Source organism: Mesocricetus auratus, unplaced genomic scaffold, assembly GCF_017639785.1.
Source record: "Mesocricetus auratus isolate SY011 unplaced genomic scaffold, BCM_Maur_2.0 contig_7710_pilon_obj, whole genome shotgun sequence".
Taxonomy (NCBI): Eukaryota; Metazoa; Chordata; class Mammalia; order Rodentia; family Cricetidae; genus Mesocricetus; species Mesocricetus auratus.
The window spans coordinates 1-52991 of NW_024434320.1; the positions used below are offsets into that span (position 1 = coordinate 1).

A 52991-nucleotide genomic window follows, 5' to 3' on the forward strand; every position below is an offset into this window, starting at 1 on the left:
TTCAGTGCTAGGACCACAGATATTGGACCTCACTCCTGGCACAGACACCTGGATCTGGCATCTCTTTGCCTCTAACTTCTGTCCTCTCCCTTCCTTCTCCATCAGTAAATACATATTTACCCTGTGGGTGTACCTGTCACTCAATGACCTATCACTCCTGTGGGTAAGACTCAGTGTTACAAGCAACACCTGTGAATGAGTGATGGCACGATGCTTCACAATCGGTGTAGCACAGGCTGACCTCAGACTCTCAGAAGCTTTCCTGCATGGCTTCTCCAGTGCTGAGACTACTGGCATGCCCACCAGGCGTTGCCCATGCATACTGTGTGTGAGCATTCTAGCTTTTGAATCTTCTCCCCAAATTTCAGAGCTGTGAGTTATAAACTAACAGGAAATAGCACTTGGAAGCCTGGGAAGCTGGCTACGGTGTTGATTGTGAACTTTTAGCTTAGGCTAGTTTATCTTTGCTGGTTTTGGTGTTTTGTTTTGGTTTGGTTTTTCTAGGGGGTTTATGATTGGTTGTTTGAAGACACTCTGACCACATACACTACTTATGTAGCCATGGATGTCCTTACACCTCCTGATTCTTCTGCCATTGTGCACAAGTGTGTGCCACCACACCAAGATATCATTTCTATGTATGTTTTTTCCATCCTGTTTGAAGAAGTGAAGAGGAGGAAATGGTTAATACACTCTCTAACACTTACACCTCTGTGTTTGACAGAGCCTCCAGAAGGCTACACGTGAATACTGCAGAAAGATGTTTACCTACACATATTGCATGGATAATCACCTCATAGCCTTTCCCTAGATGGCCAAGGGGGATAAGAATTCCCATGTTCCCTTTTCCAAAGATGCTTTAAGAGGATTTACCTGATGGGAAATGTCCTTCTGTAAGCTGTGAATACATGTTTCTCTTATTGGTTGATGAATAAAGCTGTTTCAGACAACAGACAGGCAGGTTGTAGCCAGATAAGAAGTGTAGGCAGGTTTACCAGACTAGGAGAATTCTGAGAAGAAGAAAGCAGAGAGTGAGTCACTAGTGAGACACCATGTAGCAGTCAAGGGAGCAAGAGGTCTGGGCATCACCGGTAAGCCAAGACCATGTGAAGATACACAGATTAATAGGAATGGGTTAAGAATTAAGAGAGAGCTAGCCAATAAGACGACTTTGCCATCAGCCAAACAGTTTATAATTAATGTAAGCCTCATTGTGTTTATTTGGGACTAAACAGCTGTGGGACAGGGCAGAACAGAAACTTTCATCCACAAAAAAGGACATGTCAAATGGTTGGACTGGTTATTTTAGTTATCATGGAAATTATTGCACTGAAGCCTGCTGCAGCAACAGCTGGAGTGGAGCTTCATAAAGAAATTCAAACTGATGGGTTTGTTAGAGACTGGCATAAACATTCAAAAGAACTTTGGTGATGGGAGAAGTCTTCTGTACATATGTTTCTCTTATTGGTTGGTGAATAAAACACTGTTGGCCAATAGGGAAGCAAGATAGGCAGGAATAGGAGACAGAGGATTCTGGGAAATGTAGTAAGACGTAGCCATGCAATTCCAGGAGGAGAGGACACATGAGTCTGGTGTTCTTGGTAAGATAAGACCTTGTAGAAATACATACATTAGTAGTTATGGGTTAATACTTAAGACAGAGCTAGCCAATAAGAAATCCTAGTCACCAGTCAACAGACTATAATTAATATAGTGTCTCGTGTGTTATTTGGGGGCTGAAGCAATGATGGGACCCAGGCCGGAATCCTGTAACACTTTGGACTGAACAGAATAAAATTGATAATGAGATAATGAATGAGTTAGTTGAGTTAAGACAAGCTGCTATATTATTAGGTAATCAGAAATTTTGAAGGAGCAGATAAAATTAAAATGTATTTGGAATGTCTCTTCTTATTGTATCACATCCCTAAAATTTCATTAAAACAAGTATGATTGGGATACTTGTAGGGTCACCCTAATCCTTCTCAAATGGTTTGTGGCTTAAATCAAAGAAACTTGTAAAAAGAGTTGCCTGATATGACAGGAATGGTTATTATGGAAAGTCTTGCTGATACCATAGCATTGTTTAACCATATAATTATTTTAATAGATTTCTTATTCTCAGTCTTCCCATTGTGAGATTCCCAGGGAAATTAGAATTTCATGGACTCCACTGTTGTAGCTAGTTGTTGGCCAACTAAAGAGCTATAAGTGTCTCTTTAGAACATGCTTATTCCTGCCTTGCAGGCATGTTACAGGGATGTCAATGTGGGGACTATAGTGATTTAGGTTCCCAATTTGGGAACACAAATTGGGTGGGGGCTTCAGGGTATTGTCACTGACAGGTACATGTAGTTGCCAAAAACAGAAAGAGTGGAAGACTTGAGGTGGCTTACCCACAACTGCTGAGTGGATACAGACTGCTCAGTAGGAGCCAACTTGTCCTCAGGTGCACCCTAAGCATTGCTCTCTGAGCATTTGATCTTTTGACTCTTACACCCAAAGCTCCCTCCCTAACAATTCCTCCATACTCCACAGGTCTTTGTAAACACCTGAGTGCCCCACCCTCAGAGTGACTGCTGGTAAAGTCTCAGGATCTCCTGACAGCCTGGATGTCATCTGAAGACACCACAATTCAGGACTTCTAAGTTACGGTTTTGCAGGCATCAGGAAAGCAGACTATGGCTCCCTTCAGACAAGTCAGTCTTCATGCCTGCAAGCTCCTTTTCTCTCCTCATAGGAGACCTGACCTCCAGTGGCAGTACACCTGACATGCGTCCTCATGGGTTCCCATTGCTGCCTAGTCACCACATTGAAGATAATCTCAGTCTTGTGGCTTTGGTCAAGCAGTCAGCCACTATTTTTGAGACAGGGTTTCTCTGTGTATGTTTGGAGCCTGTCCTGGCACTTGTTCTATAGACCAGGTTGGTCTTGACTGCCTCTGCCTCCCGAGTGCTGGGATTAAAAGCGTGTGCCACCAATGACCCGTCAGTCACTTTTTAAAGATTTGCATTGTCAGTTTCACTCCTGATCATTTTTGCACTCTTCCCTCATTTTATGGGGACTTAGGCTCAGAAACTTATTTAAGCAAGACATCGAAGTTGGTTAATGATGCTACCAACCTTGTACTTTTTGGGGATTATCAGGACTGAAGTAAAGATGAACTCAGGATCATCCATTCATACCTTACTGCTGTAATGTAAGGTTCATGTGGCTGAAGAGACGAATCAACACCTATAAGCATCCACATGGGCTGACTTTGATTCCCAGAGCCCAACAGACAGCTCAAAACTGTAACTACAGGCATAGGGGATCAAATGATCTCTTGTAACCTTCACTGGTGCCTGGCATGCAACTGATATTTAAACTGGCAAAACTTAAAACACCTAAGTTACATTTCATTCTTTTTGAAAATAGGATATACATGAAGAAAGCATTTTTTAAAATATGGAATAATATATATACATGTACATATATATATCGTATATATATGTATATATATATATCTTTTCACCATTTGTATATCTGGTGTCCTAGGATGTCAGAAAAATGCATCAGTTCTCCTGGACCTGGAAATACAAGTAGTTCTGAGTCATCTGATGTAGGTGCTAGGAACCAAACTTGGGTACCTAAGAGGAATCAGTACTATTGAGCAAACTATCCAGCTTCCAAATATGTCATTATAATGCCAAAGATGAAAATGCCCCATTATTTCTTCTGTCTCTTATCACTTGAAGGTGATGAAAGTCCCCACTAGAAGGTTGGCAAAGGATTCAAGGCCTACTGTACCTTTGTGAATAGACTATCCACATTGCTTCATATTTTGTTTGTTAACACAGTTCTCTTAATGTGAGTAAAGATAACAAAAGGCTTGGTTGAAACCAGTCAGATTCCAGTCAGATCAGGATAAATTTCATACTATGAGATTATTTTTTCTTTTGGGGATTTTTTTGGAGATAGGATATCTCTACATATCCATAACTGTCCACTCTATCCCAAATGCTGGGATTATAGGCATGTGACTCTAAGACGAGATGAGACTTGTTTTTAAAATGACCCTATCCTTGAATGAGAGAATTAATGACAAAATACGATTTAAAGCGGAACCATCAATGTTTTGATGAACAGTAATACTTCTTGAAATTCTATACTAATAATTTAAACTGGAAAATCATTTTATATTTCTCAGTAATTAAGTTATCTTCTTTGCTTTCTTAATTTCATCAATTTAAAAATTGTGTCTATACACCTTTGCCATGATGTGTAGGTGACATTGAGAGGGCAACTTACAGGTTTCTTTTATTTTATTATCCTATGTGAGATCTAGATATGAAAGCCAGGAAATCATTTAGTTGCTAGTGACCTCAATGGCATTTATTTGGTTTTTTTATGTATGTGTTGGTGTGTGAGGGTGCATATGACACAAGTATAGAAATAAGAGAAAGTATGTAGGAGTAATATAGGTCTTCTAGAGATAAAACTCAGGATCTCAGGCTTAGCAGCAACCACCTCTACTCACAGAAACTTATTCTCTGGCTTTCACTTGTGGTTATGAACAGTGTTTGGTCGTCATAATAAATTAACACATTCCACACACAACAAAGGAATAACAAAAGAGATACCAGTAGATACTTTTCATTTGCTAATAGGATTTATTATTTAATTTCTCCTGTTTTTCCATCACCTTTCAATTAAAACATGTTTACAATCTGAAAAGGAAATACTTTACTGATTTAATGTTTCAACTAATCTTATTTGAGCATCAGTGAGAAACTCTGTTGGAAATGTCTGTGTTGTGCAAGGCTGTTATCTCATCTTAATCACCATATGAAAATGGACAAAAATAGACCCTATAAAGTTTTCTTCTGGTCTCCACATATTTGTCATGGCCTAAAAACCCATAGCCACATTACAAACACAAACCAGAAAAAAAAATCTCATTGCAATTACATTATCTGGCATTTCTGTATATCCACTTAGAAGGCAATACTTCAAAATGATGTGCCAAATGGATAACTGATGAAGACATGTAGATACATGGAACCTCAAATTATATATATATCCATAGCACCTCAAGGTCTATTGTAAAATATGTAGTTGATTGCTGATTATCCTACTTTAATATGTCTCTTTCAGATAGATGAAAATGTTTCTTAGAATATGTATGAGGCATTTAATGTTTTTTATATTCTCTAATAAGTACTTTAAAATTAGCATTGTTAAAATATTTTGACAAAACAGGAAACATTGGATGTATACCATTTACCCTTAGACTTATACTTAGGAGAATAACACATGAAGATCATGAATTCATATGTATCCCTGACTAATTACTGACATCCAAGCCAGCCTAGATAACAAACAACATTTCAAAGGAACTTGTGAAAAATAAAACCAGGAAGAAAACCCCACCACTCTTTCACAGACACCCTAACTTGAAAAGTATGATCACACACTGCCTGGTATTTAAATAAAAATGGACCACTTAGAAGATAGCTATCCTATTCTATACCTGGCAGCAGAAAAATATCTCTCACTAAGTGAAAGCACAATAGAAGATGATTAAAGCCATAGAAGGAATAGGACCACAAAATAAACTTCACTAAATGGATTTGCCACATATAGCACAGTTTAATATCTACCTCAAATGTTGCAAAATAGAAGACACAATGTGATCATAACATCAGTCTTTAATGAACTTGGTTAATGATTTACTTCTAGGCTGTAACAAAAAAGAGATGAAACACATTTTTCTTGAAACTGAAGACAATTGTGATGTCTAATTTTTTTACCAGACTGTTTACATGAATAGGGTTTTACTCTTGTATGAGTTCCTCCCTATTTAATGATATCACGATCATAGATCATATAAAAAGCTTAAAAATATTTATAGGGCTAGAGACATGGCTGAACCCTTAATACAAGTTCATTCCCAGAACCAGGGTCAGGTTTTTGACAACTTCCAGTAATCCTGCTAAAAGCCCCAAGGGTCTAAACTTCTTGGGAACAAGAAAGTATATACCCATACAAAGACACACTGACATGGCATAATTAAACTTAAAACAAATCTTTAAACCAATTTTCAATTGTGAATGTTTTTCTCTTGTAATTCCTGTAACACAGGTGTTGAGGCATCTAAAGGCTTGTAGAGTTTTTCTCCATCATGAATTGGTTCATGTAAAATAAAGCAAGCATGTACACTTGAAGTCATAGAAATCAATCATTCTCAAACTGTGGTGTCACTTGGAAAGATTCAGGAAATGCAGCCATGCTGCAAGAAATATGTCTCTGGAAGTTGGCCTGAGAGTTTACATCTGCTCACTATTTTCAGCTTCATGTTACAGGTTAAGGATGTAAATTCTTACTTTCCTACTTTAGCTGCATGTCTGACACTTGTTTCCATGACACTTTCACAGTGATCCTGTAACCCTTTGGAACTAAGGGCCAAATTAAAGCCCTTTGTAGGTTCACTTAGACGTGATGTTTAACTACAGCAACAGAAAAGGCACTAATATGCATCCATGAAGTTTTACACCTGGATTCATTACCTCATGTAATTGCAGAAAACTATGAGATCCAAAAGGGTTACCATGTTATTTAAATTTAGGCCTTTTGTCCATGTGAGTTGCAGGTGTAAACAAAATAGAGAGGGACATCATAATGCTTGAACACTGTTGGCATTATTTATTCCAGAATAAATAATCTTGTCTAACTGAATGTAAGCATGTTGGCTAAAGATCTCACCAAATCATTTATTTCAGATTCCCTTTGGTATGAGTTTTTTCAGATACTCAAAGTCTAATGTCATATTCAGAAGCTTTAATAAACCTATTACACACAAAATGTTTTGCTCTTGTACAAAGACTACCAGGACTTGCAAAACATCGCTACAGTGACTACATTTAGATTGCTTCACCACAGTATGATTTTTTTTATATTTTTGAAGGTTTCTGACACAAAGGGTATATCACAATGATTACATATGTAGGGTTTCTCTCCAGTATGTGTTCTTTTATGTTTTTTAAGACTACTGAGTTGTGAAAAGGCTTTACCACAGTGATTACATTCATAGGGTTTCTCTCTAGTATGGGTTCTTTTATGTATTTGGAGACTACTTTGACATGCAAATGCCTTGCCACATTGATTACATTCGTAGGGTTTCTCTCCAGTATGTGTTCTTTTATGTATTTGGAGACTACATTGGCGTGCAAAGGCTTTACCACATTGATTACATTCATAGGGTTTCTCTCCAGTATGTGTTCTTTCATGCCTTCGATAATGACACTGATGTGCAAAGGCTTTACCACATTGATTACATTCATAGGGTTTCTCTCCAGTATGTATTCTTTCATGACTTCGATAATGACTCTGATGTGCAAAAGCCTTGCCACATTGATTACATTCATAGGGTTTCTCTCCAGTATGTGTTCTTTTATGTATTTGGAGATTACATTGGCGTGCAAAGGCTTTACCACATTGATTACATTCATAGGGTTTCTCTCCAGTATGTGTTCTTTTATGTATTTGGAGACTACATTGGCGTGCAAAGGCTTTACCACATTGATTACACTCATAGGGTTTCTCTCCAGTATGTGTTCTTTCATGCACTTGAAGATAACTACTGACATGCAAAGGCTTTACCACATTGATTACATTCATAGGATTTCTCTCCAGTATGTATTCTTTCATGACTTCGATAATGACTCTGATGTGCAAAAGCCTTGCCACATTGATTACATTCATAGGGTTTCTCTCCAGTATGTGTTCTTTTATGTATTCGGAGACTGCTTTGACATACAAAAGCTTTACCACATTGATTACATTCATAGGGTTTCTCTCCAGTATGTATTCTTTCATGACTTCGATAATGACTCTGATGTGCAAAAGCCTTGCCACATTGATTACATTCATAGGGTTTCTCTCCAGTATGTGTTCTTTTATGTATTTGGAGATTACTTTGAGATGCAAAGGCTTTACCACATTGATTACATTCATAGGGTTTCTCTCCAGTATGTGTTCTTTCATGCCTTTGGAGACTGCTTTGACATACAAAAGCTTTACCACATTGATTACATTCATAGGGTTTCTCTCCAGTATGTGTTCTTTTATGTATTTGGAGACTACCTTGAGATGCCAAGGCTTTACCACATTGATTACATTCATAGGATTTCTCCCCAGTATGTGTCCTTTTATGCATTTGAATATGACTATTACATGTAAAAGCTTTATCACATTGAATACATTCATAAGTTTTCTCTCCAGTATGTGTTCTTTTATGCATTTGAAGATGACTATGAAATGCAAAAGCTTTAATGCACTGATTACATTCATAGGGCTTCTCTCCAGTACATGCTCCTTTATGTATTCGCAGACTACTATGACATGCAAACGCTTCACCATATTGAATACCTTCATAGGATTTCTCTCCAGCATGAAATCTTTCATGACTTTGAAGACGGCTCTGATATGCAAAGGCTTTCACACCTTGAGTATATTCACAAGGGTTCTCTCCAGTATGACTTCTTTCGTGCCTGCAAGGATAATTGACACATGAAAAAGCTTTACCACATTCCTATCACTGTTGAATATATCTGTATGAATTAATTTTATAATTTGGTCCAATTATAAAGAGAAATCAGATCTTGGTTTTATCACTTTGTTTACACTCATTCTCTCTCATTAAGGATTGTTTTACATATTTGAAGAAGCCTGTGATGGTAGGAGCCTATCTTATCTGTCTCACATTTATGGCATCCAATTTCTCTATGAGAAATGCCACCAACTTCTTCCATTGATAAATTTCCCTATAATGTGAGTTATACTATATTTGCAAAGTGAACCAAGTCAAACAGAAGTATTTACACATTCCCAGTACTTATAGGTCTTTTCCAGCAGTGTAAGTTTGTTGATGTATTCCCAATGAAGCTGGAACACCTGTAATCTTGAATCACATTCAACAAGTCTACTCAGCATGGGGATTACTACATATCTTCTAATTGTTCTGAGATGAAGAGAGATACATTGCTTCTTTCCATATCCCTAAGCTTATATGGCTTGTATCCAGAGTGACATACGATATACCTATTAAAGGAAGAATAACAAAAAAAGGTTTCCACATTGCATTCACGCAGTTTGACTTTCTGTTCTTCACAGACTTACGGTATAGGAATTAAAAGTTTCTCCACAACAACTGCCCCCCCCCAATTCTTGACTCAAACTAACTACCTCACTAAACTTACCAAGGACAGAACAATTATATGAGTAACACTAGCTTTACTGTGAATTATTTGCTTACTAGAAGGTTTTAGACATATACTTATCTATTCAACATATATACCTTTTGTAAAATGAGAGGTATGAAACTAAATGGATTGTCAGTTCTACAACATAGCTTTGAGGGAGCAATGATTCAAATGGTGATATCTGTTAAGGCATTGATTCCTTCCTTCTTAAAAGAATGACTTCCAAATGCAATTAACTTACCTGCTATTGAGGTATATGGTTTTGAGAGAATTTATGATCATCAATGACTTTTGAGATGTGCTTATTTACACTGCTACTTAAAAAAATCAACTTCCAGATACATTAAAATATCTTCAGAGGCACATTTGTATCAGCATCCACAGGAAAATTACCTTCCATGTCTTCGAGAACTTTGACAACGTTCTTCAATATTATGGTTTTCCCATCTGTAGCCTAAAAATATAGTACCAGGAAATGTATGATATATTATTGGAAATTATAAAAAAATTAAGTTACTATCTTCAGTGAACCTTAGAACCATCCCTGATTTACTCACCTCTTCTGAATCAAAATTACAAAAGAGCATCAATAACCAATCCCCCTATTTTAAAACATGAAGAAAAATTCACAGCATTACCTATAGCAGTGAGGTTCATATAGGTCTCCAGCATCATATCTTTGTAGAGATTCTTCTGGGAAGGATCCAGCAAAGCCCACTCTTCCCGAGTGAAGTCAACATGCACATCATTATAGGTCACTGCATCCTAAAATATGCCATACATGTATACAATAAAAAGCATGATACTGACAACACTGTAAATGTATACTTCTTTGACAATATAGTCATATGATTCTGGTGCTTCCCACACTTATTCTATGACACAGACATTTTCATATAATCATCAAGTCACTTTAGAAGGAAAATGAATAGGAGGTTCTATGATACATACATTACCATATAATCATCAAGTCACTTTAGAAGGAAACTGAACAGGAGGTTTATCTCTATCATATCTGAACACTTGGAATGGGATATCACCTTGCAAGATAAATGTCTATTAACAGACATAGAGAAATATGAGGAAGCTGGTGTACTGGCTCATATCTTTAATTCCAGCACTCAGCAGGCAGAGGCAGGTATATCTGCCTCTGTGAATGCAAGCCTAGTATATGTAATCAGTTCCAGGACAGCAAGAAGGAAATATTAAGAAACCCTGAAACAATCAATCAACCAAACAAAAAAGATAGGAAGAACTCAAAGGTTTTCTACTTAAGTTCCTACAAAGAGTTATGCACTCATTTACGCAAAGACACAACTAAGAAAGAGAACTACAGAACAATATCCTTCATGAACACTGATGCAAAAATACTCAATAAAATACTGGTAAATTGAATCCAAGAGCACATCAGAAAAATCATCCACCATGATCAAGTAGGCTTCATCCCAGGGATGCAGGGATGGTTCAACATACAAAAATTCACCATATGAACAAACTGAAAAAGAAAAATCACATGATCATCTCACTAGGTGCTGAAAAAGCCTTTGTCAAAATCCAACATAAAGGTCTTGGAGAGAGCAGGGATAACAGGAACATACCTAAAAATAATAAAAGCAACATACAGCAAATCAACAGCCAATATCAAACTAAATGGAGAGACACTCAATGTGATTCCACTAAAATCAGGAACAAGACAAGGCTGTCCGCTCTCTCCATATATCCTCAATATTGTACCTGAAGTTCTAGTTAGAGCAGTAAGACAACAAAAGGAGATCAAGGGGAAAAGAAGAAGTCAAACTTTCACTATTTGCAGATGATATGATAGTTTACATAAGTGACCTGAAAAATTCTACCAGGGAACTCCTATAGCTGATAAACACCTTTAGCAAAGTGGCAGGATACAAGATTAACTCCAAAAAAATTCAGTAGCCCTACTATATACAGATGATAAATGGGTTGAAAATGAAATCAGAGAAACATCACCCTTTACAGTTGCCACAAACAACATAAAATAACTTGGGGTAGTGCTAACCAAACAAGTGAAAGACCTGTATAGCAAGAACTTTGAGTCTTTAAAGAAAGAAATTAAAGAAGATACCAGAAAATTGAAAGATCTCCCATGCTCTAGGATAGGTAGGATCAACATAGTAAAAATGGCAATCTTGCCAAAAGCAATCTACAGATTCAATGCAATCCCCATCAAAATCCCAGCACAATTCTTCACAGACCTTGAAAAAACAATACTCAACTTTGTATGGAAAAACAAAAGACCCAGTATAGCCAAAGCAATCCTATACAATAAAGGAACTTCTGGAGGCATCACCATCCCTGACTTCAATCTCTATTATAGAGATATAGTCCTGAAAACAGCTTGGTATTGGCACAAAAAGAGACAGGTAGACCAATGGAATCGAATGGAAAACCCTGTTATGGACCCACACACCTACGGACACCTGATTTCTGACAAAGAAGCTAAAATTATATAATGGAAAAAAGAAAGCATCTTCAACAAATGGTGCTGGAGTAACTGGATGCTGGCATGTAGAAGACTACAGATAGATCCATGTCTATTGCCATGCACAAAACTTAAGTCCAGCTGGGTGGTGGTGGCGCATGCCTTTAATCCCGGCACTTGGGAGGCAGTGGCAGGTGAATCTCTGTGAGTTCGAGACCAGTCTGATCTACAAGAGCTAGTTCCAGGACAGCCTCCAAAGCCACAGAGAAACCCTGTCTCAAAAAACAAAAACAACAACAAAAAAACCACTTAAGTCCAAATGGATCAAAGACCTCAATAAAAATCCAGCCACACTGAACCTCTTAGAAGAGAAAGTAGGAGGTACCCTTGAACAAATTGGTACATGATTCTCTTAGAAGAGAAAGTAGGAAGTACCACCTTTGAATGAATTGGTACAGGAGACTGCTTCCTGAACATAACTCCAGTAACACAGACACTGAGATCAACAATTAATAAATGGGACTCCCGAAACTGAGAAGCTTCTGTACAGCAAAGGATACAGTCAACAAGACAAAAAGGCAGCCCGCAGAATGGGAAAAGATATTCACCAATGCCACATCTGATAGAGGGCTGATTTCCAAACTATACAAAGAACTCAAGAAACTAGTCACCAAAATACCAAATAATTCAATTAAAAAGTGGGGTACAGAACTAAGTAGAGAATTCTCAATAGAGGAATCTAAAATGGCTGAAAGACACTTAAGAAAGCACTCAACATTCTTAGCCATCAGGGAAATGCAAATCAAAATAACTCTGAGACACCATCTTGCTCCTATCAGAATGTTTAAAATAAAAAGCCCCAATGACAGTTTATGCTGGAGAGGATGAGGAGAAAGGGAACACTCCTCCACTGCTGGTGGGAGTGCCTATTCATATATCACTTTGGAAATCAGTATGGAGATTCCTCGAGAAAATGGGAATCAGTCTACAACATGACCCAGCAACTGCATTCTTAGGCATATACCCAAAAGATGCACATTCATACAACAAGGACATCTGTTCCACTATGTTCACAGCAGCATTATTTGTAATAGCCAGAACCTGGAAGTAACCTAGATGCCCCTCAACTGAAGAATGGATAAAGAAAATGTGGTACATTTACACAATGGAGTACTACTCAGGGGAAAAAAGCAATGGAATCTTGAAATTTGCAGGCAATGATAGCACTAGAAGAAACCATCCTGAGTAAGGTAACCCAATCACAAAAAGACAAACATGGTATGTACTTACTCATATATAGATTTTAGACATAGAGCAAAGGATTACCAGCCTACAATCCACACCACCAGAGAAGCTAGGAAACAAGGAGGACCCTAAGGGAGATGTATATGGTACCCTAAGAAGGGGAAAGGAATAAAATCTCCTGAGATCATTGGGAGCAAAGGGAGAGGGGAGAGAGGGTTAGGAGAAAGAGAAGGGGAGAGGAGAAGGGGAGAGGAGGACATGAGGGAGCAGGAAGATTGAGTCGGGGAAAGAATAGAGGAGAGCAAAAGAGATACCATAATAGAGTGAGCCATTATAGGTTTAAAGAGAAATCTGGCACTAGGAAAATGTCCAGAGAACTACAAGGATGACCCTACTAACAATCTAAGCAATAGTGGAGAGACTACTTTAAATGCCCTTCCCCTATAATGAGATTGATGACTACCTTATATGCCATCCTAGAGCCTTCATTCAGTAGCTGATGGAAGGAGAAGCAGACATCCACAGCCAAATACTGAACCAAACTCCTGGAATCCAGTTGCAGAGAGAGAGGAATGATGAGCAAAGGGGTCAAGACCAGGCTGGAGAAACCCACAGAAACAGCTGACTTGAAAAAGAGGGAGCTCATGGGCCCCAGACTGAGAGCTGGGAAACCAGCATAGGACTGACTAATCCAGTTAGAAGGCCTGGGCAATCTATGGGGCCTCTGGTAGTGGATCAATATCTATCCCTAGTATATGAATGGACTTTGGGAGCCCATTCCACATAGCGTGATACTCTCTCAGTCTAGACACTCGAGGGAGGGCCTAGGCCCTGCTCTAAATGATATGACAGACTTTGCAGATCCCCAGGGAAGGCCTCACCTGCCCTGGAGAGCAGAAAAGGGATGGGGTTGGGAAGCCGGTGGGATGCAGGGGAGGAGGAGAGGGAGAGGGAACTGGGATTTATATGTAAAACAACCTTGTTTCTAATTTAAATAAAACAAATCACCATAAAAATTTCAACAGCTGATAAACACTTTCAGCAAAGTGGCTGGATACAAAAGTAACAACAAAAACAGTAGCCCTCCTATATAAAAATGATAAATAGACTGAGAAAGAAATAAGAGAAACAATGTTCTTCACAGTATCCTCAAATAATAAAAAATGTGTTCAAATAACTCTAACAAAGCAAGTGAAATACTTATGTGATAAAAAACTTCAAGTATTTGAAGAAAGAAATTGAAGAAAATATCAGGAGATGGAAAGATCTCCAATGTTCATGGATCAGTAGGATTAATACAGTGAAAAGGCCATCCTACCAACAGCAATCTGAAGATTCAGCACAACCCCATCAGAATTCCAATACAGTTCTTTAAAGACCTTGAAAGGAAAGGACCTGAACAATAAAAGAACTTCCTGTAATTGGAAGAAAAATAATGGAATGAAATTAAATACTCAGACATAAATCCAAACACATGTGGACACCTGATTTCTGATAAGGAAATTCAGAAATACAAAATGGAAAAAAAAGAACTTCAACAAATGGTGCCTGTTGAACTGAATTTCTGCATGTCAAAGAAGTCAAACAGATCCACACTCATCACCTCGTACAAAACTCAAGTCCAAGTGGGTCAAAGACCCCAACATACAACCACACATACTGAAATTGATACAAATAGCTAGACAAAGTTTGGAAAAGCCTTGAATACATTGGCACAGGCGAACAACTTCCTGAACAGAACACCAAGAATGTAGGCGCTAAGATCAATAATTAATAAATGGGACCTCATAAAAATGTAAAGCTTCTGTAAAGCAAAGGACAGTCAATCAGACAAAGAGGCAGCCTAAGGAATGCAGAAAGATGTTTCACAATTCCACATCCAATAGAGGCCACATATCTAAAATATGTAAGGAACTCAAAAAACTAGATGTTGAATGCTGTGGAATAATCCTTCTGTATACTCTCATTGGTTAGTAAAGCGCTGACTGCCTATAGCTGGCCAGGAAGAGATTGGGTAGGGGAACTAGACTAGGAGAATTCTGAGAAAAAGAAGGGTGCAGTCACAGGAGCCATCATTCAGACAGAGGGGAAGCAATACATGCCAGAGTGGTAAATGCCATGAACCTCAGGGTAGCACACAGATTAACTGAAATGGGTTAGTTTAAGTTGTAATAGCTAATCAGTAATAAGCCTGAGCTATTGGTTGAGCATTTATAATTAATATAAGCCTTAGTGTGTTTACTTGGGAGCTGCTGGTGGAAAAGAAACATCTGCCTACAGTTGAAAGTCTAAATAATCCAAATAAAAATGGTGTACAGATTTAAGCAGAGAATTCTCAACAGAGGAATCTCAAATAGCTGAGAAACACTTAAACAAATGTCCAACATCCTTAGCGACAAGGGAAATTCAAATCAAAATTACTTTTAGATTCCATCTTAGGCCTATCAGAATGGCTAATATCAAAACCCAAGTGACAACTCATGCTGTTGAGGAAGGAGAGCAAGAATACACTGCCACTGATTGTAAGAGTGCAAACTAATATAGTCACTATGGAAATCAATATCATGATTCCTTAGAAAACTGTGAATCTATCTACCTCAAGACCCTCTTGGGCTATGCCACTCTTGGGCATATACCCAAATGATGTTCCATCCTACCATAGGGACTCTTGCTCAATACTGTTCATTAAGGATTTATTCATAATAGCCAGAAACTGGAAATAGCCAAGATGTCCCTGAACTGATACATTTACACAATGTACTTTACACAACTGTAAAAGCAATGACATCATGAAAAAAATTGATTACCTCACTACTCACTGCTAACGTCAAATACTGTCAAAACAGGAAAGTGAAACTCCTTTTTGCCCTCCCCACTGTCTGTGCTGTTGATCAGTGAACTCAATTCTTACATAGGTTCTTCTTGATTTGTAAGTTCCCAATAAAAGTCAGAGAGATTGGAGGACTCTCTTTCAGTGTTTTCTTCCTTCTCCCAGACTAGTTAAGGTCCAGCTTGGAAGCAGTTGCACGACTGTCTTCCCAGGACTAGGCAGCAGAGGCAGAATTAAAATTTCCAAAGCACTTGTCAATTACACAGTGTGAGGCAAACCTGAGCTATAGGAGACATTAATCTAAACCAGTGGTTCTCAAGCTTCCTAATGCTGTAACTCTTTAATATAGTTCCTCGCCATGTGGTGACTTTCCAACTATAAAATTATTTTCACTACTACTTCATGACTATAATTTTGCTACTGTTAGCAATCATAAAACATTTGTGTTTTCTGGTGGTCTTATGAAATACCTAAGATAGGGTTGTTTCACTCCCCTACCCCAAGTGGAGGGCTACTACTCTAAACTGATATTAATCGATTAATTAATTAACTTGCACTTAATGAAAAATAGAATGAAATTCTTAATGGCTAGGAAACATTGGAAAGTAGAAACAAATAGAGATTACAGCAGTAATTCATTTAGAGGAAATGAAATTAAAAATGATATCAATGATTGACTTATTAAAATGACAAAAATAATTGAAAGAATAATAGGCTATACTGATGTTGAAAAAGAGTAGTTGTTTTCCTGATAGAGAGAATACCTTTAATAAGAAATTGTATGACTTTGTCCCATGTAAAATGTTAGCAGCTGAGTGTTGTAAGCTGACACATGGAGTTACAGCCAATAGCCTGTGTCTCAAACCTCTAAGCTTACTTAACTGTGTCAACCCAGAATGTACATATCTGCATAGGAGAGTTACCTAACTGGAAACTGAATACTTAGTAGTTCAAGTTAAACTCCCTAAACTGTACAGCTACCAATTCTGTCTTCATGCCCCATCAGGTCCTTCTTTCCGATGGAGACCTCTGTAGCTCACTTCCTTAAACTTCAGTCTGTGATCTAGTTATTGCCTAGTCTGTTAACACCCCCCACACACACACACACAAGCGTACACAATACACTTTTCTCTTCTGGTCTGAAGGGAAAAGGCATGCTATATATACAAATCCTTTTTTTGTTACTGCACTGGACAGTTCACTGTGTGACTCAAACTGGTAATAGAAGAACTCTGTGGTACTACAGACTCTGTAATTCAAGAATTTAGGCTGTTCAGTCAGGAGGATAACAAGGGCAATGCCTTGTGGGACTACAGACAGGGTTCAAGTCACCTCAATCAACATAGGAAACATTGCCTCAAAACTACTTTTCAAAAATGCTGGAGATGCAACTGTTGTAGAAATTATGTAACTTTATGGCACATCAGGACTTGATATTGGTTGTGACCCTGTCATGGCCCCTTGAACAGCACCTTAGAGGCCTGTTCTTTGATGGGGTTGGACATTTAGTTGGCAGTAAATCAGGGTTGTCTCCTTTGTTATGGAAATGTAGCTTAATGGTTAATTAATTCTGGTGAACTAACATGTACATCTTATACTAATCTTTAACAGGCATGGTTAACATACTACTCAAATATTTTGAGGATATTTCAGAGGCAGCCCTCCCATAGCTAAATCTACTTTGTGTGACTTAATGTCTCCTAAGATATGGTAAATCCTTATACTATCAATTGTACTCTTCCACATCACAGTTTAGCAGTAGAATACTGTTTACAAGCGCCACAAAATTAACTGCAGATGGATCCTAAACCTAAATGTTAAATATTAAAAGTGCAGAAATTCAAGCCGGGTGTTGGTGGTTCATGCCTTTAATCCCAGCACTCGGGAGGCAGAGGCAGGCAGATCTCTGTGAGTTCGAGGCCAGCCTGGTCTACAGAGCGAGTTCCAGGATAGCCTCCAAAGCTATGGAGAAACCCTGTCTGGAAAAAAAAAAAAAACAAAACAAACAAACAAAAAAACAAAGTGCAGAAATTCTGAAAGATACTGGAAAGACCAGAGTTCTATAACTTTGGCAAATCTGTCTGCCATAATGACAATACAAGTACTACAGGCACCTGCATATCACAGGGACAACAAAATCAGGGATTATTTCTAAACACAGTCCTGCTTCCAGTGCTCTATGCAGATGTAGCCTGTGGAGTGAAATTATTCAGAGCTGCCAACCTGGCCCAGGGAGTTGCAAGAACCACGAAGTATCATGGGACACACAGAAGATGCAGTACTGACAGGACCAGGCAGGAACATGCTGAACTCTGTGTCTTGCTGCTGGCTCCCACCCAACAAAGAGAGGATACACAACATTGACTCCAAGACTCAGCTGGCCGCTCCTCCCAGTCTGGGAACAAAGGAATCTCACACACCATGGCCAGCCACTTCTTCCCTGCTGGGGACAGCAGCCCCTCACTTACCATGGGCATCCATGCTTTACTCACAGCTGAGCCCAGAGCCAAGCACACACAAGTCAACATTGACTTCCTCAGCAGAGGAGCTGAGGCAAAAGCCTGGCTCCTGGAAGAACACTCCCATCGGGCTGATGTATCTGCTTGAGGCCCTAATTGGCTAATGAGACCTGAGTGACAGGACAGTGGTTCCCATCCTTGACTACCAACTGACTGGAGATTTGTGTCAAATTCAACAGCAAGTCTATTGCTAATGTAAACCAATGGATTTGGCTTTAAAAGGACATATACAAATTCAGAAGCAGGCTCATCAGACAATGATGCACAAGAGGAATACAGGGTAACTCAAAAATATTATAAACAAAGTCCACAGTGGCCTTGGGACTGATAACCACAGCCCTTGTGTAGAAAGAGGTGGGTTCTCAGGATCTGAATCCATTCCACGCTCTGGCCCCAGACCTTTTCCAGCTCTCCCAAGCATCTTCCTGGTTTTAGAGAAAGACCTCTGTTTCTTTGTTTTGTTTCTGTTTTTTCCTCTATGCATCAGGGTCTTAAAGAAACCTCCCAAGGTATAGACACAGTGCAAAACTCTGAGAGGCCTAGTTTCTTAAGTATCTTCTAGAAGTTCTGCACTTGGTGTGCATATTTAGGTATAATATCCATTTGGAGTTAATTTGTGAGGTTGTTAATGACATCTCGTGTTGGGTAGCACTCCACTACTAAGCTGTGATGTAGAATAGAATTGCTGGCATAAATGATTTACCAATTCTACAGAAAGTAGAATTTAGCTACAAGAGGGCTGCCTCTAAAATACACCAAAGGTAAGTAGCATGTTTGCCAGAATGCTAAGATATAAATGCTTGTTCAACTTTTATTTATACTGTTATTGGCCACATCTGTGGGGAAAGAAAAACAGGAAATGGAATGTGCATCTACGGAGGGGTAGAGATAATGCTCTCCTGTAAATTTCTCAGCAGTAAGCTGGAACATCATAGTTTAAACAGCAGTTTCTTAGTTGTGTTGTATGGGATGCTGTACACATCAATTTAATAATGTTTTGTTATGTATTTGATGTTTCTTTGTATTGACTACACACGCCCTTTAAAAATCAAAAGCATGGCTATAGTAGTGATGTAAAATATTATATGCAGACTGTCCTGTTTTCTCTAAGGTGTAGTTTAGCAAATTGTAACTAGGAAATAGTATTACATTATCTTATACAAAGTTTTCTTTTACTTAGTTGCTGGGAGGAAGGCGAGGGGGGGGAAGCCAGAAAAAGTTTCTTTGCAGGAGTCCCAAACTGGGCAAGGGATGGAACAGGAGGGAAGGGGCTCAAAGCTCTGGGATCTGGGCTTGTGGGGGCCCTGACCTCTGTCTGTAGTGGAATAACCATGGCCAGACCATGTCAGGGCCCACCTGGCTTCCTCTGAAGCATCCAGAGCCCTCCTGAGTCCCTGGGAAGGCGCTCCTGGTGCTGCCATTGACCTACAGAGCAACACTCCAGCCCCACCCTAGGGTCAATTTTTGCCCCCTCCCACCTGAACAATGTTATCAGCCTCTGGCGGTACCAGACAATCTGGGGCTTGGCATGGATGGGCTCCCACGGAGCACGCCTGCATCTGCAGGGGCTCCCGCCAGACAGGGGTGTCATCCATCCTGGAAGCATGGATGCTGAGATACATTCGCTCACTAGCATGTTGGCTGAGATGGACGGGGGTTGCAGTCATGTTCCTCGGCAGGCAGACCGACAGGCTTTTGAGGCCCCTCCACCCCATGCTTACAGTGCAGGCTCCCTGAAGCCCAGCGGAGGTACTATTCCAACCCCTGTGCTCCCAGCATCCCCTTACGGTGGACCTGCCCCAGCCTCCTAAGCTACAGCCAGCACTCCAGTTGGTCCTGCTTTCCCTGTACAAGGGGAGTTGACCCAACCTGTGAGAGGCTGTGGACTGCCAAGGGGGAGGGAAGTCTCTCAGGCCTCTGAGCCTCTTCCAGGCCATGGGGAGGTCTAGGGGTCTGGCTATAGGAGCCACTGTGAACCAGGACCAGGATAAAGGAAGAAGCTGCTGGGATCCATGGCCCTGCAGGAGAAAGAAGAGGAGATGGGCATGGGCCCCAGGTCCCTTTAAGTCAACCTCCGGAAGAGGAGCTAGAGAGACTGACCAAGACATTGGTGCATGGCATGAGCCAGCCGCCCAGTGGGGGGTACTTTGGTCAGTGTGGTGCCTGGGGTTGGCGATGGAGCCGGGGTTGTGGCCTTGGACCTGTGTTTCATATTGGTTGTTTTGTGTGTTCTACCTGTCGGGCCCAGCTCCGGGGCCAGTGCTTCTGTGCTGTGGAGAGGAGGGCATATTGTGAGAGCTGCTATGTGGCCACCCTGGAGAAGTGTTCCACATGCTCTGAGCCCATGCTGGATCGAATCCTGAGGGCTATGGAGAAGGCTTACCACCCTGGTTGCTTCACCTGTGAGGTGTGTCACCGTGGCCTCGATGGCATCCCTTTCACAGTGGACGCCACCAGCTAGATACACTGTATTGAGGATTTCCACAGGAAATTTGTTGTTGTCATGTCCGATGCTGTTCTGTGTCCAGTCCGTCCCCAACCCAACCCCATCCACCCCCGCTGCTCAGTGTGTAGTGGGGCCATCATGCCAGAACAAGGTCAGGAGGAGACGGTGAGAACCGTTGCTCTGTATCAAAGTTTCCACATTGGCCGTTACAAGTGTGAGGGGTGTGGGCTGCTGCTGTCCCAAGGGTGAGTGTAAAGGCTGCTACCCACTGGATGGGCAAGGCCTGCAGTGCCTGGTGCATCCAAGGGCTCTCAGCCACCATCACCACTGACTGTTAATTCTTCCTGCTGGGAATCTCAGCTCCCATCCATCACCTCTCTGACATCTCTCTTTACTGTTTGCCACCAAATGCTGTCGTTTCTTCCTCTCTTTGTGAAATAATAGTCCTTGAAGAGTTTAAAAGCAAAAAAAAAAAAAAAAAGACAAACAGCTGGTCACCTTCCTATGATCAGCTATGCCTGCTCACAAAGGATGACCACCACCAGGTTTGCTAATTGTTGATAGTCCATCATAAAAGGAGGTATACCCTCCTTCTGAGCATACAGCTTCTTTCCCAGGCAACTATTCAGTCTTAATGACATGTGAACTTGTAGTTTGGGGGAGGAGCTAGAGTCCATAGCCTGGGAAAGACTTGGGAGGAGGAGGATTCTGCATTTGCACCTATGAGAAAGTCATCTTCAGGGTGGGAATTTACCTTGAGCGCTATCAGGCTTACCTCCTTTGTAATGTACTGAGAAATGTAATGTAATGCTAGAGCATATGGGTCATGAAAGAGTAGAGAGAAGATGAGCTCCTCACATGCAGCTATGGGAGAACAATTGTATGTACTGGGTGGAGACATTCCTGGGTGGCTGCTTTCTGGTATCTGTCTTAGTGGCTGAGAGCTCTTGGATGCACCAGGCACTGCAGCAGGCATTGAACAAGATGTGCTCATCCAGTGGGTAGCATCCTTGACACTCACCCTCAGAGGACACTAAGACAGAAGAAGAAACACTATAACTATGGCAACACTTACAAAGGAAAATATTGGGTCTGGCCTACAGTTTCAGAGGGTTTAGTCCATTACCATCATGGCGGGAAGCATGGTGATATGTAGGCAGATATGGTGCAGGAGAAAGAGATGAGAGTTCTACATCCAGACCAGGAGGCAACAGAAAGTGACTGTGATGTACTTCCTCCAACAATGCCACAGATGCTCCAAGGCCACACCTACTCATATTGCCACTCCCTATGGGACAAGGGGGCAATTTTGATTCAAACCACCACAATATCCAAACTCCTGTATCTCCTCAACCACGTGCAGTAAGTAAGTTGAATAAACTCATTGCTTTGCCAAGGTGGACTTTAGTGAAATTGTACTTTGCATCATTATTGGTACTTATGGGGGGAGGGGTTAAGCATTGCTTTGTCCTCCTCCACCAGGAAGAAAATGCCCATAACAGACCATAAATATATTTGTTAATGTTCCTATGTCTCATGCTATTAGAAAAAGGAAGCGGCACATAAAAGAACATGTTAGAATATAAATGTAGAAATGGTCTTAGTAAACAAGGATTTATATATATGAAGATGATGATGACTGAATGGTTACAGAATGAAAAAGACTAGAAATGTTTTGCAAATTATGAAGGCCTGAATGAGTTGTTTAAGGTACATAAATGCTGTGATTTAGAGATGATATGTTGTATTAAAGTTGGCAAGGTCAGATATCAACTATTTCAAGGATTGGCTAAAATGTAAATGAAAATTTACTGCACTATGCCTGACTATTGAAATATTATACAGTCTTTAAAAGTACCAAACTGGTGTAAAACTGATCTTCTGGGTGTTTGATAATCATTCTTGGAAGCTATTGTAACGTGGTTAGAGGGAATAAAAGGGAGAATATTTCTCCCATTTCCATATAAGGACAATGAGATCCCTGAGGCCTAAGACCATTAATCACTTGTCTTCTTCCTGGAGGTGGTAGAGTCCCCACTCAATGAATTTGAAACATCCAGTCTACAAAATTTCCTCAGGCATCAAAGAAACTGAAGATAGAAACTGACAAGGCAATTTAGGGTAAAAAGACCCCAAAGAAAACTAATCAGTTGCTTTCTTGACTAAAAGGCAGAAGTGTCACTGGAACTCTTTGCAATTGCATCCTTTCCAGAGGCCAGATATGCCTAAAGTGTTTTGGGAGCTCTGATTTCTGATGCTAGTGATCCTAGGGACTAAGAAGGAAAAATTTAAATTAAATGTAGTACAGAAGGCCTGTTGAGAGAAAAAATACCCTTGGTCAAAAGGGTTCTGGGTGCATTTCAATGGGGACATCTCAATCTCATGGCCAAGAATCAGTGTGTAGAACCCAAGAAATGGCCATTCGGGACATTTATAAATCACCTATAACTGACTGAACTGATTGCGCATTGGTTGGTAATCCCAAATGCAGACAAAACTGAAAAATTTTAAGGCTCCTTCCCACTCCCCACTTCCCATATTGTGACCAGCTTGCAATATGTAAGCAATGAATTCACGTTCTTACACAAGAACCTCTGCATAGGCATTCCACAATAAAACCCTGAGCTGCATTAGTATAGAGGGTTGTGGAGGTATGCAGCAGTGACAACTGGTATCTAACAAGTTGACCCACCAGATGTATAATTCCCTGATGGGCAGCCACACCTGGAAAAGTTGTATGATTACTGACTGTAAATGACCAGTTGCTCCTGTCTGTAATTTCTCTCACGTGCCACTTCATTTCTTTCCTAAAAACAGCTATGGGTGTGTTTCCACTGCCTGTGTGTTTATCTCATGTATATACTACATCTATTGAAAACAGATATAGCTGTGGGTGGTATGTAGAGGAGATTCTGCTTAAAGTTATATAGTTCCGATGAATAAAATTACTACAAGGATATTTTACATTACTCAGACTGACACAGTATTCTCAGTCACACAGACAGATATTACACAGACAGGTAACTTTAGACTTCAGAGCAAATTGAAAGCAGGCTGGTTGCCCCTGGAGACAATATCTGGTTGCCCCAGAGACAAGTACTCGAGGTCATTTTCCCAGGTGTTTTTACTGAATCAAGGTCAGAATAGAAGCAACTTGCTTAGTAATGGACTTTTTGTACATAGTCCAAGTCTCGGGTTCAAGGTTCAGCCAACTGTTTACTTACTGTCTGGAAACCTTCACCAACTCAGAGCTACATGGAGGTCTGGGTATTTTACACTGGCTGGTCAAAGTGACCTTCCTAGCCTGAAAGAAACTACGTGACTTATCTTGTGTTATGAGAATGGGTTGGGCCCTGAAAGTGTAACATATAATTGTCCAAATTTTGGCTGTGGGACAGAGAACAGGACAGAAGAGAAGAAGTGGGACTGTGCAGAGCTATAAGTAGTAAGGACTATACAGAGCTAATTAGGAAGCTGTAAAAAAACATAGCAATGTGGAGACAGAGATTATCAGAGAGGATTATTTAAGATGAAATAAAACAGAAACTTACATTTGTGTTTCATTATTTTCTCCTCATCAGACAGAAAAAGTCTAACTATTAGGTAGATGAGAATTTTTTTCTAATTCCTCCCTACTCTGAGGTCTTCGTTTTCACTGCCCTGGAGCAGAGGGAGGGGGGCTGCATTAGCATACTCCTTCCTGCACTTTTTTCTTTCTCGAGACTGTCAAGGCCCAGCCTGGAATGACTAATACACATAGACTTGGAGGCAGGGAAGAGATGGTAGAAATGATGCAATTATAATCCCCAAAAATTATATTAAAAGTTAAACAGGCTATGACCATGTGCTCCAGAGACCAGAGATTTGAATTAGAGCACACCAAGGAATACTCAGAACATTTCTTTCAGGCTGTACAAATAAATCTTAAACCTGAATTTGTAATACCCATAGAGTTCATGAAATTAATAAAATGCCATGGGAATGGCTATGGAGAGAGGGGAAATCAAATGCACAGATACAAAGGGGAAAATGGACTGAGGAGGGTTAAGCTGGAATGGGCAGGAGAAGGTAGGGTAGGGAAGTGAGAAGGGAAAGAGATAAATAAAACAAAAGACCTTTTGAAAAAGACATTTACTACACTTTACTATCACAAATATTACATATACTCACACACAGAGAGACACAAACATGCACATTAGAAAGGGGAATATAAAGAGAGGAGAGAGAGATACAGGATTAATAAGGAGTTATTCTGAAACAGAACAACAATGCTCCTACTAGACACCAGTGGGAAACAAATTAAATTCTGTGCCATGTATAAGTTACTTCTTTGGAGTTCTTGCCAATTAGGTCCCCCAAATCCCTCAAACATTACACTGTATTACTACTGCTCTTAGTCATCCTCAAGAACTTGACAGTTGGACCCTATTGCTTGAGTCATGCAGCATGGCAAAATCAAAGTGGTAAAGAAGTAGATGCTTTATCCATATTGACTTGCTTTCACAGTGCTGGAAGGTGCTGTGCAAGATACTGAAGGAGGCAGGTAATCATCAGTCATGCCCAACTACAAACATTCCAAGCTACAATAATAACTGACCTGGCAAGAGCTATGCACAAATATAATGGGAATAAGCAACCACTTCCCGATTATATCCAAGTGCCTCTCTACAGGATGAAAAAAAAAATCTGACACCATTATCAGAATAAGAATTTAAGGACAGACAGGTCATAGGGCTCGGGGAGAATGCATGACTATTATGCTGCTAAGTGGACATAGAATTAAACTGACTTAAAATAACTTACCATTATATCCATAGATCAGTGAAGTTCCCATCCCTCAACTTAGATGCTTCTAATTCAAGTAGATTGTGATTGACATGTGATATTTATCTGGCCAAAGTGTAAAAAATAAGTGACTTGGAATTCAAAGTCTTAAAGTAACATATATAGCTCAATCCCCTACTAAGTCTTGGGGATCATTGTGGAAAATGTGGCAGGAAGAGTGTAAGATGCAGAGGTATGCTCTGTTCTCCCCACCCCAAATCTCATAAGGCTCATTTCTAGTGCTGCAACAGATCACCAGCTGAAGCCTCCCTTCCTCCTGCCTACATCTCTCACTGAAGTTCCAAAATTCAGCTTACCCTCTAGCAACAAAAATCAGTCATATTAATGAATTCCTAGACACTTTCACTTCTCACTATTCCTAATCTCTAAGTGTTCTCTTTATTTTGCACATATATTAATAGGAATGTGTACATGTGTGTATGGGGTATGTACATGTGTATATGTGTAAACATGTATATATGTGTACATGTGTTCATGAGGGGGCCGGAGGATAACTTCGGGTGTCATTCCTCAGGTGTCATCCTGAGATTTGATTAAGGAATAAAGATCAAAGTGTATGATACCTGGAGCAGATCCTATCCTTATCCAAGGCATCCTTCCCTGTCTTATACCTTTGAACAAAATCATCAAGCTTGGTTGAAAGTCAAACTTAAGAAAAGCCACGTTCTAGATGCTTTCATAAACAAATATTCCAAAGTCTTGGGGAAAGGAACAAATTATTTGAAAAGAATAATGCTAAAAGATAAACTAACTGTGAAGGTTTAATTAATTATTTAGTTAGTTAGGTAATATGATTTTATTTTCACTATATAGCCTAGGCAGGCTCCTAACTCATGGTCCTTGCCCTGGTTGGCTTTTATTCAACATGACATAAACTGAGATTATTTGGGAAGAGGAACTTCAATTATAAGGTATTTTCTTGATTAATGATTTACAAGGGAGGGCCCAGCCCATTGTAGAGCTGTACTATTTCTGAGCAGGTGGTACACCAGAGTGTAAGAAAGCAAACAGAATTTTTAGATGTGTTTTGCTTTTCTAATGAGAGAGAGTATGTAAATTTGGATGGGAGGGGAAGATCCGGAAGAATTAGAGACAGGGAAATCATAATCAAAATATATTGTATGAAAATCTATTTTCAATTAAAAAAGGAAAGAAAGGAACAAAGAAAACTGAAGAAGCCAGGAAGAACAAACCAGTAAGCAGTATTCCTCCAGGGTCTCTATTTGAGTTCCTGTTTCTAGACTTCTGCCTTGAGTTCCTGTATGACTTGAACTGTGAACTGCACCTGTAAGCCAAATAAACCTTTTCCTTTTCCAGATTGGAAGGAATTGCAGAACTGTCTTCCCAGCACTGGGCAGCGGAGGCAGGATTAGGTGTTCTCAATTCCATAGCATGTAGCAAGCTCACATTGCTCTAAGCAGAAATAAATAATCAATAGCATTTGACAGAAAAGGAATAAAACTAGTAATGACGTATATACATTAGAGAACAGAAACAAATAAGAGCATCAATGTGCATAAAGCAAGCATTAAAAAATGAGACCTATAAGAGACTTTTATATGATAAAAATACTGTATTTTTAAGATTAATAACCTTAGCATTATTGACTTTGAAAACAGCAGGACCTTCTCTAATAGATGGAAGACCATTAATAAGCGACTGATTGATCTTACCCATATGCACATTTTTGGCTGCTGACACACAGAATTACAGTCAAGAACCTGTTCCTCAAACCTCTAAGCTGACCTAAATGTTACAAGCAGCATTGAACATAATTGCCTAATTGGAAATTCAGTATTCATTGGCACAAGGTAACTTTCTCAAATTGTACACCCACCAGTCTGGTCTGTTGTCATTCACATGACATGAATTTAATAAGCGCTGGGAAATTACAAATTAACTCCTACATTTTTCACATGATGACTCCAGCAGCTATGCCTCCTACTCTGGTCTGAAGGCAGAAGCCATGCTCCACATGCAAATCTTTTTCCTGTAACTGCAATGGGCAGTCAGTTACATGAGTTTAATTTTAAAATTCTAAGATGATACAGTCATTTAAGAATTTTGGAGATGGAATACAGAGGACAACAAGGTCATTGCCCTGGAGTGCAACAGTTTAAAATGAAGGCCACCTTATTCAATAGAAGTGAGCTTGTCTCAGAAACATTTTACTAAAAAGATGGAAATGTAGCTGTAGAATTAATATGCTTTCCCAGGGAGAAATCACTTCACACATTTAGGAGATTAATGAAGAAAAATCTCTTTAAAAATAGCATGCATCCATTTCTGGCTAATGCTCAAGGAGGAGCCAGTCTAGACAGATTTTTGCATTCCACACATGGTGTTATCTTTAAGTTTCTTATAGGTTCATGCTCCAGGTTACACTTTGAACAATTTAAATAGGGAAAGGAGACTGGAAGTCTAGCCACTTAGGCAGATGGGAGAGTTACACACCAAAGATTACCAGAATTACTTCTGAAGTATACCAGTGACCTGACACAGCATGTCATTCTTCAGAGACAGAGTCCTGAGGTGAAGGTGCCAGGGAATGAGAAAGACAGGACAAGCAGAAGATAGAAAGATAAAAGCTGGGGTGGGAAGTCTTGCACAAGCTATGTCTCATGCCAAGTAAGCCTCTTAAGAAGAATAGCTTCTTGTATACTACTTCCAGGGGGGAATGGAAGGAAATGGGGAAATGTCTATGAAGTCAGCAGAAACTATCACACTATGGGACAAATTCAGGAGAAGGCTAATCAAAGAATGTTGCACAAAGGGCACACGGGGTACCTCAAGAACAACACTAAGCCCACAGTGGCCTTGGGACTGATAACCATAGCTCCATGTGGTGGGAAAGGTTGGGTTCTCAGGATCAGAAGCAACCCTTCTACACAGGCCCTGGACCAGACCATTACCAGCTCTATATTCCTGATTTTAGAGAAGGAGCTGTTTTATTCTCAATACATCAAGACCTTAGGGAAATCTCCCAAGCTGTAACTCGCTCTTCCAAGAAAGTTCCTCCTCCCTGACTGAGGGCCTATATAAAAACCTCACTTGACCATGCCAGTCCTTAACAATGTTTTACTTTTCAAATACTTGTCACCTGGTGTCATACTGCCCATCTCTCAGAACTATGTTTTTCTCAAGAAGAAAACTGGAACTTTAAGGCCTTATGGTAGATTGTGACCCTATGACACCTCTTTAAGCAGCCTGTTAGAGAACCGTTCTTTCATACAGGGATGGGACAAGTGGCTGGTTGTAATTTAGGGATGTCTTCTTTGTAATGGTTTGGAGCTAAATGTCTGGACAATCCTGGTGAAAAAAAAATGTGTATCCTAGCACCCTTATCTCTCCCAGGCCTGGTTTACATAAACTTATCTCTGGGGTGTTTTAGAAGCAGTCTCTCGTAAGCTAAATTCTACTTTGTGAGACATATCTACTAAGCATTAGTAAATTCTGTATATCACCAATTCTACTCTTTTGCATCACAGCTAAGTAGTGGAGTGCTACCCAACACAACAGATGCCTTTTACAGACTCCACAAAATTAAATGAAAAAGGATCTTATATGTAAAGGTTAAATGCAAAGTGCTTGAAAGTCTGGAAGACACTGGAGAATGTAGGCCTCTCCAAGTCTAGCAACCTGCCTTGCAAGGATGCACCAAAAGCACGTTGTTGCTCACTACAAATGTTTCTGCACACCGTTCCCTGCTCCTAATGCTCTGAGCAGATGCAGCCCACAGAGCAAAGTTATTCAAACGCCTGTGCCTGGGTCCAGGGAGTTGCACCGACCGCTTGGGAACTCGCTGGACAGGGAATCTGGCTAGATTCCCACCCAGTCCCAGGGAGTCCCGCCACACGAGCTCCCGCACCTCCCCATCCACTGTTTCTCATCCGGGGACAGCAGCCCCTCGCTCACCATGTCGTGGCCTCCCAGCTCGCCCATGGTCCCCTCACAGCTCCCTGCACTCGCAGTACAGCACACCCACACGAAAACACCAGCGCCTGCTGCTCTGCAAAGCCAAGCGAGCAGCCAGGCTCCCGGAAGTGCCCTGCACCACTTCTGACTGACAGTTCGGCCTGGAGGTCCTGATTGGCTGGTGATAAGAGCACCTCTCTTAGGACTAGAGTGTGCTTAAAGGTACAGCACAACGGTTCCTGACCTTGCCTTCTACCCCAGATCCAGACCTTTTCCAGATTTGCAGAGATATGTATTTAACACTTTCACCTGCCTCCAAATGCTGACCCTGTTATCTTCCTGAACTCTGTAGGCACTCCCCGTTCTTCCTCCTGGACACTTTATGACTAGCTTGCACAGCCCTTTCCTCAATGTGGAGTGGAGAGGTTTCCTGTTCCATGGGTGGAAGGGTGCCCAACATATTCATAGTTTTAAAGAGAAACTTAAAGACACAAAAGAAATGTTTGTTCTCTGGCTTCACGCTTAGGTCAGGTGAACTGAAGGTACTTTTTACCTGTGAGTCACAGGTACTTCAGCGAACCAGAAGAAAAATGCAGGAACCAGGTAAGAAAACATAATGATAGCTCTGTCTCCCACAGGCTGGATGATGGCTCCATTGCATTCGAAGTTTTCTTCCAGAATTCAGGGCAACCTCTTGACTAATGAACAATAAAAAGAGTAGTCTTCATGGTAAGATGAATACTTAGAGAATAATGGAGCAAGGAAGAATGTATTATTATTATTATTATTATTAAACTTTATGTACAAAATCATTTAATTTCAAATAAACATTTAATGTAAAAACAAACGTTTCTTTTAAACTGATTTTTACATCTATTGTACCATTCAAATGCTTTATCATCTTACATGATTTCTTCAAAATCTGTTATCAAGGGTGCATATAGAAAATTTTTAATTAATAGAACAAAGGGATTTTTCAGTTTTTATTATAAGATGACATAAAAAGTTTACTCAACAGAAGTAATTTCATTTACTATTCAGGGGAGGGAAATCACCAATTTTTTGTGCAAACAATGCTAGCCTTCTTTTAAGCATTAAGAGCATAAATGCTTAAGAAATGACATAAGCAATAATTTCTTTATGCACACTATTGTTAACCAGCACACCTTCCTCAGTGGGCAGGTGAAGAAGGAAAAAAAAACACACAGCTGAATTATTCAAGGTTCTCTACACCAACAGGTCTGGTAAAGGTCAATCTGCCCATGTACGTAGAAACTGGAATGTCTCACAAGCTGTAGTCCAGGAAGTCCAACAAGGGCTGTCTACCTATTAAAATTTAAAGAATCCAGTAGTTGTTGAGTCCATGAGGCTGGATGTCTCAGATGGTCTTCAGTATACACTAAAATTCCAAAGAAGTTTGCTCTAATGAGAGACAGTAAAGGAATGAACTTGTTGGTCAGAGTTAGGGCAACAGGCAAAGACAGAGAACATCCTTCCTCAATACCCTTTACATATGCAAATTGCTATCAGAAGATGCAATTCAGATTACAGGTGGATCTTATCCTTTGCTTGATTGTTTTTCTGTGTCTTTGAGACAGGGTTTATCTGTGTAGTCCTGGAACTCATTCTGTGCACCAGGCTAGCCTCAAACGCAGAAAAGTCAACTGCCTCTGCCTCCTGAGTTCTGGGATTAAAAGTATGCACTGCCACTGAAGGTAGATCTCATCACCTCAAATAATCCAGATTAAAGATGGGTCTTTAATTTCAAAACCATTTAAGAATTTCCTCACAGTGTACCCAACTATTTGTGTTTTAGTTAATTCCAGAGTTAAGCAGTTTGTCTACCAAGAAGAGTCCTCACTATAGCCAAGACAGAGAGCTAAGAAAGATTTCCTACCTGCAGGAGGCAGGGAGAACATGAGAGTCATTTCCAAAACAATGTTTTTCTTAAACAAAGGATTCATGGGGCTTTTACTTAGGGAGTCTGGACACATTCACGTAGAGCTCTGCCTATTCCTAAGCATCCTCAGTTAGCAAATCCAGCTCTGAACAGGATCACAATGTAAAAGCAAGGACACTTGGGGATCTTCTTACCTCAAAGTATGGGAATAATGGGAAAAATTCCTCTGGCATGTTCATCTTGTACCAAAAGGTCTCAGCTGAAAACCAAGGAAATTACTGTGCAAGTAGAGTACTTTGGAGCCTATGCTACATGTCAACCTTTACGTTTGATCTAAAAGATAACTGTACCAGTACCAAAATTGTAACAGATACAAATGATAGAGAGCACAAATACACAAAATGTCAAGGAAAAGTCACTTAACAGCACTATATACTCTGCTCTTAGATGAATGGTTATATTGAGCTCTACTAACCTAAGAACAAAGCTGCCTCTGAGCTGGCTGGTTCACAGGAAGGTTACAGCTGCTTCCATGCAAGAACAGAACGAGTTCATTTTAACTAGCCCTAACTGCTGTCTGTCTCAGAGCTGTGACATCACTGTAGAGAATTCTTTTTGAAACATTTTTGTAAATTTTAGCTATGTGGCATTTTTTTCTGAATATGTCTGTGAACAGTACCCACAGTGGCCAGAAGAAGGCATGACGCACCTGGGACTAGAGTTATAGCATATGGTTAGCTAGAATGTGGGTTCAGGGACAGGAACCTGGATCCTCTGTAACAACACCCAGTGCTCTTATCTGCTGAGCCATCTCTCTAGCCCCTCTTTTTTATTAATTTTTTCTATAAATTTTAAATTATAACATGTTATATTAATTTCCCTTTTTTGTTCTCCCTCCATTCCTTTACACATACTTCCCTTCCAACTTCTTCCTTGCTAAGTATATATGAATAAGTATACTGAAACATAGAACTATATCCCGATGAGTCCATTTTGTTATTTGTATGTATATGGTTTAAAGGCTGTCGATGTTGTATTTAGGGAACTCATTCCTGCCTGAAGATAATTCTCTCACATGAAGGAGAATTTCACTTTTTAATCATCAACAAGTATCTGAGCCTGACTAGGCTGCCTTACACAGGAAATATAATCAAGAACAGAAAACTTGGATTGGAAACTACTTTAAAAGTACTGAATAATCTTCCTGAGTACCCAGTTTCCATTCCCAGTACCTACAGAAGCTTACTACTATCTGTAACTCCAGTTATAGGTGTTCTAAAACCATTTTCTGGTCTCCCTGGTCACAAGGTATGAATAGGGTACAAAGACATGCATAATGGAAAAAAACACATATGCATAAAATAATGACTGAAATTAGATTTGTTTTTAAAAAGCCACAACAACAAAATATCATAAGAAGAGATGACTTGCAACATAAAACTTATTTTTCAAGATGTGTGTGGTTGTACATTCTTTCAATACAAAACTCCAGACTCAGAAGCAAGAAGATAACTATGAGTTTTAAAACATGTGCTACATAGACATCATCAACACACATATACCAAATACACAGTGTTAAAAAAAAACAGCAAAAAATTGAATAATAATAACAGGAGGTTAGGGGCAATATCTCTTAAAGCCGTTTCAGGTGTCAGCCACTGGACCCTGTCAAATTATTCTCAGAAATGAATATATCTGGGCACAGTAGAAGAACCAGGTCGATCATAAATTCAAGCCTGCTTAGCCTATATTGTGAGTATGATAGTAAGACATGTCTAAATAACAAACAATAACACACACACGCGCATGCACGCACTGTGCTTTGTTGTTTGAAACAGGATCTTATTAGAAAGCTTCAGCTGCCCTGGAACTCATTATGCTTAGTTTAATTATATATATATATATCTTTTAAAAAAAATTATAGTAAATATTTCATTCTACACAATTGGATCACTATTTAAAGCATGACATTTTTCTATACAAAAGGGAGCTTTTAAGCAGTTCTCTTCATATTTATTTATATTTGAAGAGAACTGAAAGTGGGGGGAAATTTACAATATTTACATGCCTATAGGTTGTTTTTCTTTCATCCAATCATTCTATGAAATCAATAGTAATCTTTTCCTGAACTCTTTTTCTCTTTTAGAAATAAATTGAGCTGTTTGCACATTTTATATTAGTGCTAAGACTCCAACTATGAAAGATGAAACTATGTTTACTAAAGTAAATATCCAGCTACCAATAAACCAATGCATTTTTAAGGATGTCTTTGTATTCTAGCAGATGCAGCGACCCACAACCAACAACTGGGCCAAGTTGCCAAAAGCCCTGTTGAAGAGAGTAAGGAGGAATTGTGTAAGTAAGCGGACAGTCTAGGTCATGACAGGGGAGGCCACAGAAATAGGTGAGCTGGGCTGGTGGGAGCTCATGGAGTCTGGACCCACAACTAGGGAGACTGCATGTGACCAACCAGGCCTTCTGTATGTATGTGACAGTTGTGTAGCTTGATATGTTTTGTGGGGCCCCAGGCTGTGGGATCAGGGCCTGTCCTTGGTGCTTGAGCTGGCTTTTTTGGGAACCATTTCCCATACTGTGCTTCCTCTCCCAGCCTTGATGCAGGGGATGATCTTGGTCCTACCTCAGTTTGATGTGTCATGCCTTGTTGACACCCGTGGGAGGCCTGCCCCTTTCAGAATGGAGAGGGAGTAGTGGATGGCGGTAGAGTGGAGGTGGGGGAAGGGAACAGGAGGAGAGGAGGGAGGGGAAACTGGAGCTGGGATGTAAAATAGATGAAAAATTTAAGTAATAAACAAAAAGAAGAAGAATGTTTATCTAAAATTGTTGGAAATTTTCCAAGTATTGCATCGAAGTTTTTGGAAGATCACTCTTTTTCTTATTTTACTGGGATTCAAAAGAGAAGTCATTGAAACACAATTATAGTATTTTTTGTGGTGCTAGCAACAAATTGAGCTAAATAGTTGTAATTGTATGTTTCATAATATACAGAATTAATATACTAGATTCCTAGGTTTTCTATTAACAATACATGGGGACCAACTACATAAGCCTGTGCATAATAGGACTCATTGTTCTTATATCAAAATAAATTAGAAATGTATCTCATAAGATGTTCTCTCTGAAGGTTAATGAATCAGGCACTAAGTATTAATGTTCACAAGAAAGTATGATGTTTTCTCCTGTGTTTAAGCTAGGTGAGAAAACAGTGAAGCCATACTATTGAAAAAGGCTAAAGTATAAGTTTGTTTCCACATCATAACTTATTAGAACATGAAATTTTTGGCACTCACCCAAGGCTCCATGATAGTTTATGTGAAGTATTCAGTTTACATTTATCCCAATGTGGGGATAATGACAAGGTTGCTCCTTGTGCTCCAATTGCACAGAAAGGCAACTGAATCAGAACCCTTATTGCATTGAACATAGTAAAAAAATGACTTTAGACCTGTTAAAAAGCTTAGTCAGGAAATCCACCATACTCAAGGATGCATCCAGTGATATCACTCACTCAACCCAAGCAGATATAGTCCTAGAACCCCATGGCACCTACTGGGTAGTCTATAAGCAAAGACCAAGAGAAATGTTCTGCTCTGCACATCTAGAGAGATGCCACCTTGATCTGCCTTGTGTCTAGAGCATCTCTTCAAGGATTCTTACCCTCAAGTCAGAGACTTCTGTTAGAGACTGGACCTGTCAAGATATGTTACATAAGTGAGAAACCTTGGAGACTATATTTAGGAATGTAGAGTGTGAACCTTGCGTTTTTTTTTGTTTTGTTTTGTTTTGTTTGTTTGAGACAGGGTTTCTCTGTGTAACAGCCTTGGCTGTCCTGGAACTCACTCTGTAGACCAGGCTGGCCTCAAACACACAAAGATCTGCCTGCCTCTGCCTCCTGAGTGCTGGGATTAAAGGCGTGTGCCACCACCATCAAGCTGAGTGTGAACTTCGTGGGATGACCATCAGTGTTGGACCCTTCCCCCATAGGGACTGCTGACCAGCTTGTGACTAGGAGCAAGCATATCCTGCTCCCCTCCTTCCAATTAGGCCTGTATTTAAGTTCCTGTTTTCTGCCCATCCTTTTTGTTTGAATTCAAGTTCCTGTTATTCACCCATCCATATTGCTGGAGAACCCTTGGAATGTGAGCTTCTGACCTTCGTAGTTTTCCACTGTGCCTGCTGACTGGTATTTAATGCTCCCCTCATGTTACAATACACAAGAATGAGCCACTGTCTTTTGTCTTCATTTCTATCCTCAGGCTCTTGCCCAAATCCTTGAGAAGTGTTGTCTGAGATCAGGAGAGAAGGGCAAATGCTGAAGGATCATACTCAAATGCTGGCCAGCAAGTAAGGTAGGAGGGTGTATTTGGCAAGGCGTACCAACTTAGGCTCCAGCCCTTGCCCGATCCACTGAGGTTGAGAAAGTTAGGGATTTACTGAGAGGCAGCCCTCGGTAAAGGCCAGCCAGCATTCTCCTTAAGGGTAGGAGTGAGTGTATTGGAATGGGTGCTACTAGTTCTTACCTTCTTATGGAGGACCAGTTGATCCAATTGCATAAAAGCGGGGCACCAATATCAGACATAAGACAGCTAAAGATTTTATTTTAACCTTGATTTTAATAGCCAGGAGAGCTAAAGTACAGCAGAAGCAAGTACAGAAAATTTTAGAGTTTAAATGTTTTGAAACGATCTTTCTCTCTCACAGAAGCCACCACCGCAACTGTATCAAAGCTGCATCGGGGCTCACGCCAAGGACAGCAAAAAAATATCTGTCCCTGAACCAGTTAACAGTGTCTACGCAGACTGGCGCAACTGCCAAGATAACTTAGAACAAACTTTCAGCTTATAAAGGCTTTATAAGGAGCAGGCAAGGAAGGCCAAGGCCAAAACCTAGGAGGCTGGCAGCCTTGAGAGCTGCTGCGGCAGCTGCTGCCCAGCCAAATGCATAGAAAATACTATTAATACAGCCAGTCAGAAACTGTTTTTAGGGCTTATGGAAAAAGAAAGACAACATAGATAAATTTGGATTTTTTTCAGATTTTGGATGCTCATAATTCTAGGATTGGCTATACCTGCAATGTTACAAGAGACTTCAATTAAGGATGTTTCATTTCAACTAACTAATCATAACCTAGGCAAAAGGAGAGATGAGAGACATGTGCAAGCTATGTGTGTATGGTGTGCTCACACCAGCATGTATGGAATGTGATTGTGAACTGCTTAAGTTGCCTTGGATATGATTGAAAGGATATTTTATTTTGGGATCTGTTTTTATTTTATTGGTTTTGCTGTTTGTTTTTTGGGGACAGAGCTTAAAGTTGGACAGGTACAGAGGATAGGGAAAGACTTGGGGAAGGAGAAGACTACGATAAAATGTATTTAAATTTAAAAATTGTTTTGAAATAATAAAACTATATTGAAAAGGGGAAAATACCAAAAAATACAGATTTGTAAATGTATATAATAGATTGTATTCTTAAAAGGCAGAAAGAATCAGTCAAAATGTGATGTCTTTTTCTAATTTCTTTAATGTTAGCTGTGATATATTATTTACGACTTATTAAAGCATACCTGAGGGTTCGAAAAGCAAAGCCAGCCACAGGCCATAGAGCCAGGCAAAGGTGATACACACTTTTAATCCCACAAGCCATACTAGCTAGGTATAGAACCAGGCAGTGATGGCATACAGGGTCCCCTGAAGAATGGGAAAGGGACAAGATTTCCTGAGAAAATTGGTAGCATGGGGGGCAGGGAGTTAGTAGATAGAGAAGGGGAGAAGAGGAGGGGAGAGGAGGACATAAGGGAGCAGGCAGATTGAGTTGGGGTAAGAATAGAGAGCAAGCAATGAGATACCTTAATAGAGGGAGCCATTATACATTTAAAGATAAATCTAACACTAGAGAAATGTCCAGAGATCTATAAAGATGACTCAAACTAAGAATCTAAGCAATAGGGCTGGAGAGATGGCTCAGATGTTAAGAGCACTGCCTGCTCTTCCATGCAACCACATGATGGCTCACAACCATCTGTAAAGAGATCTGATGCCCTCTTCTGGCTTGCAGGAATACATGCAGGCAGAACACCATACATAATAAATAAATCTTAAAAAAAAAAAGAATCTAAGCAATAGTGGAGAATATACCTTAAATGCCCTTCCCCTATAATGAGATTGATGACTACCTTATATGCCATACTAGGCCTTCATCCAGTAGCTGATGGAAGCAGAAGCAGAGACCCATAGCTAAACACTGAGCCAAACTCCTGGAATCCAGTTGTAGAGACGGAGGAGTGATAAGCCAAGGGGTCAAGACTAGGCTAAGGAAACCCATAGAAACAGCTTGCCTGAATGATGGGAATCTCATGGTCCCCAGACTGACACTGGGAAACCAGCATAGGACCGAACCAGACCCCCTGAATGTGGGTGTCAGTTAGGAGGCCAGAGCAGTCTATGGGGCCTCTAGTAGTGGAATAGTATTTATCCCTAGTTTACAAATAGACTTTGGGAGTGATACTCTCTCAGCCTATACACATAGAGGAGGGCTTAGGCCCTGCCCCAAATGATATGACAGACTTTGAAGATCCCTCATGGAAGGCCTCACCCTTCCTGGGGAGCAGAGGGGGATGGGGGCTCTCCTGGGCATAAAATTATTTTGCACAAATTTGTGCCATGGTCACATGAGTATTCAAATTACATTTGATGAAGGAATAGTAATATTTCTATTGTACGAATTTATGTTATAGCATCGATGTTCATCTCTAAAACTATTTTTGAACATAAAATTTTATCTTGCTAAAAAAACAAAGATAAGGGGGTCCAGGTAATAGTGGTACATGCCTTTAATCTCAGAGATAGGTGGACTTCTGTGAGTTCCAGACCAGACTGGTCTACAAGAGCTAGCTCCAGGACAAGCTGCAAAACTACACAGAGAAACCCTGCCTCAAAAAACAAAAACAAAAACAAACTAGAAGAAAAAGTATGTGTGTGTATAAGCAATGATAATAAATAATAAAGAAAACAAGAGACTATCAACTTGAGAGTGGAAAGGGATGGGATGTTAAGGGTGGGTAGTTGAGAAGGAATGTGTGGAGTAAAAGGAGAGAAAGTGAAATTCTATTTCAATTAAAACATAATAAAAATTCATGAACAAGAAAAGAATAATATAGAGAATCATTGTTGTAGTGGGGATGTCTTATTCTTATCTGTACAAGTATAGTGGAGTCATTTCACCCCATGAGCTGAGGATGGCAATGAGATAGAACCCACAGGAAAGCCATCCTATAACTGCAAATGCTGACTGCTGAAGGTATTAAATTTCAGTTAGTGGGACCTTTCTAGTAGATACACAAGCATAATTGACAGAGAACAAAAGTAGATCTGTCTTCACTGTCTAGGTCATATACTCCTATACTTTGAAACTTCAAAACAGAGAGGAACAGAAAATAGTCTTATATATATAGTTGTAATAGTACACTAGGTGTTGGGAATACAAATTACATTTGATATGAAGCAATAGTAATATTTCCATTTTTAAATTAATATCATCATAATATCTCTGTTCATCTCTAAAACTATTTTGAACCTAAAATTATAACTTGATAAAAAAAGAGATGAGGGAAAGGAACATGTCATTTTGTCAGGTATGTCATGTGCCCTCAGAATTCTGACATCACAGTGGTAAGGCACTCTCGGTACTGCAGACTCCTCAGACTTCAGTCGTTGGTCTGCCAACTGCTGTAGCTGTCTTTGGTGTGTGGTACCAAGGAGGAAAAAAATAATTTCAAGTTCATTGAAAGGCTCTCCATTACAGGCTCTGCTGAAAAGGAATTCTTCTAATACTTGATCCTTAGGCTAGACTGGTGGTCTCAGGAGAGGTCCATTCTTGACTTCCCCAGATTGTGTGAACTCACTCTTACACTTCAGCTCTAGCTTTATGAAAAGCTACTTAGGATAAAAGTGTTAAGTGCTGTCCACTAAAGGAAGAGGATTTTATGTGTCAAGGGAGGAATGTTTTGAACTACGTGATAGAAAGTATTTGTAACTGTCTTAAAATGGCTGTTGGAGTTACAGGGAGGTTTCATGTTCTGCTCAGTCTATTTGTTTTAACTATTTTGCCAATACAGCATTGCAGGATAGTGGTTGCATTTCATCCAAGTTCTACAAACTCTATTGCTTTTATGAATCTTTTGATGTTTTCTAAATTATTTGATGTTGTTGTGCACCTATCTTCCAAAATTTGAGCAATGTTATTGGTAGGAATGACTTGCCAAGAATCCTCATAGACTTGAATTTTTATGATAACATGTAACTAAATTGGAAATACTTGTTCACATACGTTCTCAATTTTTTCAGTTTTGGGAATGGCTACTGGTCTTTGTTGTTTCCATTTGCTTCAGTCCTTGCTCCATATTGCATTATATTTATATGAGTCTTTCTTGAAAAATGGGGCCTTAGGTAAATATAATATGTATGTACACACACATACACAATGCTATTATCCTCTCTTTTCTCATCTCTCCTGTCATTACTTTTTATCCCTCTAGACAGTTTTACTTTGCTCACATCTTAGAGACATACATGCTTTTACATATCTGAAAAAATAAAGGACTACATATACACACTGAGTAATAACAAAAATTATTACTTATTTGTTTGTTTATTTTTGTTTTTTCAAGACAGGGTTTCTCTGTGCAGCTTTGGAGCCTGTCCTGAAACTTGCTTTGTAGACCAGGCTGGTCTAGAACTCACCAAGATACACCTGCCTCTGCTTTCCAAGTGCTTGGATCAAAGGCATGCTCCACCATTGCGTGGACCAAAAATAAATGTTTAAAATAAAAATAATGCTGTCTTTTTATTCAGAATTCATTAGTGTATGATTTTGTTTTGACTTTTTCCTAAAATTCATAATAATTAATGGTTAATCTGCTAAAATTTTTGTTGGTAATGGCTTTTTCTTTGATGTCCTTGGATTTTACAAATTATCTTCAGATAATAAGACTTACCTCTGTCTTTTTTATTTCTATGCCTTTATATTAGCATGTATCAAAAAAAGTCCTCAGTACAACATTATATGATAGAACAGAGTACATGAGTTGCCTTCACTGCAAGCACATTTCCTCTCTCAAAAAGAAATCCAAACTTAGTCATAAAGGAAAAGCACACTTGTTCTCCAGTGAGATTCATGTTCACCCCTCTATCCAGCTAAAGACCAAAGTCTTTCAGATCTATGACAATGGTAGGGAACCCAGGTCACTGAATATTATTGGACAACTCAAGCCAGTGTCTTCTGTCTAGTCCAATGGGAAACTGCTTGCCAAATGTGCAACTAAAAGTTCTTACTCTACAAGCCATGTCATGGTAGAATCTCAATAATTATACTGAATGACATAAATGAGTGGCATATTTTATAATGAGTTAATAGGAACTTAATTGTTTGTGGTTGTAGAATATATAGTGGTGTGCAATATTAGCCTGAGAACTCAGGGAGGAGGGCAGAGGCAGGCAGATATCAGGGTGTCGAACACCCTGGTCTAAATAATAGCTGCTAACTAAATACAAACAGGAAGAAACATTACAAATTTCAGTCATTGGCAACCTAAATGAACATGTCATTGCAGATATTGTAGTGTTGAGTTCCTTCTGGATGCAGAGAGTAAAACCAACCTTTATCAAACCAAGAGAACATTCATGACACATAAAAAACATGAGCAACCAGGCAGATAAGATCAGAAATGTTTAAAACATTAATATAAAAATATAGCCTTGCCATAGTGGTGCATACCTTTAATCCCAGCACTTGATGGACAGTGGCAGGTAGATCTCTGAATTTGAGGCCAACCTGATCTACAGAGAGAGTTCTAGGTAGCTAAGGCTACCAAAAACCCCTGTCTTAAAGAAACAAAACAACATACAAAAATAAGCAAACAAAAAGTTAAGACTAAGTTTTACATATGTTCTTCTGAAAATAACAGTGGCTAAACTTGTACTATTATTTTTTAAAGCAGGGTAAGGGTCTGTACATATATATATATATTTTTAGAAATGCAATTGTACCCATAAAATGTTATTTTACACAAATACTTAGGACCCCACAATACCCTTTTATTCAATATATTCTGCTGTGTCTTTGAGACCAGTGTTATTTATAGGACAACACTTCAAACTACAGCAGGCTTCACTGCCCTTTAAGGCTAGAAGAGAAAACTTGGAGAAAATAAACTTGTTTAACACTTTACCAGTTCCTGTTCTCTGGGTTCCATTTAGAATGAGTTCTCTTTAGGATATGGTGAGCAACTTTCCATACTATTTTGTTGCAGAAATTTCTTTCCCACTAGCCTGGTCCCACAGCTGCCTCAATCCCAAATAAACACATTGTGATGCTATATTAACCATAAACCATTGAACGATGACTAGGGCTTCTAATTGGCTAGCTCTGTCTTAATTATTAATCCATCTCTATTAATCTAAGTATTTCCACATGGTCTTGGCTTACCAGAGATTTCCCAGACCTGTTAGTCTTTGGCAGGCTATAGGTGGGTACACTCTCTGCCTACCACTCCCAGAATTCTCCTTGACTCCTAGTCTGGTAGACTTGCCTATCCTTTCTACCTGGACACTAGCCAAACAGTGTTTTATTCATCAACCAATAAGAGAAGCATATATACAGAGGGACATCCCCCATCATCACCTCTTTTCTGTGTAAACAGAAGGGTTTTAACTTTAATATACTAAAATTACACCATTTTGTTGCTGGCATTTTTTTTCTTGTCTCACCAAGTCCCATTGCTGCTTCTATCCCCAAATGAACACACAAAGACTTATATTAATTATAAAACTGTCAGCCAATTACTAGGGCTTCTTATTGGTTAGCTATATCTTAATTATTAACTCATTTCTATTAACCTAAATATCTCTGCATGGTCTTATCTTACTTGAGATAGGTCCAGACCTCTTCCTCCTTTGGGGACTACATGTCATCTCTCTCTGGTGTGCTCTTTCTGTCTACCTTTTCTAGAATTCTCTTCATCTCCTAGTACTTTCTATCTTCCTGCCTCATTCGCCAAACAGGGTTTTATTCATTAACCAATAAAAGAAACATATATACAGAAGGACATCCTATCATCATTTCTCATTAAATGATTCTATGTAAATGAGAGCATTTCTATGGTATCTGGTTACTGGTAATTCTGATTGGCTGCATGATTCTGATCTTTTGTGACTCTTATTGAGTAAACAGGAATCCTGAATTTTCTTCCTAGGGAATTCTTTGGGTTCCTTAGTGTAAACTTGGAACTGTACCCATCTGTTTATGTCTCTCTCTGTCTCTCTCTCTCTCTTCGCTCCCTACTCTTAATTTTATATTTTTATATTATGTCTATGTGTGTTCTGTTTGTTTGTATAGATGGGTGCACCACATGCTTGCCGAGTATGGTTAGAGTCCAGAAGACAGCATTGAATACCCTGAAATTGGAATACAGGTAGCTGTTAGCTGCTGTGTGGATCTTGGGTAACAAACACAGATCCTCTGGAAAAAATATCGAGTGGTTTTACTGCTGAGATATCTTTCCAGTCTCCACCTCATACTGTTCTCTAAAACTCATAACTCTTCCTCTACACTTCAGTATATCTGTAGGCTCTTTGACTCTACCTGCCAAAATAAATTGACTTTCAGGGTTACACCATCTATTAAAAAGAAAAAGAAAGAAACATTCCTGTAACCTGGGCTACCTCTGGACATGAATATGGCTGCACCTGCATATGATTTTCTTTGATTTTGTTATGGACTTCTCACTCCAAATGATAGGAGGGAAGCAAGTGGAAGCATTAGCCCTGTCTCTGGTTAGTAGACATCTATGAATCATTCTAAGTTTGTCTGTTTTTGATTGACCAATGACATTTGACAAAAAAAAAAGGTGTATGGCATGCTGGTCCTCTTGGGAACCATCTCATTTCCTCATGAAAAATTCATTAAGACTGATTTGTCAGAAGAGGTTGCCAAAATAGCATCTTCAGAGTTCATTGGTTAAATTGAAACCTTTTAGTTGTTCATTCTTTGTTTGTGAGTTTCTGAATTCATTTGTTCTTTCCTTTGCAAGTTCCGTCATTTCGTCATTCATGAGTTAGTAAGTTTATGAGTTTACGAGCTCATGGCTTCTTGAGTCTAGTCCTATTTGATAGCTTTGTGTAGTTTAACCCTGGCACTCTAGAGATAGAAGCAGGCAGGTCCTAGTGAGTTTGATGCCACCCTGGCCTAGAGAGTGAGTTCCAGCATAGCTAGGGATACACTATGAGAAACCCTATCCAAAAAAAGGCCAAAAAATAAAACCAAATAAACAATCCCCAAAAGTCTATCTTTTAATTATAGAGACATATTCCCTGTAGTCTTATTGTCTGTAGAACTTTGATCATGAAAGCATGGTAGATTTCATCAAGAATTTTTCTGCATTTTATATTTTAACTTTGATTGTTATTATTTGCCATCTAGTGAGTCTGTGTTAGATTTGCTTGTATATTCCTAATATTTGAACTGTGTACTTAATTCTGTTATTTATGCTCTCATATTTATTAAAGGTACGTAATTAGTGGTATAAATATCTTCACCAGACTGATTCTACTGTGTGCCAGGGTTTATGTAGTGTTGTGTTCTCTCTCTCTCTCTCTCTCTCTCTCTCTCTCTCTCTCTCTCTCTCTCTCTCTCTCCTTTCTTTCTCATTCCATTCATCTGAGTTGTTGAATCTCTAGTCTCATGGACACTCATGCCCACATATGTCCTCTAAGTGCCCCTGGCAGAATAATGATGCACAGAATTATAGGGCAGTAAAATGCTCATCCCAGTAAACATGAAATAAGCAGAAGGTCAAGATCATCAACCTTTCATAATTCCTTAACCTTGTGCCAGAGACTGTAGTGATGAAACAATAAGCACAAGTCCACAGTTTGACTGGGCTACCTAGATTTTTACATCTCTTGCCTGACAGTTAAACCTTCCTTCCTCTTGGAGATGGAGAAGCTAACCTTGCTGATTTGAATGTTTGTGAGCAAACTTTTTCAGGTTTCAGAGTAACAACAATACTTGGTTTACTTCATATTTCCACATGATTTTTGTTTATTTTATTGAGACAGGGTTTGTCTCTTTATGTAGACTTTGTTTAATCAGAATTCACCATATAGATCAGGCTAGCCTGAACTCACAGAGATCTCTGTCTTTCAGCCATGTGAAGATTTGAGATTAAAATCAAACACCATTACACCCAGCATTTAAGTTTTACTGTTATATGACATCCATAAAGCCTTATCCACAACCTGATGCCCTTACTCTCTGAGATCCAGACACATTGTCACATTGCATGGCCCAAGACTTCTTTCTGAGTATGGACATGAAAGTAGCAAACTGCTCAAAAACATCTTACGTATACTGTTAGTGGTACATGGTTTTTTTATATTTTTAAACTCTCATAGGAAGCCCCCAAACAATACTCAACTATAAACAATAAAGAATGAAGTATCCCAAAATGGCTGTGTCTGTTATATATTCCTTTAAACTTAAAATTATCAGTTTATGTTTCACTGGTAACTTCTATGGAGGTTTCCATATTGGAAATGGCAGAGAAGGAGGAGTCCTTCAGAGTTTTTTTTAAGATGGAAGGGAATACAATTGGGAGACTAGGAAGATGACATGACCTATGTTTAAAAACAGTTCCCTGCTTCCTTAAAGAACACAAATCCTAAGATGCAAGAAGGATTCTTGCTAGGAAGCAGTGAATGTTTCATACAGAACAGCTGGCATGGACTAGAGTGTATGAATCTGTATCTGAATGTATACTAGGGGGTGACTAATGGGGTAGTGGTGGTGATAGATGTTTGAACTTGTGGTATATACTGAAAATAGATAAATGTTGTAGTGTGTAAGTTTTCTTTGTAAGACCTTTTAGGATGCCTTGTCAATGTATAACTGCCTCTTTCTCTGGCAACTCTCTCTTTGCCTTCCTCTTTCCTTATCTGTATCCCTGAATGTACCTCCTGTCTGGCTACTGGCCAATCAGCATTTATTTGTCAACCAATAAGACAAACATATATTCACAGCATACAGAAGGACATTATTATTCATTATACTTTTCAGGGCTAGTGGGGCTAGAAAACAGGCTGAGGTACATATCTAGTCATGACGATTGGAGACAGAAACAGACAGAGCCTGTTTCTATGGAACAAGTAGATAGAATGTATTCCTGTTGGGTCTTCTGTCCTTCTTCAGAGGGTGTACCATCTACTTGATGATGTTTTCCCAATACCATGAACAGTTAAGCACTGGTGTGTGTGTGGGGTGTGTGTGCAGGGGATCCTCAATCCTGTTCTCAGAGGTACACAGATAGCTTTTGGTGACAGGATCTTCAGAAGTAGTTTGATCTTTCTGGAATTTGGCCATTCTCTGGCTTTTACCTGGACCTTGGTGATGCTGGCTTGGCTTATGTTGGCTACAGCCTGTGGCTGTCTGAGGACATGGGACCTTGTAGGGATGGTGGTTTTAGGAGGGAGGAGTGGCAGATGGAGGATGACTGCAGTTCATCACTTTTTGTGATGGTTAAATGTCCTTCACAGCTGACTTCTGAGTGAATGGACACAGTTGAAGGTAATGGTGAGCATGTTAAAAGAGGACAACAGAAGGATGCATGGTGAGCAGATTTTGGTCCAAGAGTCCTATAAGGAGGCAAAAAGGCTCTGTGAGGAGGCCAATGAGAGATCTGTGACCTCTGGACAAAGCAGGAGCAGGAAGGCTGAGGCAGCAGGGGCAAGTTGCCCGTCTAACTAACCATACACATACATATATATGCACCCAAGTACTCCATCCACTCACAATCTAGCTGACCACCTACATCCCATCCAATAGTTCATTTCTGTGACCATTCATCAAGTCTTTCTAGGGAGTTAGACTCTTGGAAGACACTGTAGGTTTGGTAAGGAAACCCTACTGCTCTGATAGAGTCAGTAGTACATTGAAGTAGATGGACAAATCACAGATCATACGCCTCCATCTCTGTAAAATAGGAAGGGTGCTATGCTGGTATTAATGTGTTTTGTAATAACAAAAATCAAACACCAGAACTATTCTAAAAATAAAAAGTAGACTTCTTTCCTTTCAATGCACAGAGGTAACTTCCCAGGAAATGTCTGGTTTGTCTCATTGATTTCATAACATGGAGCCCAGAGAACCTGGCAATACATCTCTGTGTTGACATCTTGGTGCTCACTTTGTAATGTCCATGGCTGTCTTAGAACAGATTCCCCATTAAAGTTGTATAGAAAGCTGAACCTCAGGAAAGCACTTCAGGAGACCTCACTAGCCTCCTACTGACTGCCTTGGGGCTATTTTCCTATTGTATGTATTGTATTATGCTCAAAAGTTGTTGGGTAATGACCATGGGTCACTTTCATTCTTTGGTTCTATCAAGGGCTTCTGTGGAGGAGCCTGCATACATGTACTTAGGACACTATGATTGGTCAACTTGGAGCTATCTGGAGACTTTATTTCCAGCCTTATTCCTTTGACACTTGGTCTTTTGTTGTGAAACTGAGTTGTGCAGAGGTTGTCACGTTCCTGTAGGATCAGTGAGTCTTGTGGTGATGAACTTTCTTGGAAGTGAAACAAAGTCTAGCCCAGCCTTTCTGTGTCTAAGAGCCTTGGAGAAAGTACCGAGGACCCATTACCTTTCCTGGCAGCAGAAGAGGTGCTGCAACACACTAGTGTCCTTTCCCTTTCTTTCTGGGCTTAGTAAGGGTGTGTGTGTGTGTGTGTGTGTGTGTGTGTGTGTGTGTGTAAATTTCATGTGTATCTTTGTGAGTTTCGAAAATATGTGTTTGAGCCTCTATATGTAAGTTCACTCACTCATGGAAGAATAGGACATCTTTTAGGATATGGAGACCAATGTTAGTGAGAAAGTTCTCTGCCTGCTCTGGTTAGTATCAATTTACTTCAGTCACAGAGCACATGGAAATGCCCATCCTTCTGAATGTCCATACAGGTAGCTAGAACAAAGGGCCATAAAACTGATGCAAGCTTAATGATTTTCAAGGGCTTTTAGAGATATTAATATTCCTCTGCAAAGAAATCCTTTGGAGAAAACCAAAGTAATGTGGTACATGAAGGTAAGAAAGAAGCTACTTAATCAAATCATGGTGCCTGACAGGCAGAAAAAGGTGGTTAATGGTTGGCATCCTTCTCTGCTTGGGGTGAATAGTAACTGTCCACTAATGACTTCCCTGAATTCCTTTTTGTTCTTCTCATTACCTGCTACCATTTTCCTTCCACCTTTGTCTAACCTTGGCTCAGTTAACCTTGCCCTTGGAGCTTTGTCTGGTTACTATTCTGTGAGAAATTCTGAACTGCAGAGGTGCTTATGGTGGTCTCTGCCCAATAGAAGTCCCATAGCTGTGCTGAGGTGTGTAAACAGGCTGTCTCTGTGCAGCCCACCTAGGCTCATCATAGTCTAAAATGCTCACTCCAAGTTATGTCTTCAGTACTCAGAAACTGTTTTTACTCCAAACTTCTTCATACTGAGTTAAAATCACCCTGATGAGGGTTTGGAAGAAGTGAGGACCCTCAAACATTGCTAGTGCTGTAAAATGGTGTAGCCCTGTGAGAAGCTATGTATAATTTTTCAGAAAGTTGAACTTCAGTCCCCAGGTGACCTAGTGATCCTACAAGGAGAAGTAAGTGACCACAGAGAATCTAGGGGAAAGTAAGTTTAAAACAGCATTCCTAAGAGTACCCCCAAACCACAAACTATTCAAACCATCACTGATATGAAAAACATACACTATGTTCGAGCCCTTCCATGGAATATTGTTAAACATGAAGTAATACATGCATTCATTTTTCCATGACCTAATCAACCTTCTTTTACTTAAAGAAATTCCTGACATAATCATCTTACAGGGAGGAAAGTATAATTTCACTCCTGGTTGGAGAGATTTGCTAATTTTCTTTGCTCAGTGCTTGACTGCATTGGACCTAAATTGAGGCAACCTGTGTTTTAGAAAGATCTTTTGGAGGAAGCTGCCCTCCTGGGAGACACTGGGAAGCACCAAGTGAGAGCAAGAGGATGGTCTACTACCATGCAGTGGTCCTGTCCTGGGGAACTAAGCCTTTAATGCATAGACTGGAGAACTTGCTATGCAAGCTTGGATAACTGGTCAAGGAGCCCTGGCATATACCATTTTGTGCACTGATTTACAAGGTAAGCACTATATTGACTTATTTGCCTGCTGGATTCTTCCCCTAGGTTACCAGGCATGCATGTGGTACACAGACACATAGGCATGCAAAAAAATAACCCCACACATATGAAGTTAAAAAAAGATGAAAATTTATCAACACAGAGAAAAAGTACATAATCCTCACCACATCACCACATTTTTTACTCAGAGCATCCTGTATTTTTCTACATCTGGGTGGGGATATAGGTAAATAGTGTGTGGGCTAATGAAAATTACCTCTCTTCTTCATGGTATCCCAGGGGATCTCTTCTTACATTAATGTATCTAGGAAGTAAACATGTGGATAAAATGAAGTTTGTATGGGTACATCCATGTACCTGTGTTTGTTCAGGAGTGACTGTGTGTGCATGCACATGAATGCACAGGTGGGTATATGGGTGCACAACTGTGCCCTAGAAACATAATCTTCTAATGAACAGGAGCATCAAAACTGGAGGAAAATCTTCAGTTCCTGCTGAAGCAAAAGGAACTGGTTACCCAGCAAAAGGACGTGGAAGCAAAGCTACAGCATCACTTCACTGTGTCCCAGATGAGGTAGGAGCCCAGGCTGGCAGAAGCAGGTGGAGTCAAGTGGAGCCCTTGTACCTAAATCTCCATCCCTTTTGGGCTTCTGTTCATTTGTCAAGGCTCCCAGGCACAGTCAGGGAAATATCTCAGAGTATTATGCTTGCTAAATCAACAGGAACTTCTGTCCAGGAAATAATATGTCCCGCGCTACCGTCTCGCCAGCAAGAACGACGCGGCACACTTAGATTCCTTCTGCAGAACAGCTTTAATGCGTCTTGAGAGGGAGAGCATAAGCTTACAGAGCGGAGACCCGGGGAGCGAAAAGCCCAACCCTTATATAGCTCAGCAGTCCCCGCCTCGGACGTGTCATCTCCTGACTGGCTCCTGCTCGTCAGCCCATATGATGCCTCGGGAGAGGCAGAGAGTAAGGGATGGAAAAGTAGCAGGCACATGCGCACCAAGGTTGTTTACTCCAACTGACAACGGATGTCGGCGCCATCTTGTAACGGAGAATGTGGGGGCGGCTCCCCACATAATATGCTTGATCCTTATTCTTATAGAGATTGTGTCTCCTTCTTCCCTTCTGAGACCACTAGGGTCGTCTGAGTATCTCATCCTTTAGGTTAGCTATCCCCACAAATATTCACATTAGTTGGGCTGCACCTTTTCATTCTCCTGCCCCATGGATTTGGTAAACAGTAGGCATGTAAAAAGATATAGTGGTTCCTGGCAGAGAAATAACAAAAGCATAAGTTTCAGTGGTTTTATGATATTTAAGATAGGAACTGTCATGCAGATGGGAAAGGAGGAAAACAGTAGGATGCTATTTAAATAAATGCTGTCACAGAACCAGAGTGCCATACAATCTAACTTTGATATATAAATCACAAACACTGTGAAGCTTCCCAAGTTGGGTCTCCTCCATCTTGCATAAGTGTGTCTTTCAGAACAGAAATTTTTGAAGTGTGGTTGAACAATTTGCCATTTATATATGGAGCATATCTGAATGAATACACCTGCTGAAGAACTTGAGTGTAAGAAAAGCTCCTGTAGCTTATCTTATCCAATAGGACATGGAAATAGAATCATACAGTTGGTAGCATTTTGAGATTGGTTTATTTCACTGATCATGAAACATGATACATTTGTGATTCATACAATTTTGAATATCAATGCACTCAATCTTACTGCTACTGAGTTTTCCATTAATTATATGAAGGATTGTTTATTCATTCACCCCTGGAACAAAAACTAAGGTGTTTCCAGCATTTAACAATTAGTGAATAAACCTTTCATGAGATGTATATTTTTTGTGTCAGTTTTCATTTCTCTAGTTTCATTGGTAGTGGTTACTAAGTCCTAAGGTTAGTTGATGTATAACTTCATAATAAGCTGCCATTAGTTTTCCATAATTTCAGTGCTTGTTGGGTTTGCAGCAGGGTTCCATTGTGGTTTAAATGACATTTTCCAAATGGGGAACAATGTTGAATTATCTGCAGATATGAATATTTCTCACATGTAAATCTTCTGTGATGAAGTGTCTTTTAAGATCTTGTCTACTTTAATTGGCTTATACTCACATTTGTAGCCTTTTAAATTTGTAGGAATGTGGCTGAAGTTTTCATGGACCTCATAAACATCTAATTCCTAAAAATTCTCTTTGTTTTCCCTTCAGCCTCTTGTCAAACCAACTGCCTTCATTTTCCAATGGAGTGCTTCTCAAAAGAACAAACATCCTGTAGACAGATTTCCTCCATGAATGAGCTCAAATGAGGTCAGATAAAGTAAATCTCAGTAAATAGGAAATTAGTGAGATAGCACAGTGTGCAAAGGTGCTTGCTACCAAGCCTGACAACCTAAATTAAAGGTTCTACTAGGACCCAGATGGTGGAAGGAAAGATCTAACTTCAACAAGTTGTCCTAGGTCCTCCACATGCATGTTGTAGAATATGTTCATGTGTGTGTCCATACATGCATGTGTGCCATCACATAAAATTAGTTAGTTAATTAAGAAAATCTTATAAATTAATCTTTTTCATGTAGTTTCTGGACTGATCAATTGGACTAAGTACCTGAAGAGAGTGGACAGGAATCACAAACCTATTCCACCCCCTTCAGTGGCTTGCAGGAAGTTATTTCCACACATAGCATGCACTGCTTGATTTCAAGGGTAAAGTGTGGTCTGTACTATTAAAAACATGAAGGCAAAATGATTGAGTTTATATAAAACTAAAATGACAGGAGGAACACCTGCAATGAGTGAATCTTGATTTTGGTAAAGGATATGCTCAAGATTGTAAGGGAATTCTGACAGAGGGATTCTAAGGTACTAACTGTCACTGTAAAACCTCTGAACTGGCTGGAGGCATAGCTCAGCCATTAAAAGGATAGGCTCACAACCAAAACTTCTGAACTGTTTTATGACAATAGAATATATGCTACAGAAGTTTAGAAGAATGTTATATGATGATTACAATTGCAATTTTCAGATATTAAAAAACTTAGGGCTTCTGCATTGATTACCATGTATAAGCCTTATTTTCTTTAAGGACCACTGGAGTTTCCTGGATGATAAGTAACCGCCAACTTTTAACTAGACACAATGCAAGATAAAAGAGTTTATGAAAGCTTTGTGGTGTACCTCAATTATAGGGAAAATTCTTCACTTGTACCAGACCTTCAGACCATTTCCTGTAATCCTACAAAGAAGTTGAAAAAAAGCATTGTTTTTCTGGTATATGGGAAAATATCCTCCTAGAACTTTCTTTGTACCAGGCTAACCTTGAACTCAGAGATCTTCTTCTGCCTTCTGGTGATGGAATTAAATTCAAGTACCACCACACTCATCTTTACAACAGTTTTTAAAAGATGTTCAATTAACAAAGAAAAGTTAAAAATATTTTTCTGTTATTTTCTGGAGTACTACAAAATATGTGTATATGTATACATTGTGAAATGGTTTAATTCAACTAATTAGCACAACTATTACCTCACAGTCAACAACTGTTGATGGTACATTTAAGATGTCCTGATCCAATCTTTGGAAACTGAAAATGTTATATCATATTTTTATGGGTATTAAAGATACATCTGAAATTAAGGCTGTGTTAGATGACCCTTGCAATGAAGAAATTTTTTCCTAGATTACCTATGTAGGTCAAGTATTCCCGCAAACTTGCTTTTAAGTGCAAGAGGAAGACAGAGAGGGAGTGCTAAAGTGATATGGTATGAGACACTAAAGTAACCATTCTTGTCCTTGAAGGAGGAATTGCTGTGTTAGCTAAAGAAGCCAGTACTTTTCTAGAGATGTAAAGAGAGACATGAACATGGATTTTCTGCTTAAGCTTCAGAAATTTCAGTCAACACCTTGATTTAAGCAGAGAAAAGTGAAGGGTGATAGGCTTCATCATGCTCACTTGCATGGTACACCCAAGGGTTCACTATCTCACAGTCTAATGGACTGCGACTTAGTCACTTGCTGGCCCTTGACCATCCAATTCTCTCTCTTCCATGTCACACATTCCAGGACAGCTCAAAGCATTGCAACTGTATTTATTATAATAAGAAATTTAAAAACCTAGTTTGTTTATAGCCAAATTGTAAAGATAAGCAACACACTTGATGAGGGTATAGGTAACTTATTTACTGTGGTAAGTACTTATAAGAGAAAACTGGCAACCAAGGTGAATCAGCAGCTTTTGCTCCAGGACCACAAGCTGGAAAGACATCATTCTCTCTCCTGCATTGGCTTTATTACCATCACCGTATTTGCCTCTAGCCATGCCCAAAAATATTTTTTAAAGA

General features: G+C 39.6%; 1 protein-coding gene and 1 pseudogene across 1 annotated transcript; one reads left to right on the top strand and one right to left on the bottom strand.

Annotated features, from left to right (window-relative positions):
- Positions 1–4632: 4632 nt before the first annotated feature.
- Positions 4633–29627, bottom strand: LOC121132731 (zinc finger protein 431-like). Its single transcript, XM_040741252.1, is given in 5 exon segments — positions 4633–7626; positions 7628–8531; positions 9636–9696; positions 9881–10007; positions 29498–29627. Coding segments are annotated over 5 exon segments (1833 nt in total). The 5' UTR covers positions 29525–29627; the 3' UTR covers positions 4633–6912.
- On the top strand, positions 19634–21075 carry LOC101833539 (annotated as a pseudogene).
- Positions 29628–52991: the final 23364 nt, after the last annotated feature.